Source organism: Coturnix japonica, chromosome 6 (assembly GCF_054131305.1).
Source record: "Coturnix japonica strain WE chromosome 6, WE-NBRP24, whole genome shotgun sequence".
Lineage (NCBI taxonomy): Eukaryota > Metazoa > Chordata > Aves > Galliformes > Phasianidae > Coturnix > Coturnix japonica.
The window spans coordinates 18,842,384-18,903,331 of NC_140668.1; the positions used below are offsets into that span (position 1 = coordinate 18,842,384).

Consider the following 60,948-nt stretch of genomic DNA (forward strand, 5'->3'; position numbering starts at 1 on the left):
GGCCTCTAAAGGCAAGGGCACCCAAGGGAGTCTCCATTGTTCTCTTTGGGATCAACTTCAGCCCCCATCAGAGACTGCAGCTTCTGTTTCAGTCTCCTCTTTCAGATATAACTTCAAGGACGTTGCCAGACACAGAACACAGATCAGCATTGCACTCTGCACTCAGTCACTGCTGCTCTTTGGTCCTACCAAGCCCATTATTGTGTCTAGTATCTGTCTTTGATTCCAAACATCTCTAAGGTGACCAAGACTCCAGTTACATCTGGACCTCCAGCAAATCAGTATCCTCTAGCACAATAGAGGGAGTAGCAAATAGTTTACAAATGTAAGAGTGGTGAGTACCTGGTCTGCCTCCTGTTAGAGAAAACAAATCTCTTCTGTTCAGTTGGTTTTGACAACCACATAAACGTTTTCTGAAGTGTTAAAGGGTCCGGAGAGGAAACACAATAATTCCTTGTACCCTATCTTGTCTTTGGCTCAGAAGCCACTTAGCAGGCTCACTTCAGTAAACCCAACAGTAAAGGATGTGATTTGAGAACAAATCTTTTGGCAGTCACACAAGGATTGTTCTTATTTCAAAAGCCCCAAATCAAGCAGCACTGTTACCCATAAATAAAACAAGCATCCATCACAACAGGATGTGGTTCCTTGATATCCTCTGGCTTCTGCTCCCCTAACAGATGCAACATCATCCAAGAAACTAAACTCTTGTGGTGGTGAAAGAAAATTTCAGTAAGGTTCTTGAGCAGAAGATGGGATGTCTGCTTAGTGCCAGAGCAATCTGGGTCTGCTGACCATCAGGGAAATGCACAGAAATCATCAGAGGAGGAATCAGAACAAGCAAAGAAGGTCCAGAAGTACATCATTACAGAGAACTTTCTGCAAAGGCAGCTGAAAATAGCTTTATGTCTTAAACGTTAAAAAAATGTAGACCTCAAAGGAATTGCTAAGGTTGTTTCAACCCTGTAATACTGTCAGCATTTTTTAACATTTAAATAGATTGTTAAATATTCAAGGCAAGCCTTAGAAAAATCCATTTCCCAGCAACACTAACAAATAATCCCAGTGCCTCTGGGAGTTCTGCAGTGTTCAGCTTTAGCTGGTCTCTTACAATCTGTGTGGCAATGCAAAACTTTCCACAAACACACATTCAGGAATTACTAGCCTAGAAACATTTCTAAATGCAGAGCAAGTGCCTTCTGCAAACCAAGACCACAGCTTCAAAGCAAGAAGCAGGTACAGTAGGATGATTAGTGGAATCCTCAGGGCTCCCTGTGTAGTCTGGGACTTCCACAGCTGACTCATCTCATCCTATACCAAACACAGGATAGTGTAAGTATAGTAAGGATAAGGGGATTCAACCTAGAGAACTGCAGTCTCTACCTTGCATGGAGGGAGTCTAACACAGTAGCTCAGAATAGGCATTGTGCTTTTAGAGAGCCAAAGCCATACGCGGCACATCACACTGTAGGTTGGGTAAGCTGTGCACTCAGGAGAGGCTGCCTTTCATTTTGATTTGGCCAGTTCAGATCAGCATCTGGTAGGAGGAATACAATTGATTTAATCCTGTACTACAGGTAATTCCCTTGCCATGTCTGCACCGAGATGTCATAGAATCATAGAAACACCAAGGTTGGAAAAGACCTACAAGATCATCCATCCAACTGTCCACCTATCACCAATAGCTCCAACTAAAGCATATCCCTCAACAACAATCTCCAAACATTCCTTGAACACCTCTAGGGTCGGTGACTCCACCACTTCCCTGGGCAGCCCACCCCAACCCCTGACCACTCCTTCAGAGAAGAAGCATTTCCCAACATCCAGCCTGAATCTCCCCTGGTGCAAATTGAGGCCATTCCCTATAGTCCTATTTTTAGAATTAATATTTATCTTATTCTGCAAGTAGAGGCAAGCAGCAAACCTTGACTCAATCAGTGGCCATTGCTACAGACAGCCTTTATCCTACTACATGTTCAAAGCCAGGAGGAGTCACCCTTCTTTTGCTCTTCTCTTCCTCAATATCCCATTCCCAATTTAATTCCCCAGAATGCCTGATAAGAGGTTTTGAGTCAGTGGTTAATCAGCATGGCAAGGACTTGGGCTCCTACCAATTGTTTGCAGCTGCAGACCCTCTGGCCCCTGCGTCGTTGTTCTCTCTGCTGACAGCTTGATGACATCTGTATGAACCAGCTCATTCTGCAGGCAGAGGAGATTCCACATGAATAACAGCCTTTACAGCAACAGCAACAATACAGAGACATTCAGTACTTTCAAATGGCAAATTTTATGAAGGAATTTTAAAAAGCTTTCAAAAAATTGTTTAATGTTTCATGCCCACAGCTGGCAACTTGCTAACATGCTGCTTTACATAAGACCTCCAGGAAACTGATGCTTTGGTGCACTGGTGCTGAGAGCCACTTGTACATCTCACAGGCACAGGCATCTGACCTGGACAACTTTGGGTTTATAGGTCAGTACTTTCAAGTGTAGGGTGACACTGTCAGTGTGAATTGTGACAAGTGAAATTCCTCTATATAGTGGAAGATGGGTATTGTGTACAACAGCTAAAACCCACACTTGGGGTTAATAACAAACCACCTCACCAGGTTTCTCTTCTTACCATCTCCCTGTTGTCCCTAGAGCAGACTCAGGTTCTAACACTCACAGCTTCTCAGACTCTGAGATTCAGCCAACAAGAATATCCAGCAAACAGCTAGAGTGCACCATGTTGTTATCAACAGAGCTCTAAGGAGTGCATCGCAGGGCACAGCACTGCAGTGCAGGGTTTTGTGTGAACATAGGGCAAAAAGGCTCTGTCCCAAAGAGTTTACACTCAAGGTAGGAGGCAGAAGACAGATGAAAATAGACACCATGTGGGTGAGTCTGAGGAAACAAAGAGAGGCCAAAGATTCATCCTTAGATTAGCTCTGGGAATTAAAATACCTCTGCAGATTGGAGTTGGTTGTGAATATAAGAATACCCTGGGGCTAATAAAAAGAACAAAGAACTAAAGATTGAATTAGTGAGAAGTGTGGGCTGAGGACTGGATGTTTTCATGAATCTGCAGATTTCCCACTGGAGCACTGCGAGAACAAAACATAACTTCTTAGCTCACTGAATCAAGCTTTAGTTGGAGATTCTTAAACCCAGAGCAGGACTTGTGTGAAAAAAGAGATTTTGCCTGGAAAAGTCAGTCCCAGGGATTTGCGTTAGGAATGGGTGAGAAGGCCTTCAGAGTATTTATTCAGTACCATTCAGAGGAGACAGTTTTCTAAGACGTTTTAATCATATTTTAAGGGGACATATTGTCAGAAGGTCCAAGAAAGGTCAAAATCCGTAACATAATTAACTTTCTTCTCATTAGCTTGCACTGCTGACTAACCACATACCTTTGCCTACTGATGGGAGTAACTTTTATATGAGACTGCAGCAAGAAGTCTTCTGCAGCCTATGAAGTTAGTAACTCTTCTTGCAGCACATGGGATAAAACCAGACAGATTCAGTGAGTATAGGCAGAAATAATATTAAGAAAGAAGTCGTATATGCTGGTATGTGTGTGCAAGAACTGGAAAGAGAAAGCACAAGTTCTTTTGCAGCCTTTCTTTGAAGATGCCTCCCAGCACCTCCACCAGGCCAAGGCCCACACTGTAGGCAGCTTCTGTAGGCTTTTGCCTTCACAAAGGATCTTATATATGCTGTGATCCCCATTGTGCTGCTTTTTATTTATTTATTTATTTAGTACACAGCCTTGCAGTCCTGGGGCTGTTTACCGACAGAACCATTCAAATATTCCTCTGAGTAAACAGACTGTTGACAGCCTGGCCTTCCAGGAATACTGAACAATAATATGCTACTTCTGCTGAACAACTGTAAAGCATTTTGAAAGCATTAGAGAATTAGGTCTTGCAGCTGCCCATTTCCCTTTAGTTGTTGTTACTAATCCCAAGTGGCAAAGGTGGCCCACCTGGACCTATTCAGCAATTCAGCTCCAGGTCACAAAAGAAAGGTGGGTTGTGGCTGCTAGTCAAACCCAGGAGCAATGAGGATCACCCCAAGAAGAAGTGCCAGACTGCATCCCAGCCAAAACATTCCTGCCATCATTCCAACAGCTCTCCTCAAAAGTCACTGCATGAATATAAGGAAGGAGAGCACAGCTTCCAAGCTGCAGAATTTCCACATTCTTCCTCAGTTTTACACCGTCCCAATGACCCAAAACCAAGCCAAGATGACAACACTGACACATGAACATTTCAGAAAGCTCATCCAAAATGATCGTGCCTGTTTTTAACAGAGATGAGAACTACAGCCAAGGCAGCTCAACCATCCTTAGCTAAAATTCGATTACTTTTACCCAATTTTTGAGTGGTGCTTGCCAGTTGTCCAGCTGGAAGTAAGAATTCATTTATTCACTTTGTGCTCTCAGCTTTGTTAGTGTCAAAGTTATCACTGTCTGAAGAAGCTTTACTTCTGGATAGTCCTGTCAAAAAGATTAATTGAGCTCCTTTCATTTATTCTATATTTGCACAGTGGATTTGCAAAACAGAAAATCTCTGCGGTGTCATTAATTATATTCTAAATAAAACTCAGAGATCAGTCTCTTGTAAGACTGGACTTCAAGCAAATCATTCATTCTTCCTTGCTGTGCATAAAGCCATGGATTGTTACAAAGCACCCTTTTTGTTCTATTTCTTGCTTGCTCTTTGGAATTTCTCTTGGAAGAAAGAAACAAGAATGTATGTAAAACTTGTATTTCACCCTGCCTGCTAAGCACATATCAGTTCTGGCAATTTCAGAGGTAACTTCAACTCAATTTCATGCAGGGGTGTAGCCAAGAAGTGCAAGTAGTAAGTAGAAATAACACTGTGCTAACCTGGTCTTAGAAGTCATACCAGGTGACTCTTAACTAGCTACACCAACACGTTCAAGGGACAGGAGAAAAAAACAGCCTTATGATGTGGGAACATAATTAAGCACTGCTGAATCACAGAAACATTGCATAAAGCCCTTCAGAGGGGAGTTGTCAGTAGAACCAATCTGCAGATTCTTAGTTATCCAAACTGTAGCACTTCTCGGAAGTTTAAAGTAAAAGATTTAATCCAGCGTGTCCCACCTCCTGTGTGAAACTGGATCACTCAGTTATGTGACCACAGCCAGTCACTGGGACCCAGGCAATAGGTGTTAACATCCAAGTCACCTTACCTGGCTGTGTTCAGCTCTAAGAGGGTACTACCCAGCGTAAATCCCTTTGGCTTTTCTATACAGGGGATAAAACAGGAGTTGAATGCTGCAGCAGTATTCATCTGTCTCTATCTGGGGAGCTCTGAGCACTCTTTTCAGAAAAGGACTTGGGACACGCTTAGCGGAGGGATTTTTGTTACTAAAGCTGTGTGAATGAATCTGGAGGAGTTTATGAAAGAACCTAATTGTCAATGCCCTCTGCACATTCCTACTGTGTTCATTAGAAGGGGCTCCAAGTCCTGAGGTGAACATGAGACTTAAAAAATAAACATAATGTTAGATATGAAACCCTTCCCATGGCAGCAAGGCCTGAAACTCTCAGAACAGACAAGCTTTGAATGGCTTTGAAAGGTTAAAGAAATGAGTATCTAAGGATATAAAGAAATTTCTTTGCTAGCTGGGAAATAATGGGACAGCTGCTTCAAACTCCCATTCAGTGTAATTTGATTATTTCCCAAGTATAAAAAATAAATAATAGTAATAGTAATTGAACTCTTCAAAGTGTAAAATCAAGTACCCAGTACAGAAAGCACGCGTTAAGACTGAGAGAATTAAATCTAAGGGTTGTTTACGAACATTTCTGCCAATGCATGTACTGCAAAAGAAAAAGTAATCAAAGGAGGGGAACACAAATGAGTTAACAGATTTTCTAGGGTGTAAGCAGGCAGTGTCTTGGCAATGGTAAACCCTCTGCCTGTCCAGTTGTGCATTGTTGTCCCACTGCAAACACAAGCTTTCTCCCTGCTCCATGGCCATAGTATTTCAACTTGATATTCCTTGTACCAGCTGCTCTGGGGAGCTGGGCAGCAGCTACCAGTTCCTGTCTTGCAACCTGAATTACTCTGTACCACTTTGGTCACCCACTTGATCAGTGTTTATGTATTCTCCTTTCCCTTTCTGAATTGCAGTCTGTAAGACAGCATTTTGGGAGCAGGAATTATGAAACTATAGATCAATGCAGATTATTCCACCTTGTCTCTGTATGATCCTCCCGGAACAAGGAAGGTTTCAGAGCAAGGATAAGACTTGAGTTTCAGCATCTGTGAAGCAGAAAAATGTTCTCTCATAATCAAGCCAATGGGATGCTGCAGGTGCACGTAGGATGGTTGGGCCCTGAGCAAGAAGTAGGCTAATTCTGCTCAGTTCAGAGTTTAACACAGTGCTCCACATTCAGCTGAAGGTTGATATCAGCAAGCTGTGATTGAACCAGAAATGTTCACTTCTTTTCAGATCTTGCTCATCATAAATAATACAATTAATACATCATTGAACTTTGGAAAAAAAAAAAGTGGTTATAATTTGGACAGGAAAGAAAATTGCCACTTACTGTTTACCTTAACTAAAGTCCATGACACAATCCGTCCATCCGAGGAGACAGAGAAGAAATTCAAATTGTTGTCCATGTCATCTTTCTGCCACTTCACCTTCAAACAAGCAGATAACCCCAGTTAGTACGGAGCACTCTAAACTAGCAGCAGAGCCACTGGCCCTCAGCAGGGTTCTTTCCCACCCTTCGTAAAGAGCACCCGGTTTCCACCCTGGAGTCCTGATGCTGGCTCACAGTATGTATGAACACATTCCCCATTCCTCACAGGCAATTTCACAAGTGCCCCCACAACTCCCATCTCTCACAGTACCACAGGGAAGCTGCAGATGACATATCACTGCCCTGTGCAAATGAACCCCTTCCCATTTGGCTAATTACTGCAAATACAGCGTTATATGTCTACCCTTCAGCCAGCTCACCTCAAATTAGCTTTCTGTGCCTGTGTGGGACACAGATGAGCCCTTGCAAGCAAAGTGCGACATGGGTCTTTGAGGCACTTTGTTTTAGGGGGATCAAAAGGTCTCCATTAAAACTGAAATCCTCCCTACACCTTCAGAGCATCTGTGTGCCTAGTAAGGAGATTTGCCTTTTGACTGTGACAGCTCAGCAGGAGAGATTAGAACTCAGATAAATGGCTTACAGTTTAGAAGAGACATATCAGTTAGACGAAAAGCATTAAGAACGCTCGATTTTCAGATCTGGAATTCAATCAGACTGAAGGGAAAAGGATGACTTGCCACTGGGCCTGTCAGCATAAACTCCTGTGGGCATCTGTCAGTTCAGGAGAGGGACAAGCACTTCGGCAGGTTCTGCTTTGGTTTTCAAAGGCATATTTGTTCCTGTCCAAGCAGTGCAGCAGACACATTTCCCTGAACATCATCTATGATAAATGGGCACAAGAATCCCAGAGCTTATCAAATACTCAATCTGTGAACAGCTATTTATCTGGTACCTATTCCAGAATGCAAGCAAGCGTTCTCAATACTTTAATTACACAGGATTGGGTATCCTGATGTTACTTCCTTGGAAAAACTGTTAATTCTGTTTTACAAAATTGTTTGTACCGTGAAGTTCTCTGGAGCATGAAAATTCAGCAAGAGACTCACTAAAGAGTAATTAATTCTCTAGTGAACCTGTTTCCTACCTAGAACACACTGTTCTGCAGAAAGAAAAATAAAATGGAAGGGAATGCTCACACAATGACAGTTTCAAGGCCATAATATGTGACCAAAGAGTCTTGAGTAGTTTTGAGCATCCATCCTCACATTGCAGAAATCAAAAGACTCCAAGTGGAACCACTTCTGTTTGACATTAAGTAATGGCATAATCCAGTATTGCTCAGAATAAATGGCTAGTGATGAAAGAACAGGTCCAGTGTAACACACAGAGAACAGTGATTTCCAGTGCTGGCCACTGCACACATTTGTGCTGCATATATCTGTTCCAGGAACATCTCCCCAGTATCATGAGCTGCTGCTGATCATGGTGGCCATGAGCAGCTGCTTCAGATAATGAGGTTGGTGTAGTAAGGAATTTTAATTCAAAGAGAAAAATGCAGGCTTCTGAGGAACTGGTTAACAAACATGTTGGCTTATTTGTCTCATGAAGGGCACAGGAAAAGAGATGTGCTTCAAATCAGAGCCTTTTAAAATGCCACTCTAAACTTGTCCAATAATAAGGTGCACTTATTTGTATGTCTAACTTGACTCTCCTCTAACTCAGGCACTTTCTACTTTCCAAAATATATGGAAAAATCAGTCACACTTCCCAATCTTCCTCTATGGCAAAGTTGCTTAGCTTGAGGTAGGTTTCTGTGGAAAAGAAAAAATCCATTTAAACCTGGAAGCAGTTAACACAAGCAACTTAAATATCTCCTATCAGGAAAGGGTCACAAGTCAAGAAAAGGGGTTCTCCAGAATCTGACATCTGCAGGTTGAACCCGGCAACACCTTGATTTGCACAGGGAAGGGAAATGCAAGAGACACCTCTGTGCTGAAGGCAGCATGGGTCTGAGATTAGGCTTGGAGTTTAAACACTGCACATGCTAAGAGCTGAACTGGTCCAGACTTCTCTAAGGGAACAGCCCAAGTCTGACTACTACCAGAGCACACATCCAGGTGCTCCCTAGTGAGCTTTGCTGGAGCTCTGCAGCTGAGTTCCCTGCTCTGCTCTGGCTAAGCACAGTGCAGATGTTTTGCACCCAAACTAGAGCCAAGCAACAGCCTGTTACATCAATGGAAAATGTGCAAATAAAACAGCTGGAGTCCACCTCTAATCACACTGCAGACAGCTCTAGAATCCTCACACAGTGTGTTGAAGAAACCTCATCTGGAGGCATCCAACAGGGCAAGCACTTCAACAACCTTATGGGATTATTACATAATCCAATTCCTTCCAGCATTTCCCAGCCGGAGAGCTTTACTCAGGGTTTGCTCACTCCAAATACCATCTCTCTGACTGTTATCTATGCAGGTTTTCTGTTATCAGTTAAGCGTCACAACTATTTCTCTTCATCTGTTATATGGTGGAGTCAAAAGCAAGTAGGCTGATTCTCTTGGGTACTCTTGCTCCTAAACCTGAAAACATTAACAGCATCTGAGTTAGGCACATAATGTAGGTGGTTTGAACTCAGGATCTCAGGGGCATCAAGATCTGCCCTCACGTGACTGTCAGCAGCTCTCCATGGCATTAGCCCGAATTTCAGGAAACAGAAATAGGCACTTGATACTTTTAATTTGCTGTCAACACCTCTGATGCCTTAATATTGTTTATGATATTTTTTCTCCTGATCACTGAATTCCACAAACACTTATTAAGGTAATTAGCCTTCATGATACTGCAATCAAATTAGGCATCTGCTTAGAACTGGCCTTTCTCCTGCTCCCAGAGGCCCACAAATGTGGCATGGCCTCCAACCATTAGCAGTATCCGTGCTCTGAGAAGTGGCACATTTGACAAGAAAAGAAGGCGACTGAAATAAGGTTTTCTTTTCTGAAGCATGTGAGAATGATCCCAGGATTTTGGCTGCCTGAGATGGCTTAAAGCAAAAGTTCAATTAGGATATAGTAAAAGCAAAGCATCACACAAGAAAGAAAAGTGTATGTCAACAGTGGAAAGGAGACAGGTAAAGACAGTACTGCAAATGACTGATCCTGATGGGTTCTATAAAATAAAAAATAATACCGTTATCTTTATAGTTATCTTCAGCCTGACTGCTCCTTCAGTACAAAGTCAATTTGTGAAACATTGCTGTGGGGTACCTGTGAGAAAAGCCTATCATTTCTTAAGTTTTATTTCGCAAAGCCTGGTTATTCATAGAGAAATGTAAGATATTCAAAACTACTATTTGTTCACAGAAAAATAAAGGTAAAACGCTGCATGTTCACTGCTACGTACAGCAGGTTAGCAGGGCAATAATCTATCAACTCTTAGCAAGAGAATAATATCATCTTTGTCTATAGCAGCCGGCAGTGGCTCCTGTCCAGCAGAAGATTAGACCATCTATCCAATCTGATTTGAAAACTCCCATGTTTCTAATGTCATTCCTAGAACAGAAATAGTGCTTGATCATTTTTTTCCTGGCATGGAGGCTGTTAGTCATTCATGCTGACAAATAAAATTGGTCAAAGCCACCCTGGCCATGAAGCTGACCTGAGCACTTCGCAGACAGCCACAGGCAGGATCTGCCTTCCTTTCTTCTAAGGGGACACACGCTACTGCAAGCACCAGCCCCTTTGGCTGGTTGCTGGCTTGCCAAGACTCAGCTGTGGGGTGCCATATGTGGCACATACACAGTAAACAACAAGCAATTCCTTTCCTTCCTATTAATTATACTCCATGAATCTCTTAGCCAACACTGGGATGTTGCGCCCTGCTGACTCCTGCACAAGGTGAAGCAAAGGAGTTTGGGTCATTCAAAGTTAAAAAACAGAATAAGGTCTGTCAGAGGTAGGAAGTGGGAATGACACAAGCCTTATGAAACCCTGAGGAGCTGAGTCATACACACACAGATCAGTGAGTGAGCCCCCAGGCTGCTGAAGAAAATCCCTGCCAATGTGACCCAGAGACAAAATCCTTCCTGCACCAACCTGGCAAGCAGTATAGTCCTAAGCAAAACTGTCGTGGCAGCAAAGGGTTTGGGGGAACAAAAGAGGACATCTCTTCTGAGGTGGGGTTGGATACACGTGACCACTGGTGGTGGTTCACATTGCTGTTTTCTCCAGCCTCCAAAAACAGGCACTCAACAGCTGCCACCTACACAAGCATCAGGACTTAACTGGCCTTATAGAAGAAATCTCCTTTACCATAAACTCCTTCCAGTTCATGCTCTCTAAGCATTCCAGTTCTTCTCTTTCAGCCCTTCTATGCAGCTGGAAATATACAGTACAGGGCCTCCTCTCTTAGGCACAAGCAAGCAGGATTTACAATCTCCTCTACCTTGTATTCCTGCAAATAAATCAGAATTATGTGCCTCTGTGCAACAGGATGGCATTGCTGACCACTGATGATCCGCTATTACCCCTTCTGGCACCCAGCTGCCTAACTGCTCATTCCCTCGTTTCTATCTGTGCATTTAATTTTCCCTTTCTAAATGCAGTATTTACTCATGTCTTTATTGAATTTCATCACATTGATTTTTGGACCGTTCTTCCAATTATCAAGATGGTTTTGAACATAATCATGTTCTGCAAAGTCCCTGGGCCTCCCAAGAGGGCTTCCTTATTCTTAATCTGAGTTGTTAATGAAAGTATTGATCAAAAGAAGACCAGGGCTGATAGCTGGTGGGTCTCACTTGAAGCATCTTCAGGGTGTGACAGCAAGCCCTGGATACTGCTCTTGGAGCACATGGGCTGAGCCACCTAAACAAACTCTTTACAGAGATTTTATCCAATTCATATTTCTACACAGTGGTAATAAGAATGTCACTGTGGGAGCTTGGATCAAATGCTTTAGTCAAGTCAAGATGGATTGAGATGATAATGTTGACTGCCTTTCCCTTCTTCGTGATGTCCATTTCTCTGAGACAAAAGAAAAAAAGAAATTACAGTAGCTTAACAATTTATTCTGGACAAATCCATGTTGGCTTCTCTGAATTACCTTATTATCTAGACATTTACAAACCACTCTGCCATTTGTCTAAGTGTTTTTCCAGTGACTGAAATTGGTCTGCCTGGTCAATAATTTTCTTGGTCCAAACCTAACATTTTAACCTAGATTTTTTTAAATTCTTCCAGTCCATTGTGACCTCTCCTCCTTTTCATAGCCATGTTTGTCCTACAGGCCAAGCATTTTAGTGCAACTAATGCACTGCTATGTTATAATATACACTTTGCAAGTCACTACGGATGCCTGCAGCATGGGTAAATTGTTCAGATACTGGTTTCTGGTCTGTGGTACCTTGTCCATACCATGTCCCCTCTACATTCAAGAATACAACCTTCAAGAAAATCACATGCAGAAATGTCTTTTGCCAGACACTGGTTCTGTGGCATTGCTGAAAATCTGCTGATGACATTTATTGTTATTTTGGTCAGTTCACACTACAAATACATGAATGTGCCCCCATCCACAGAAAAAAGCAGGACAACACTTCCCTCTGTCCATGCCTCAGGAGTTCTGCCTTTGAGTAGAGGCTTGTATTCAATTAGATTGGAAGCTGCGTATGGGCTTGCACAAAAAATCACTAGTCTCTGCTTAAAATCAAGGATGTATATAGTACAAAGACTTCCTAAAATTCTCACTAATGGTCTAAAATTGCTCTGGCTAATTCTTCAAATACTGCAGGGTATATTTAAGCTGATCCTGATGATGAGCACATACCTGTCTCATCAAAACATTATTCAACTTGCACTTCCCTATTCTGAACTGTGCTTTCACTCCCTTTTTACATTAATCACATTAAACAGTCAGCCTTATACACTTATTTTAAGATTAAACAACATAGCATCAAATAGTGCATTCTTCTCTATACTACTCAGTATTAGCTGAAAGCTGGTTTTAGTAATGAACGTATATTCTTCATTCCTCCAACTTCCAGTACACTTCCCAAATATCATCCTTTCCTTTTTATGACCCTGGATAATTACAGCTCATTTTGTACCTTCATCTCCTTTAATTTTCTTTGTCTTCATGCCACATTTGGTCTGCATACAAGAGACTTCTTCCATTTTATTGCTATCCTATTTTCAGCCTTCCAAAGCAGCCTGCTGCAGGCTGATCTGCAATAAATTGCTCTGTAGGTCACACCTTCTGGAGCCAGGCTGATCTCTCTTGTGTTCTGGTGTGAATACTCCTTGGATTTCGCTACAGCAACCTTTAGTTTGAGCCAGGAAGCAGTTCTCATTTCTTTCCACCATCACAAGAAATGTGTTTCTTGTTGGTTCCTGGCATCCAGAAACACCAGCTCATTACCAGCAGAGAAGAAATCTTTCACAATCTCCTCCTGCTAATAACAAGCTGCCTTTATTTTTTATTTCTCTCCCTGTATCACTCTCCTCCAATGTCCTGGGATCTGCTGTGGTGGAAGTCTCTTCTGACCATCAGCTGACCAAGTATGTTGACTTCTGGTTTTCTTGGAGCGAATAGCTTGTCCCCCCCTTGCTGCTAAGACAAGGTAGCACCTCTATAACAACTTCCCCAAGTATCCTCCATCAAAGCACTGCCAGCTATTCTTCATTTACCGCTTACCAGACTTCCCAGCCTGGCCCCATTCATAGCCCTTGCTGCCTCACTGAGAATCTCTTGCTAGCTATTAAAAGTGAAGCCAAGGCCAGGCACCTGGAGGAAAGCATGCAAGAAACAAGGCTGCTCTCCTGAAACTGGTCACAAGAGACCCTCCAAAATGTCTGACCTAGAAAACACAGGTTACTTCACTCACATGCAAAGTAACTCCAGTGTTAGTCAAAACACAAAAGGACAAAAGGATTCCTTCCCACGGTTAGTTGGGATAAAGGCAAAGAGTGAGCTAAATCCAGATGACTCACCTCAACTTGCAACAAAAATGACAATTTTAATGAGCTGTGATAACGTCATGCAGACTGCTTACTCCATGATATAGGTCAAAGGAGCCCAGTCAATGTTTTTCACCAAGTCTTCATGCAAAAGCTGCTCCTGGGTCCAGAATGTACTTTGACTATATGATATCACTATGCTGGGAGAAGATCTGGCTGTGCCATAGCTTCTTGTGGGTCTAAGCTTCCTGCTTGATGTAAATACACCAGGCAGGAAGGAAGCAGCCATGGTCGGCTCCAGCCAGTCTCTAAGTGAAGAAGATCTGAACAATGAGGCGGCCAGCTTGCCCATCTTGGAGCCGAAGTGTCTGGGTACAGCATAATGAGCTCCTGCCCCAAGGTGCTCACTTGGCCAAAGGGATCACTGGGCTGTATCGAGGCTTTTTACCATTCTTGACTATTACACTGGGAACCCGACAGCATTTCTGCTGTGGTACATTGAGAAAGAATGTGACAAAATAATAGGTTTCGTCAACATTACCTCAAAATACATTAGCACTTGATTTTGTTCTCAAAAGACTTGCAGTAAAAACATCATCCCCATCCCTGATCTCTAGACATGGTACTGGTAAAAGCAGAGCAGATGGGTGAATCCAGGTGCAATTAAAGAGGAACAGCTGCTCCCAAGAGGAAGAATCATGTCTGCTGAATGGGGAAAGTTGGGCTGCCTCTTTCAGGCTGAAGAGTCTTTGCATACCCAGAAACCTCAAGAAGAAAGCAACTGTCAAGAGTGCAGTGCCACTAATAATACCTTTCTACTACTGCCTGAGATGTCTGTGTGGGGAAGAAGCTGGAGACTCTTTCACAAGGGATGTGACTTTCTGGGCCAGGAGACCGGTGCCTGCCAGGAGCCTGTATCAGATATCCCAGGAATATCCATCTGAGCCTCTAACTCTAAGACCATGTTTGTCATTTACAAAGATTAAGGCAAGTGCCACCAAGAGCCACAAATAAAGCCCTCCTTCTGTCCCTGCCATACAAAAATATATTGTGACTAGATACTTAACAAAATGATCTTTAAGCAGCACAGCTGGAATGCGAAGACAGATATACCCAGCTGAGCAAGACCAGATGATATTCACCCTAAGGTGCTCAAGCAGCAGGTGAAACAATCTCTAAATCATACATAATTATCTATGGAAGCTAGGAGAGGTCCTGGAGGATAGGAGCAAGGCAAAAATGTCCCCAGAAACCCCCAAACAAAAGCTAGCATGAAAGATTATGTTAAAAGACCGTGGACCTGTAAGCCTACCTCAGAACCTTGAGAGCTGGAGCAAAGTATTAAGTCATCAGTATGCATCTATTGTCCAAGAAGATAGGGAGCAGTGAGTATGGGCTTGTCAAGGAAAGATCTTTTCAAACAAAATTGATTACCTTCTCTGACAGGGTAATGGGTCTACAGGATTAGAGGAAAGGAGCAGATGTGATTTACCTTTAATTTAGTAAGGCTTTTGGCATACTCCTTGCAATGTTTTAGAAGCAAGCTAAGAAAATTAAGTCTAGATGTAATTACAGTGAAGTGGATGAGTGATTGAAAAAATGAATCTGCAAGAGTAATGACCAGTGACTTCCTGACCAGTTGAGAACAACAGTAGATGGTTCCCACAAGGGACCATCCCAGGTCTTGTTCTATTCAATATTTTCATTAGTAAGTTGCATAATGGATGGCAAAATACACGAGACAAAGGTTTCTGTTATTATTATCAGAACTCAAAGATAACTTGACAAATTGGAGACTCAGTCTGAAAACAATAAGACTAAATTTGATAAAGACAAGTACGGAGGTACACAGGAAGAAGAAAGCACATAAGTAAGTGGAAATTAGGGAATTTCTAGCTAAGTGGCAGAAGTGCAGAAAAGGATCAGAGGATGGTGCAGGGATCAGCAAAGTGACACTGACAGGTCAGGGGGATTACAGAAATCTTTTTTAAAGGGATTAACAGGTATGTTACATCTAAGACTTTCCAGATAATGACTTCAGTCCATCAGTACTGGTGAAGACATCCAGACTAACTCATTTTGATGAAAGCACTTCAGGAATGATACTGTAGAATCCATGACACCATAAGCAGAAGAAGAGGACACTCTCAAGGGCTCTGCCAGTTCTCATTTCTGTGAATCAGGAACAGTCTCCTTTTTCCAGAAATGAAGGCTCACTCTGATTCTAAATTCAGTCTCACTTCTCACGAGTGTACTGCACGTCGAGTTCAACCATACTGTGACTGCTTCATCCACTGCAATAGATGAGACTGCTTTGTACAGCAGACAAGTCTTTTGAGTGTAAGAAAAAGTTGATGGAAAGATATAAATAAAAACTACTTTGATTTACATTCATATAAATAAACACTTAAAAATAAACCCAGTGAAGAATGTTCCTATTTGGAATCTGGATTTTCTTTTAAATGCAAATGTTTTGGCTATGACAGCAAACTAGAGATATGGGAGCTGCTAAGCAGAAGAGAGTCCTTGGCGCTCTTCCTTCCACTGTAGAAAAATATGTCAATGCTTTGCTGTAAAATTATGCAACAGGGCAGAATGGATCAGATCAGAGAGCAGTGGAAGCAAACTTGTCCCCATGACATCAGCTGTTAAAGAGACAAGGTTTGTAATTAGTACCTATTCCTAAAGGTGAGTAATATTTAACATTTGGATGTACCAATTGTATTAGAGAGAAAATGGTTTAGACAGCTGATGAATGTAAAAATGTTCAGAGATCCCAATACCCTTCAGTCTAATTTGGGCTTCCTTCTTTTCTCTTGCATTTGTAGTGAGCAGTTCTGGTCTATGGTACTGCCCACTGGAAGCAGAACAGAGATTTAATTGGCCGCCTCCTAACTCTACCTACCATCATTTTGTGTAACACAGCTTTCCTGATAATAAATATGCCAATCACAATGGTTAGAGTGGCTCACAGGCTGGAAAACAGTAAGCAGGTACTGAAATGAAGGTAGCTTCTTCACCTACAAAGAAGTTGGGCATCACCTGAGCCAGTCTGGCAGGACTGCATTTCTCCAAGCAAAGAACTGGAAGGAAGAATTCCTCAGCATCTGGAAAGGAAAGCACAGCACAGGTGCATCTGGGTGCTCCCAAAGACCATCCGTCACCTGCACCATGAGTGTGAGGTTGGTGTAGGCTATTTCACAGGTACAAGCTAACAACAGGCTTATCTGATGAAACAGAACTTGCTGGAGGCAATAGCAAGAACCAAGCTTTTCTGAAAGCCTTTTTGTTGATGATGGTTGTTTTTGTTTTTTTTTGTCTTTTTAGTACTTGAAAGCTTATTGATAGCTGAGAGAAAACTTTCAGATATGTTTACCAACACTGAGGACTCCTTGTAAAACAAACTTCCACGTCTGATTTAACCCCATAAACGCTCCTCTTTGGAAAATCACTTCTCCCCCACAGCTGGACCAACTGCCTTCCACCTTTATGCCTTTATCTTGGAAATCGCTACATTTTGGAAGCCCACGAACCCAGGGGTGCAAGATCAGCTTACAGTAGTAAAGAATCAGACCCACTGTACCACAGTGCCTTCAAACACCACACATGAATCTGGGATGCAGAAAGAGGATAGAGAAAGCTCTAGCAAAGAGAGTACTTGGTGATAGAGGGACTCAGCACCAAGCTGAGCAGCAAGCATGGCATGGAAGTGACGCTGATACAGGGCAAAGGCCCAGCCTGGGGCTTGTGCATTGCTCATGCTTCACAGCCTCAGATTTATCTGGAGGAAGCAGAGTTCAGTTATAAATAGCACTGGATAAGGGCTGGCCCTACTTTCAGTTTGTTTTCCTCCTGCTGGGAGGCGGTTGCTCTGCTTTGTACCAGGGATCTGCTTGCTTATTCCCCTCACAGCACTCCTTGCTGCATTTATTAGGCTGGTACACCAGCAGCTGAGGAGCACGGACCCAGCCATCAGACTCTCTCCTGTTTGTCCTGTCAGTGGTAGAGTTTTCATGTCAAACAGAACACAGCTGAATGATGGGTGCCAGAGGCCAGAAAACTCAGGCATTTTGACCAATTGGAATTCACAGCTCCTGGTTTCAATTCTGACTCTGCTCACTGGGCAAGATATTCAATTTACAGACAAAATAAGAAGTTCCCCACGCCTTGCGCAGGGAGAGCACATGGCAGGCAGGCTCACATCCAAATCCCCAAGCTTTCTGACGCTGCTAAATCAGAGACAGCATCTGCAGTGTTACTGACAGAAGGTGCCCATCATTGCAGGGCTGGGGCCCTGTCCCCAAGCACACCAAGTTGAGATGCTCACTGCAGCATGAGAGGGGTGGGAGCTGTGGCATCCCCTGCCCCCTGCAGACCATGACTTTGACCTCACCATACCTGCTCAGCCTGCTCTACCATTACCCTGCCCTTACCTCTACATCATCTTCCTTGTTGTTTTGCAGGCTGTGTCACTGTTGTTAAGACCCACATGTGCTTTCTACACCTAGTTTGAAAATCCTGCTATCAGCAGTCATGTATTACAGGCCACGTTTTTTCCACAGAGACCCAACGGAGCTTCTCAGTTTCTTTTAAATATTTAGTTAACGTTTGTGATGGCCATAAAGCAGCAGAGGAAGATTCAGAGATCCATGTAACCAAACAAATGCATTACAACTTCTCCGGACTTTGAAGCCTCAGGCTAACATTTTACAACATCCCACGAACTGACTTTATGTTCCATGAGTGAAGATTTCTCTGTGAACTAGCACCAGTACAACCCATGCAGAAAGCAAATTACATACACTTTGCTTGCTGTTACTGAAAAGAAATAAGCAACTTGGCAATCCACGGTGAAGTGATCTGGTTCTTGAGTAAAATGGATGGGGAGAGAAAAGAACAACACAGCACTAAAGAATAATCTTTTTAGCAAGCAGCAGTCAGAGCAAAAGAAAGAAAATAAATTCAGCGTCTGTATGAAGTACAGAGGGAAAAGCAGCATCAAAGGGGAAAAAAAATTTCTTCTCAGACAAATGTTACATGATCTGCAATGCTTTACAAGAGAATTTCTAACCTGCAAGAATCCCCACTCAAGGTGCAGTTTAGAAGAATAGTTAAAGAAACGAAATCTCTTGCAGATACAGTCTGATATCATCCCAAAACATATAACATTGAAGTTAAAAAACAAAGGACTTGGTCTATTATTGTCAAAGATACTTAGAAAGAAGCATTTGGGCATTAACTTTTCTAACTTGAGAGTGCCTCACAAAGTGTCAAAAAGGATTTCAACAAGGTATAAACATGATGTAAAAGATTTTATCTAGCATTTCCACCACAGCGCTGCCTTGCAGTTTCTACCACCTTCACCATCACTCTAAATGAGTGTAAAACTTTGAGACAGACTCCTGTGGTTCAGCAGAGCATTCCCTGAAGGGCACTGAAAATTGTCAACATGGGGACAAGATTTCTTACAGCAAAACCATGACCGCAGTAAGTTCTCCCAGCTCTAACAATGACCACAAAACTGCCATTCTTTACCATTTTCTACAGCAAGCAAATGGCAATCCCAGCCTGCCCCTGGTATTTGAGTTAACTGCTGGGAACAGAAGTGCAGTTAACAGCTGCCCCAGCAAGGAAGACTGTGACAGACGTGATCCTCAAAGCCCCCGTTTGCTCCATGGACACTCTTCTCAAACCTCTGTACTTCTGTGCATGCACTCAGTGACTGAAGTCAAGCTGCCATTCTCATGTGAGGATACAGGGGCCTCTTTAACTCTTGGGACATAAGAGGTTAGCAAAACATGTAGTGTTTGTGTTGGGCCAGGAATGCAAAGCAAGGCTAGCAGCAGAATAAAAGTAGGAGAAACATGCAGGTGAAGACACTGAACTGACCCAGTACGAGATGCAGTTTGCTTGTATTATCCTATAAGTTTTGTGTTAAATGACCCTTGCCATCAGGTTTCATCTCCCTTATCCCCTATACTCTCTCACTTGCCAGCTCACATGCCAAGCCATCCTGCTTCTCTTCATCCCTATTTCCAGCCCAGTCTTCTTGGTCTAAGGTCTATGATGCTCTTCCTTCTCCAAATTTCTGTTTCTCCACTGAACTTATCCCCTAACAGTATCTCCATGGAGCTGAATAATGCTTTCCCATGGCACTGCCCACAACAAACACATAGTTTGTGCTTCTTAGCAGTGAGAGTGACAGCAGAAGAATCGAGCTTTTTCTGAGATAGATGATCTTTATTCTGACCTTGATAACAACCTTCTGCCTCTTCTTTTTCTTTTATTTTCTTTGCAACAAACTCTTTGTTTGCCTGAAGCCAAAGAAACAAAATATTATGCAAAGCAGTAACATCTTAGAAGCAAAGCAAGCCACAAAAGTTGTTTGTCTGACTGCAGATGACAGATTTAGGAGACTGGCCATCAGAAATGTGCTGGTGTGACAGTGGGTTATGAACAAAATGATTTTGCTTCTAAGTAAGTGCAGCAAATACAATCTGCTTCCTAGAGGGGCCTTTTTTGTTTGCATGTGAAGCTGTGCCCAGCAGCCTGGAGAACAGCAAGCCATACTGGCTTTAAAGGAGCTCTGCAACTGATCTCATTTACTTTCTTCAGCAAGCCAAAACCTCACCAGGTGAGCCTGGGGTGGCTTCATGAACTGCTATGATTCACTGCAGTTATTTAAGGATTTATTACCACAGAAAGCAGAGATGGAGAAGAGATCAATCAATTACAGAATTACAGAGCAAGCTCCAGTGAGAGAGACTCAGAATCACTAAATATTCAGAGGGACCTGTAAGGCTCAACCACTCCAACTCCTGGCTCCACGCAGGACGACCCACATTCAAACTCTGTATCTGAAAGCACCGACAAAACACTCCTGGAGCCCTGGCTGTGCCCGCTGCCCTGTGCAGCCCATTCCATGCCCACCGCCCCCTGGTGCAGAGCTTTTCCCAAACCCCTGCCCTCCCCTGGCACAGCTCCATGCTGTTCCCTCAGCCCATCACTGTCATACAGAGCAGAGATCAGCGCTGCCCTCCGCTGTGAGGAGCTGCAACTCCATACATTCAACTGGTAAAGCAACGTGCAAGCTGGCATTCACTCAGGTTTCCTTCAGGAGTTCGCAGGCTCCTACTGTGCTGCCTTGCCCATTTTGTTCTAACCACGAGCATCACGTTTAACCTGAATGGCATTTGGCAAAGAGTTAGTAGGCAGCAGCCAGCCTTTTCTCCTCCCATGTACAAGCAGAACGCAGAAAACAATTCTTTCAGGATGCCATCTCAAGCTCCATGGCGCCAGCACCACGGCAGGCCAGATCAGATACAGTACATGCACAAAGAACCGGGTTGTTTTTCAGATCGGTGATCTCTCCATAGCAATCCCAAACCAAGCTGTGCTCGTGGGTTGGCCTGCCACTGCTAAGACTTGCTCCAAGCGCAGCCAAAATAAATATTCCCTTTACAGACCTTAGGGTCAGCGCTCTGCACTGAGAGTTTGGTCAGTACTGCTGACTGGAAAAAAAGGTGAAAAAGAATATGTCAGTCCTCTGCAGCAGTGCTGGCACTGTACAAATCCCAGAAGCAAGCAGAAATAAAGTCCTATGGGAAGGTGGACAAGAAGCACGTGGCAGAAACAGATCTGTTGAATAAGATGTGCTTTAAAAGGGAAAGTGAGCAGAAGAACTTTGACACAGCAAATACTTTATCACCCAATCCCTGTTTCTGAACTGTTCCAGCTTCCAAATGCTTCAAACCTAAAATATTTCAAATATTCAAATAATGAGGAGTAAGAAGAAAAGCACTCTTTTAAGCTGTGAAGAAAAAAACAAAAGGCCTTTCATTTTTTTAAAAGTTGAGAAGTGAAAACAAAGCTCAAAGGCTGACAATGGGAGGGGATCTCAATGCTGAAAGTCTCTTCCCAGCAGGTTGATTCTTCTACCTGGAAGAGATTGCTCTTTTGGTCCCGCATGCCAAAGTCTAGTCAAGTTGTGCCGCTTTGGCTACCCTAGTTAAGATCCAAAGCCAAGCTCTGTGACTGAGACACTGTCTGAATGATGGAGATATCCTGTCTAGGGGCACGCTTTATAGGAGTACTCAGTGATGGAGATTATGGGTTTGAGGTGCGTGCTGCTTGTTCAGTGCACTGTTTCGATTAAAATGGGGTTTAGTCTAGCCCTACAAAAACTCTTGCCCAGCAGAACATGGTATGTTTGGCACAGCATCCCAGGATATGACAGCTTTTAGCTCACTGATCTGCAAGATCATTTCCAATTTTATGTTCCCATAAAAGCTAAAGCTTTGGTGACTGTGATAGCCACACTGCGCTGTATGCATATACATTTGTATGCCTTTGTAATTGCTTATTCCTTTATTTTCTTTCTTCATAGTTCTGACTTTGGAACTTAATTGGTAGTGAAGAGTGAGAAATATCTTCTTTAAAACAAGCCAAAATTTTCCTCCTTTTATATTGCAGTACAGCTAAATATAAAGAAGACATTTGCCAAATCCAGAAGAAACCACTGTTAGGATCTTTAAAAATACAGGAGCCAGCATCAGATGTATGAACTCACTAATAGGTAACAGAATTATAAATTCTACATTAGATTATTTTTTATCTTAATAATGGGTTATTTCATTGGCTTTTTTTAATCCGAACTTTCTGATATACTACTAAATTACTGAAGATGAAATGGCTAAAGAAAAGAGCCGTCAGGCTGTTTTACTCACTTCCTATTTTGCTTTCACTGCAAAAACAATGCACTGTTTCAAAACAAAGGAGCCAGGCAGTCCAGAGAACAAAGGTTTTTAATTGTTCTGGAGAATTTTATTACTTTTCTAATTAGTCTTCGTAGGCATGGGCTTGCAGTCTCTGTATCAGTGAGGATTGCAGAGGATAGTCTAGACACAGAATAGGCTTTAGACTGGTGGGGGTATTGGTGTGGGTAGAACAGAGCATCTTCTTTGAGCCAAATCTGAGAAACAAGACATCACTTTCTAGAACCATTAAATGTTAGATGAGGAAGAACAATACAGTGTCTCAACATGACAAATCATCCTCCAGGACTGATTTTCTCCCAACAAAAAGAGAGAAAACTCTCTATAATCCTTTTGCCTAATATTGACAAATAGCTACAGTTCAGATCATTCCAACAAGGTGTACAAGCTCTTTTCCTGATTGCCGTGCTATCTCCTTATTACTAACTTTGCACACTCATTTTACAGCAAGGTAAGCCAGACACTCCAAAGTTTACTAAAAATACAGGTACTTTACTGAAGAGAAAAAATAAGGATAATAATTCTCAGCACTCAACCTCTGGAAATAAAACAAACAAATGGGAACTTCAGGCTACTCATACCTACTTCTGTCCATATCCAATATGTGGTTTCTTTCCTTTGCAGAGATATCTCCCCGGAGTGCCTAATAGTTTTCTTCACCTCTGAGCTGTCAGGCAGTACACTACAACTTCTGAAAGCTCCTTACAGATTGCATCTACTGCTGCATGTAGCTGCTGCTTTTCTGTATGCATGAGGCCAACTTGAGAATGCTCTGTCTTTCCCCATTTTATCAAGGGCACAAATGATCTGTGATTCTGGCGTCTCTAAAGTGCAGTAGCAACCATGACCACCTCTAGCATGCTGCAGCAAGGTCATGGAAAGCTCCATGTAGGATCTACTACTTTGATTTTATTTATTTTGTACTGGAAGCCTGAATGGCAATTGGAGAAGCTTGGAGTTTTCTGCCTTTGGGGGTGTGCATGTGCAAAGATAGATTCTGTGTATGTGGAAGTACGACACACTGTACAGTGAGAACAATCCAATGTTGGGGTATCACATAAACCTGTAAGAAGAGCTGAAAATGTCTGCTGGAAGAAAAGCTTTGTCCAGATAGGCAGCAAATACAAAATTTAGATGTCCTCCAACATGTTACTTTTGCATCACTTATCTGTTTATCACAAACACCACTGTTGCTTCTGGCAGGTCCCACATTTACCTGCAAGCCCCATTGGGATGCCTTGATTTATTTATTTATTTTTTAATTGAAAGATGAAATGACAAGGACCTGTGATTAGGGGACAAATCATACATTATGTGACAAAGTACAGTGAATACTGACCGTGTGCATAGAGGTATGTCTACATTAGGCAGCAAAGCCTAAATCAGGTGCCAGCAAAACCTGTAGTCCAGACCACAATATGCACAACTGCACCTCAGCAGACCCATGCAGACTGTGCTAAAGTCTGTGCTGCCACACTTTCACTGCTATGAACAAGATCAGACCCATATATTCCTTTTAGTGCTCCAGTCCTAACTCAGATTATACTGTAGACATAACTACAAAGCTATCTGGATGTAGCAATATATTCACTCCAGTCCTTTACAGTATCCTCTCTTTGGAGGACAGATGCTATGGAGGCATTTTAAAAGGCATTACTTTAAGAGCATTACCTGCACACTGCAATGCTTAGCTCACTAGAAAACTTCTCAGTCAACCACAGGGTGCTGTGTTTTGAATCTCAGTGACAGTCATTTCTGCAGACAGCTGTCCTTGGGTTTGTTGTGCTCAAAAGAAGTTGTTTTCAAGGCTGAGGTATGTGTTTTAGATGGTTCTCATTACTTATTGCCATTGGATTCTGTGTTTGGAGCACAGAAAGCACTGTATGCTGGTATATTCAGAGGTGTTCAGTTTCTCCCCAAATGTAAATAATTTGTAATAATGAAAACTAAGGAGAAATAATTCTGTAAGTACATTTTGTAAATGTGTTCAGTTTCTGTTGAGGATCAAGGATTCAAGCAATTTCCTTGCCTTCCTGTGCATTTCAAAACAAGCTTTAAATACAACTTAAGTATCATACACTAATGCATGAATTAAGCCAACACTTCTGCCCATACAGCGTATTTTCCTGCTGTGCCTGCACTCAGCTCAATTAAACGTTCAGTTTGGGGAAAGAACACTCACCTGCCACACTGGATCTGAGTGCTTTCCTGACTTAGCACTGCTCATGTAGCTCGGCTGGGAAGTTGCCTTCTTAAGGTTGTAGATGGCCACATTGCCATCATAGAAGCCCACTGCCATGAAGTGGGGGTGGTCATTATGGATATCCAGGCACATGATGCCACTCTCACTGCTGAAGACATACTCTGGGAAGGAAGGGTTCTTCATAGTGTAGAGCACAAGCATGCCACGACTTTGCTTCATGAAGTCATCTAAACAGAAAAGAGTTTTGCTGTTAAGTCCATTCCTAAGATTCTCTGCTATTGAGATATATGATCTGACAACACCTATGCCCCAAACCAACCTGCATGCAAGGTTATGAGAAACATGCTGGTGGTGGGACCAAATGATCATGTTGGGGTGCCTGCATCTGAACATCCTTTCCGCCACTGATATGTCAGAGATGTAGGGACAATGTGTGTATGAAGAGAAATTACTTGTTCTAGCAACTTTTCTTTCTAGGATGGAAATTTGAGAGGCCTTGGAGGAAAAGCACATTTCAATGTCCATGACAATTCTTTCTGTAGGTTTTGATTTCATTAACACTGCACACATTCAGGCAGAATCAAGGATAGATATATTTCCAGTTCTGCACTGCCAATATGTGATGTTAAAGCTCGCACTCTTTCTTAGAATCATTGTCTCATTTAAGTTGGAAGGGACTTTTAAAGGTCAGCTGGTCCAACTCCCCTGCAATAAGCAGGGGCACCCACGGCTCCATCAGGTCCTCAGAGCCCCTCCAGCCTGACCTTGGGTGACTCCATGGATAAGGCATCCATCACCTCTCTGGGCAATCTGTTCCAGTGCCTCACTGCCCTTTAGAAATCTAAATCTCCCCATTTTCATTAAGAGCATTTCACTGAAGTATGTGTAAAGCATCAAATCTACTGCCGATACAGAGAACTGTACAATGCACAAGTCACTGCACCTTTATGTTCAGCTTATGTCCTACATCTCTTTGTGTGGCACAGAAGTTCTTCCTAGATAAGACTTTCCATTTTTTTCCTTTCCTGCCTACTTTTACCTCTCCTCTGCGCTGCCTGAAATTCTCTCTTCTAAATAGGATGATCTTTCTTTTGTTTTCTTTTTCTATTCTGTCCTGACTGTCCTCTACAGGTTTTTCTGCTTGTCTAAAAACCAATTTCTAAATTCTTCTAACAGGGAAGAGAAGCTGCTGATGTAGATAACCTCTCCAGAAGCAAAAGAGGAGCTTTCCTAATCTATCAGCCAAGTGCTCTCTCTCAGGGCATCCTAGCCATCTCTACAAACATTTTATTTTTATGGTCAAATGCCTTCTGAGAGACTGTATATAGGAAACAAATTCACTGTTCTCTGTACTGTAGGTACACTATACTCATCTTATTTCCAGAACAGAGCTTCTTGCCTTGCCTAACATTTTGACCACCCTGTAGGATAAGGACTGTGGTAAATGTGTGCCGTAGTGATAACACTAACTTCAGAGTACTCTCCTTGTCAGGAGGCTGAACCCAAATCAACATACAGGTAGGTACAGGCACTGCTGACCTCAAGTTTATCATGCCCACATAGAACATCCAAAGAGTTACTTTACTAACTCACACATCAGTAAAACTACTGTTTCTGCATTGTGTTTGGATGGTCGACTTTCCAAGTATGCTGCAATGCTTCTCATGGGTCCTTCTGTACACTACAGCCAGGCAGGGAAAAGGGTTTCCTTATTTTGCAGAAAGATAAGATTCCAAAACTAGCATCACTTCAAATGTATTTGACCACAAACAGCATTATTAGCATATTTTTTTTGGAAGAGGGAGAAACTTCCTAGAATTCTAGATGAAAAGGAAACAAACTTGCTTTCCCCTTCAGAGATTTTCCCTGTCCTCAGAATCCACAGACTTGACTTTGCCAAGTAATGTCACTGAACTGGGATTAGGTTGAGGTCCAGTCCTGACAAGTAGAATCCTTCCTCTCCTCAGAAGCAAAGACACCCAGGAGGCTGTAAAGATGTCCTACTAGGAGTGACTCACATTAAATGGACTAGAAAGTCACATCTGTTGGACAGCCTTTGAGCTCAAGCTGAATTGTGCTCTTACTTCTCCTGAGGTATGCTGAACAACCAGGCATATTTCCAACATCTCCATGATGCGTGTTCATTTCCTACCTGTTGGCACTGAGTTGAGGTGTTTTGGATGGCTGTTTCCTGTGTTCTCTATGCAGAGAGCAGAGAGACACTGCTTCAGAGAGTGATTCAGCCCACCAAAGATTTGAATTAATCTTGTCCCGGCCACCACTGTGGATGCAGGCAGCTTACTGAGATAATGTTGTAAGAACACAGCGAAGCAAAGGGTGCAAACTCAAGAACTGGCAGTAGTTGCTGCACCCCAGATAGAGTCAAAAGCAGCAGCTTCAGATCAGAAGCAGCTGCACTGTGCTGCTCTGCACTGCATGGATACGCCATCACACACTGGAAGAGGTTAAAGCATCTGCCTTTTGCAGACCCATAAAGTGCAACTTGAAATGTGGCTCTTTTTCAGAGATATAAGGGCTGGAGACACTAGAGATACTGGACAGTTATTCTGACAAGCATGCCAGCAGGAGTTGTATTCCACTTTACAGGAAGACGCAAAGCAGTGCAGCAAAAAGAGAAAAGTGAACAGACTCTTGCTGTAATGAGGAAGAGCTGTATGTGATGAGGATCCTCAGTGTTCAACTGAGCAGAGGTTACATATCAGAGCCTGACACATAACAAGTCCTTTTTGGAAGAGAAGCTTTGCTAATGACAGATGCAAACGGCATTATTACTGGTCTAAACCAGGAGAACTGAGCCTGAAAGTATCACATGCAATCAGAAATAGGTTTCAAACCAACCATTAATGCAATCTAAAATATTAATCTGCATTTGCATATATCGTTGGGCAGATTCGACCCAAAGCCTTTTCAGAAAAATACTGATTTAGAGGGAGAACAGTACCTTGAAATATCACCCTGCTATCTGCCATCACCCCATGGCTCATGCATATAAATCCTTTGTTCTGAGGTTTACAAACCTCTGTTTATAAATCTGTCAGCATTAACAGATTTTTTTCATTTATAGTATTCCATAGCTGAACTTAAAATCATCATCACTATGTGTTCAGTATCAGATGAAGACATTATGTTCATTGGACAGAATCATTTTTTTTCATCTTTCCCTTTCGGATCACCAAAAAACTCATGAGCCATCCATGTTTCTCCTCGACTTCTTATTACATACTTGTTGGCCAAACCTGGAAGCTCAACACAACAGCCAGAGAGTAGTGCCAGTAACAATGCTTGGGGTAAATCCCGTATTCATCAAAATTTAATCTTCAATGGTCATGAGTTAAAGTAGAGATTTTTTACTACAGAAGAAGGCAATGCTACAGTTTCTTGTGTCTTAATCTTGCAAACTATTTCATCTCTGGAGGGCTTAAAACCCCAAACAGCACTGCCTTCTATCTTAAATCCTAAGATACATGTCTTTTTATAAACCAAGACCACCAGCTGACTCACAGATACAGCTTGTACCAAGAAATCACCACGCTAAAAGGAAACACCATTGCTTAAAATCTGCCCATCTATAAAAAGAAGCAAGACAGGGAAGAACGGCTGCGAACAGCTGCTTGTATCTGAGCATCGCAGCTGCAGAAGCACATCTACATTCCTTTCCTAGATATGCCCACACTGTGATGAGCTTGCTGGCTGGGGCTCTCTCATTTAGGGGTGGATTTTGGAGAAGCCAAGGGCCGTGGCTGGCTGTGCTTTTCACCCAGCTATGTGATATCCCCCAATGAGCAGAGATCAGTTTCAATGACAAAAGTTTTGGTACCCAAAGAAGCAGCTCAGCTGCTTACTTGCCTTTCAACTGTTTAAACAGTAGAGGACAAAAAAGGTTATCTGCAGTCCACTGAATGTCCCCAAGTAAATTATTATTATCACTCAGTGTTATAAAACCCTGTGCATAGTCTAAGCGTATCCCCATGCTACAACCTGCACAGCACAGATGACTGAGCAAGTCACAAATTAATGAATTCTCAATACATTTTTCTTCTATCAGTGAACAAAACCTGTGCAGTGTGGCACTGAGCACAGGTTCATCTACCCTGCTGCAAAACACACTGGGTGAGCTTGTGCTGCTTCAGCAAGGCTCTCTCCTCACTCACTTAAATAGCTCTGGCAACTCCACACTTCCCTGCAGTTGCAGAATGGGCATGCTTGTAAGAAGTGAAACGGCTGGCAAGTCGAGCATTACTGTATGCCAAATCTTCAGAAAAATCAGGAAAGAGCACATTTTTCTGTGCAGCTCAGAGAATCTGAGTATGTGTTGAATGTGTTTTCAAAGGCTGATGAGGACTAACAATAATAACTGGAAATTTTATAGCACATCAGAGTTCTTTAAGCATCTGCAGCACTACTTCTCATAGCCAAGGGAAAGAGAAAGGTGAATGGAGGGACTGCCCAAGACATCACAGCAAGCTGGGAGTAGAACTGGGAGTAGAACCAGGACATCACAGGGCTCTGCTCAAGGTTGCCTCAGCCCAGGACCCCTGAGAGATTTCAACTGGAATCAGTGAAGCTCACTCTGCTTCTACTCCTTATAACAGCCACCAAGTATATTGCTGTTTCGACACAAACATTTATCTCTGTGGATGTGGCCATGAAACTCACTGTGGGCAGGGGAAATTCAACTTACACCAAACAACCCAAACAGTCCCTTCTCAGAAAAGAAAATGTTTTGAGAATTCCTTGATTTGTAGCTCGGGGTCAGAAAGCCTGGCCTTTTCTATTTCATAGCTCACTGGTGTTACAGGTATATCCTGTTTTGAACCCTATGACTTGTTTTTGTCTGCACATGCATTCTTCACTTGAAAATCTTGAGATACAGAGAAGCCAAATCATTTTATAGTTTGAATGCATAATAATGTGAAGTGATTAAGAAGTCACACCTAACTCCTTATTGGACTTGTCTGTCTTGCCACTATTAATTCTCACTCTCCTTATCTTGGTTGGATGGAGGAGTTCTTTCATACCTGGCATTTCTATTCATTAAGTTACTTAAAACTGAATGTAAGTCAGCGTTCAGTGCGTATTTGATAACTTTCTCAGTCTCAAGTTAAAAAAAGTTGATTTATTTTCACCAGATTGGCACAGAGATCAGCAAAGAGCTGGGTTTTGCCATACCAGCCAAAAGTGCTGCCTTCAGAGCTGCAAAGAGAAATCTGCTTCTCAGTTATGTGGGGAACTGTAGAATATTAAGGAATTTTCCAATGATGCGGAGTCGTTCACGTGGGCAGGACTTGTGCTCAGGTCAGACAAAATTCACATTCAGCCTGGATTTCAACTGGATATGTTGTTCTCTCTCCACCTTTATAGCAACTTCTCTACCTCTTGAAACAGCTTGGGGCTCTTTCTGAGCTATCTGCTGGTTTTTATGCATTCTTTGAAAAGCACTGGCTCCAGAACCAAATGTGGTATTCCAGTATCCGTCTCAGTAATGCTTAAGTAATCTCTCTGCTGCCACTCAGGCTTCACTGTTTGCACTCCAAGATCATGTCCACCCTCCTTGTCAAAGTTTCACACTGGAAACTCAGATTTATTGCTTGTCCACAAAAGCCTACTTTTTATTTTTTCAGAGTTGCTGCCTTCCAAGACACAGCACTCCTCCTTGTTTAGAGAGGTATAATGTTATATTTGGATGCATTAAAATGCATTTGGTTTGAGTAACTCCCGTTGACCACAGAATTAATCACTGACAGCCCTGTTCCCAGCATTTGCAACTCCACCTGTCTTTTCATCAGTCACACATTCCTTCTGTTGTGACTTTGTATTTCCATCTTGAGGACCAACAAAAATAAAGCCTAGCTCCAGGGCCACCACTGAACTCAACAGCATCCCCTCCAAGATGCTGTCTGAGCTGATAACTCCACCAGTATTTGTTTTCTGCCATCTGTCAGTGGAAATTGAATCCCGCTGTTAAAACCACCTGTGCTGGGCTGAGCTCAGTGAGCATTTCCCAGCTCCAGGGATAAGCAGATGCCCTCTGGTCAGCAGCAAGCTCTGCAAGCTTGGGGCAATCCCCTCAGTCCAGCACTGGCAAATTGCAGACCACTTTGGTTTGTGCTGATTCAGATGTTGGAATGTCACATTTAGTATTCTGCCTGACACCTTCCACCAACTGCTGGACTAACTCCTGGTACTCCTGATCAAGTTAATGTTATTAGTTGTGGCTCTGTTTGGGAAGCACAGAACTTGCAGTTCCGATTGGAGAGAGACAAAAAATAGGATTTTAAAGTCTTTTGGAAATTTTAGAAAAGACAAAATTGACAGGCAACAAGGAAGGTTGTAATTTACACATGACCTGAGGCCATGCCACAGCCGTAATTACTGCTGTGGGCTCCACACATGTCAGAATCAAGACTCAGACTCCAGAAACCCAGACTGATAGATTCAAACAGCCGGTATGGAAACAAGCTGACACGCATGTTTGCATCTTACTCTAAAACACAGTCCAGCAAAGAAATACTAGAGACACTGCAGTCAACTGGTACAACAAAAAATAGATTTGGAAACACCAGTGCAAACAAGTTCAAGTAAGGCAACAGTTGTTGCTGCATGCTACTGGAGAGTCTCAGAGGCAGACAAGAACAACAGAAAACAGGATGAAAAGATACCGTGCCTTCCTGAAAGCAGCAGGAGTATTTGACTTGCAGCTCAGCACTCCTCTGGTTCACATGAAGGAGAGCAGGTGAGCAGTGGAAAGAAAAGAAGTACATAACTGAGCTGAATTCACAGAGCTATAAGTAGTGCCAGACTTTTCTCATACTGATGAGAAAGAGCTTTGCATTATAGGTTTAGCAGATTTGGTTTTGCAATGTAAACAGTGCAACCTATTGTTGTGAATACTAACATACACACTGAAGATACTCAAATAAAAGGGAGAAAGAGTCCACACAATGAAGAGCAGCAACTGGGAGATTTGTATTCCAGACCAGCTAATGTGGTCTAGGCTCTTTCTTCTCCATACTTCTCATAGACTCCTGAGGATATACACCTCAGAAGAGAGAAGAAAAGGATGACTGATGGGGGCTATGTAATATCTATCAGTAATGTCAAGAGCAACACTCCTGCTGTTTACAGGAATATATTCACGACCCTCAGACAGACAAGTTACCAGTCTCACACAACACATAGCTCCTCAGAAACCAGGTGGTGAAGGACATTCCATACCCCAAAACTCAACAGGACACTCATCTCTGCAGAGCACTCCAGAGCTGGGAAGTCAGACTAGTGCTGAACCAGCTGGCACACAGCTGGCAGCCACTGAACAACCGACTCTACTCTTGCTCCTGCCTTTCTTGTTTTGGTCAGCTTAAGCTGCAGACTTTATAGTGTTTTATTATTTAATGCACGAGGCTCTACATCCTCTAACCCTGTTCTGAAAAAAAAAAAAAAAAAAAAAAAAAGGCATATTTTATGGCGTTTGCAACTCACTAAATATTTAAGAGTGCCATCAAGTGGCAAAGAGCTTGTTAGCGGCAGGAGGCTTTGAGGAGGCGCACATCATTCAGAAATCCCCTGGATCACACAACAGTCAGACCCCTACAAATGTTCCGCTTTCCGATAATCACACCAGCCTGCTGTTACTGCAAACAAGCCAGGCTGCTGGCAGATCAGTACTCCTGGCCTGATGGGCAATGAGGGGGTGCACACGCTGCAGGAGATGCTGATGTGTTCTATAATTAAAGGACAGACACGTTAGAGTTTTATGACGGTGCTGCAGTCTCTTGAAAGCAGACAGATGCCTGATGAGACAGACGTGTGCAGCCTAGACCTCAGAGGTGGCAATTAGAAATGATACCACAGCTCAGAGAAATTTCCTGAAGGCATTTGGCAGAAGTCTTAGGTTTCACTGAGGAGCACCGAAGTGGCAGAGATGTCTGCACAGGTCAACCTGTGTTCTGTTTTGAACAGGCGTGCACTTTCAGTAACAGTGAATATGAGAGCAGCCATTAAGGCTCAGACACCTGTCCCTGTCCTATTTTCAGCAGCAGCTGACATCAGATACTTAGAAAAGTGTATAAAAACAAGGCATTGATGAAGTGATATTTTTTTCCGGAATCCTGTCTAAATCCTTATTAATTTGTCATTAGGCATCCCCCAGGTCCCCAAAGGTCCTCCTCCCACTGTCCTGTGCAGAAAAAGGCAACTGTTGATTAATTCTGGACAGCATCTTTCAGCATTCCTGTTTGTACGTGGATGGAATATAGGCCAGATATTCAGTTCTTCTCACATTAACTTATTTCTTTTTGGCTTGCTTTTATTTTTAGTGCATGAAATATGGTACATCTCAAGCAGATCTGTGAAGAATTTAATTGGTGATTAGTGTACACGTATGAGTGTTTTTTAAGAAGTACTAAATGTAGATCTCTCAGCAAAACAATCCGTTTTCTGAAAAACTGAGTTAAAATAAAAGTAACTTTTAAAATAAAAGTAACTAACTTGTCAGTCTTGAATAAAGGCAGCCTGTGGTGTAAATGGCAACAAATCAACAGCTTTCAATCCTTTGATCAGGTAACAAAAGACAGGGAAAAATGAGAGTTACAGCAAGGGGAGGATCTTTCAGAGTGAAATTTCTGAACAGCAATCACTTGTTATAAGAGAATGGAACGGGCAGAAAGGCACATAAAGAAAGCATCCAACACCTGTGCAAACCGTGAGCCAACTTTTAGTTCACATTTAGATATAATGGGAATAAGGTAAGAAAAAAGGAAAGAAGCATATAACCACTGAATAGTTGAGGTTGGAAGGAAGCAACCAGTCAATGCTTAAAGCAGGGCCAACTACAGCCAACAACCCATGTGGCATCCACAGTTCTAGTACCTTGAGAATCTACTGTGCTATATTCTCTTTTATGTACTCATCAAACAGTAAGAACAGGTGATACTGTCACTCTACAGATATCTCCTATGTAGTGCTGCAAAACAGCTCATCAGGCACCGTGTGGTTAGAGGAGCTGACAAATGCTAATGAATCCCATTTGGAAGCAGATCTCCAGTCATTTCTCTTATAACCTTAGGAATCTGATGAATTGATGAATTCAGGGCTGAACAAGTTGGCAACAGCATGTTGAGCTATACCTGCAGCCTGTCTTTTATGGCAAGTAAGACTCCAACAGCAATTCATTCCTAAAATTTAACTATGACCTGAATCCAGTGTAATACTTTTAGAAAAAATAAGGATGCTCTGTGCACAAAGTAAACCTCCAGTTCTCCACACAGGAAATTCATGTTCTTCCTGTCTTGTAGCTGGCAAAACAGAAGTGCAAAGCAGTCATCGAAGAAACAACTGAAAACTGTTGACGTGTTTTGCAGATTAGATTTCTCCCTGATACAGAGCTGTAAAAGTCTCTGAATAAATCTCATTCCTACCTTCTCTAGTTGACTTCATGTAACAATATCCTAACACTCATTTTATCATCTTTCATCTATATCACTGCAAAGTGATATCCTTGAGGACAAAACGTGGCACTCACTGAAATAGGGAAAAAACAAAAAGAAAGTGCAGAGATTTAGAAGAAGATTCTCTTCTAAAACCTCAGAATTTTGTCTGTACTTATTTTTCAGAGGCCATTTTTTTTTAAGTGTTCCTGATGGAATCACAGCATAAGGTGGTCTATGATACGAGTCAGTGGAGGTTAAAATCCAGATATTCCTGGGCATGTTCTGATGGTTTAGCAGCCTGCCAAACGCTATAAGGCAAGAAGTTAAGAATTAAAACTATGACTTAATTCCCTAACTTGCAGATCAGTACAGATAAAAGTTATACTGAATAATGCATATTTTTGTTGTGAGTGGCAAAACCAAAAGGCTGCTGAAAAACAGTTTTAATGTCTCTCAAGTTTCAGCTCTAATGAAAACATTACATTAGACAGATTTCCTTCAGATTTTTACTGATCCCCACTGTTGAAAAATGATAATCTTTCATCTCCAGAACAAAAGACAGAAAAGCTTTAGAAGAATAAGCCTTTATTGGAGTACTATGCAATTTCTTTGTACCATTCGGCCCTACAAATAATGACAAGCTATCTAAACTCAGGAGCTTACAAAGTAACTTACATATCACTAGAATTAATGATGGAACGAGCCCTATGCAGATGTGTAAATTCTAAGGCCAGAAGAGATGGTTGTGATGAAATAATTCAGCACATGTCCCTATGCTTATTTACTTCCGCTATTAAAAAAATCAATTCATTTCCAGTTTTCTGATATCCCCGAATTCCATTTCAGAGTGTACATCAAGGCAGATGAATATAGCCCCCACTGTAAGGGTAGAGCAAGTCCGAGAGTGCCTCCTTAGACTGAATGAGTATAAGTCTATGGGGCCAGATGGCGTGCATCCCAGGGTCCTGAAGGAGCTGGCTGAGGTGGTTGCTGAGCCGCTCTCCATCATATTTGAGAAGTCATGGCTGTCAGGTGAGGTCCCGGATGATTGGAGGAAGGGTCACGTCACTCCCATTTACAAGAAGGAGAGCAGGGAGGACCCGGGGAACTACAGGCCGGTGAGTCTCACCTCTGTGCCTGGGAAGATTATGGAAAGATCCTCCTGGACAACATGCTTGATCGCATAAAGAACAAGCATGTGATCCGAGACAGCCAGCATGGCTTCACCAGGGGAAGGTCATGCTTAACTAATCTTGTGGCCTTCTATGATGGAGTGACGGCGTTGGTGGATGAAGGGAAGGCGACCGATGTCATTTACCTGGACCTGAGCAAGGCCTTTGACATGGTCCCCCATCACATCCTCATCTCCAAATTGGAGGGAGGTGGATTTGATGGGTGGACAACTAGATGGATAAGCAATTGGTTGAAAGGCCGCAGACACAGGGTGGTGGTTAATGGCTCTATGTCCAGGTGGAGGCCGGTAACGAGCGGCGTCCCTCAAGGGTCTGTCTTGGGACTGGTGCTCCTTAACATCTTTATTAATGACATCGATGAGGAAATGGAGTGCACCCTCAGCAAGTTTGCTGATGACACCAAGCTGAGTGGTGCAGTCGATACGGTGGAGGGAACAGATGCCATTCAGAGGGACCTTGACAGGCTGGAAAGCTGGGCTCGGGTGAACCTAATGAGGTTCAACACGGCAAAGTGCAAGGTTTTGCACTTGGGCCGGAAGAACCCCAGGCACCTGTACAGGCTGGGAGGAGTTGTCCTTGAGAGCAGCTCGGCTGAAAAAGACCTAGGGGTCCTGATAGGTGAGAAACTTAACATGAGCCAGCAGTGCGCTCTGGCAGCCCAGAAAGCAAATGGGATCCTGGGCTCCATCATGAGAGGGGTGGTCAGCAGGGATAGGGAGGTGATCGTCCCTCTCTACTCTGCTCTTGTGAGGCCCCATCTGGAGTACTGTGTCCAGGTGTGGAGCCCTCAGTACAAAAAAGATATGGAGATTTTGGAAAGGGTCCAGAGGAGGGCCACAAAGATGATCAGGGGGCTGGAGCACCTCCCCTTTGAGGACAGGCTAGAGGGAGCTGGGCTTGTTCAGCCTGGAGAAGAGAAGGTTGCGGGGTGACCTCATTGCAGCCTTTCAGTACCTGAAGGGAACTTACTCCCAGGAGGGGAGTAAACTCTTCGAAAGGGCTGATAATAGCAGGACTAGGGGAAATGGTTTTAAGTTGAAGGAGGGAAGATTTAGGTTGGATGTTAGGGGAACGTTCTTTACTAGAAGGGTGGTTAGGTCCTGGAACAGGCTGCCCAGGGAGGTTGTGGATGCCCCGTCCTTGGAGGTGTTCAAGACCAGGTTGGACGGGGCCCTGGGCAACCTGATCTAGTAAATGTGTATGTTTGGTGGCCCTGCTAGGCAGGGGGGTTGGAACTATATGATCCTTGAGGTCCCTTCCAACCCGGGTAATTCTGTGATTCTGTGATTCTGTGATGTAATCAATGCTAGAATCTACCAGAATAGCTCTTTCAATGTTTTAGTACTGTTTGGTTATGATGTTATTAGCCTATTAATTAGCTTTTCTTAATTTGCAAAGACAAAACCTGGAAAGGAATCCCAGTCAAAGAGTAGACCCTGTATCATAGAATAGATACCTCTCTTACATCCAACTAATTGGGATTTTTAAAATATAACCATGCATCATTTTAGACAAAAGTGCACGCTAATAGAACTAAATTTGATAGTTTATTCTGTTTTCCAAGCAGGTGTTCCACTTGGGCTCTGTATCACACACTGGCCATGCGGATATGGTGTACAACTGGAAGAAATCCTTCAGACCCTGAATGCAGGAGAGAATCTGTGATGGGTGAGAGAGGAAATGTGCACCTTGAAGCAGGGGACGGCCTGCTGGCACTACCTGTCGCATCCACCACCAACATGGCTTGCTGTTTCTTAAGGGTCAGTAAGTATTAATGCCCCTAGTGATACTCTAGTACATTTGTCCTCTAAAATTGGTTCTATTTGACATGCTATTCCATTAAATTGTGCGATCATTAATCAATTATTAGCCCAGATAACTCAGTTGGTAGAGCATGGTTATGAGCATCCTAAAAGCATTTATTGCACAAATTTTAGTGGTCATTAAAAATCAATGTATCAGAGTATATGAAAATTGAAGAATTTTCCAAATCAGTTACAGATTAACACAATGGGACCCTCACGGATTTATTTTCAGGTTGCAGAAACTTAGGTTGCAGTACAAACATATTTGTTCTTTTTAGTGGGTTTAACAGTAATGTTGTTATGTTGTATTTGACTTGTCTCTTTTTTCACTTTTAGAGTATTGTCAATCGAGGCTTTGATTGAGTTATAATACTTATGTTATTAATTTAAGTAGTGTTGTTACTCTATAGGCAGTATCTTGAAATTGTTGTAATACAAGAAGAATTCTACGGAGCAGCAGCCATGGATTGAGATGAGGAGTTCAAAGAGCAGCTACGGAGCAGGATAAAACTACATGAGAACTGATTGAACAAATGAACTGAACTGCTTGTTAAATATGATTAATCAGTCGTTAAATCAAACCCTTTTTCAGCCAGAAAGAAAACAGGGGAAATGTAGAGAGTGTTTTTTACAGCTAGTTAGCTGAGAAGGGTCGTAAACACGGTGCAGTTTATCAAGCAGCCATAACACCTGCAAGGACAGCGAGAACAACAAGATGCCCAGGGATGGTGAGGAACTAGCCATGGTTCTGGGAACTCAGCAAGGGAGTAGCTTTCAGTTGATAACAACAAGCTGTTAAGATACTCAGGGATGGTATGTAATTGGGAACCAATGATGAGCTCCACTTTTGCAATATGTATGAGCTAATTATCCGTATTATAAAGGTACATGCAGCCAAGGAATAAACGAGAATAGCTGATCATATGTCAATGACAGGTGTGGTCGTTTGCTTTTCTCCCGCCGTTCTGCAACAGTGGTGTCTCCGGTGGTCGGTACGGGGGCCCATATTGTTTAATATTTTTATTGATGACCTAGATGAGGAGATTGAGTGTACCCTCAGTAAGTTTGCAGATGACACCCAGTTGGAGGTGGTCTCAATCTGCCGGAGGGTTGGGAGGCCCTTCAGAGGGGTCTAGATAAGCTGGATCACTGGGCTGAGGTGAATGGGATGAGGTTCAACAAGGCCAAGTGCTGGGTCTGGCACTTTGGCCACAATAACCCCATGCAGCGCTATAGGCTTGGAGCAGAGTAGCTGGATGGCTGTGAAGAGGAAAGGGACCTGGGGGTGTTGGTCGATGCTCAACTGAACATGAGCTGACAGTGTGCCCAGGTGGCCAAGAAGGCCAACAGCATCCTGGCCTGTATAAGAAATATTGTGGCCAGCAGGAGCAGAGAGGTGATCATCCCTCTGTCCTCAGCACTGGTCAGGCCACATCTTGAGTACTGTGTTCAGTTTTGGGCTCCTCACTACAAGAAAGACATTGATGCCCTGGAGCGTGTTCAGAGAAGGGCAACAAAACTGGTGAGGGGTCTGGAGCACAAGTCTTATAAGGAGAGGCAGAGGGAGCTGGAATTGTTCAGTCTGGAGAAGAGGAGGCTCAAGGGGAGACCTCATTGCACTCTACAACTTCCTGAAGGGAGGTTATGATAGGACGGGCCAGGCAACAAACAGGACAAGAGGAAATGGCCACAAGTTGTATCAGATGAGGTTTAGACTGGACATAAGAAGGAACTTTTTCTCTCAGAGAGCGGTCAGGCACTGGAATGGCTGCCCAGGGAGGTGGTGGAGTTGCCATCCTGGCAGTGTTCGAGAGACATCTGGATAGGGAGAAAGGAGATATGGTTTAGTGGTTTTCTGTAGGTATGATAAAGGGTGGTTGGACGGACTAGATGACGGTGTAGATTCTTTCCAACCTTGTGATTCTATGATTCTATTAATCTCAGCAGAAATAGTTGTGCTAAGAGTGTGAGATTAAGGAAACATCCCTATCAGGACAAAAGTCTTAGTATGGCAGGTTTAGTTATGGCACGCTGACTAGAAGAAGAGAAATGATTATTACCTTGAACTTTTGTCTTTCTGTCTCTCTCATCATGTAAATCTGAGGATGACCAAAGCCTGTTGCCCTGAGCTTTGCTGAAACCATCAAAATGGTTGCTCAGAGGTATTGCACCTGCACATAGCATAGGAGAACTCTGTAACCTACGTGCCAAGGAAAAATGAAAGGGGAACTGTCAACATTCACTACCTCCTGTAAAGTGATGGTCATTGGCAAATGTGGGAGTATTGCCCATTGGACAACAGCCATGGTGCTTAAAGCCAAAGCCACAGACAGACGGGCTGAAAAAGGCCCTGGAGACTAAAGGCACAGCTTGAAAAGCTTGAAACAGTCCAGGGCCTTGAAGCCATGACCACAGTTGAGAGAGGCCGGCACCAGCCTGAGAGCCTGAAGATGCAGACACAGCCGGGGAGGCCAGCAATGCCCTGGGACTTAAAGCCACAGTCTGAGAGGCCGATATCAGCCCTGGGGCTTAAAACCCCAACCAGAGATGGCTGCACTGGCCTTGGGTTTTGTTTCCTACAGGTTCCTCTGGAACTCCATTGACCACTATGAGGCCATATTGGCCTTTACTGGTTTTTATTGGGCTGCACTAGACTCAGCTTCACTTCTCTGTTATTTTACTTAAAAACACCCCACTGGATGACCCTGGCATTGGTTTCCTACCATTTGGATCTAGAAGGAGTCCATTCCCTTCGCCTATGATGAAAGCACAGCAGTGATGCAGACACTCGCTGAGGTCACAACCGTTGCCGGGTGGGAGCATTTGTACCACAGGTGGTGAGCAGAGCTGGTGCTCTGGTGAGTGTCTGCACGCAGACTGAGCTCTGGGCCCTCCTTGGAGCTGACCCTGTGAGAGCCCATCTGAAGCAGCGCTGCGGCGTGTGCGTGATCTGGGCACAGCTTGGGCTGAGCAGGCCCAGCAGGTGAGCTGGGTTTGGTGCTGGGTGGTTGCCAGGAGGTGTCTCAGCAGAAAAGCTGTGCTGGGGAGGAGTTCCCAGCTCCAGCGGTGCCCCTCAGCATGGCTGTTTGCAGGGAAATGGGTTCTTGTGGAAATTCCATCCCATCTTGCGGTGAGGATGATGAAATGTCATTCCTGCCCTGGAAAACTGCTGCCGGGTTCCCAGCTTCATGTCAGACATGACAAACGCGACCTTCACCAAGAGCAAATTGTGCTGCGCTGTCCCGCAGATGGCTGGGTGCATAAGAAAGCTGGGAAAATGCTTCTTCCTGACAGTTTTTCACTTGTTGCAACTTTCTGCAAGGTTCCTGTCCAAAAGGAGATTTCGGGGTTCGAGGCAGTCTTAGGAAGAGTGAAGCCAGCTCTTTCCAAGAGCGGGGCACGTTCCTGTGGAGAGAGCCCTGGGAGCTTCAGCTTCCTCTGAGACTTCACCAGCCATGTCTCAGCCAGGAGATGACTGCTATTCCTATTTCTGCTCTGTGAGTGGAAAGGTATGGCTGGGTTTCTTTGCTTGGTTCTTCTTCCTTTGTCTCATTTTTAAGGGAAGGGACGGAGCGGGAGGAGCCCTACTGGTCCTTTGTGCCCTCAATAAGTGGTCGGGTTCTGTGCTCACTGCTGACAGCCTGGGCTAATGGCAGGAATGTGGCTCAGGCTGTTTTCCCTTAGTGATAAATAGTGTCTCAGCACTCTGATATCCCATCTCTGGCACCATCTGGAACCTCTCTGCAAACCGTGGCTGCACGTTCCCTCCCATGTTTCTTCCTTTCTCTCTTCAGAAGCAGCCAGCAGGCTGCCAAGGATCCAGCGTCGTCTTTCAGCTCACAGAGGGACTCGATGGGGATGGCCTGTCCTTACTGCCAGGCAGAAGTGAGTGTCCTCAGCCCTCTGTCATGAAGTGTGGAGATATTTGACTGTTACTTCTGGGTGGGGGCAGTGCTGCAGGGAATGTCAAGAAACCTTAAGATTTGCAGGAAGGCGCAGCGAGAAGTGATCAAACAGATTGTGTTTGGGCTGTCAAAGTAGCATCCTTCTGTTCTCTGGGGGAGCATGGGCTTACTGGACAGTATTTCAGCTTCTCGCTGGTATCTGTGAAATCAACACCTGATCTGTTGTTGTAGGGACGGAGACCGCAAATCCATGGAACGGTGCGGAACAAGAGGGGAAACGGAAAGCCTCCATGGGTAAGAAGCTCTTGTGAGCTGTGGTGTGGGTACCTGCCTCTAAATAGGGCTGCATGAAGGGCAGTGTGTGTGATGGAAGAGAGAAGAAAGGACTCTGCAGATCTCTGCTGACTGCAGAAAGGGCACAATGTTGTGGCAGCAGAAAGGCAAACTGAAGAAACTGCTGTTGAAGACCAGAAGCTTGTTGTTGGCTGTGCTCAAATCTTCCTCCATTGAGATGCTCTTCATGTCTTTCTTGTCTCCTTCGTGTCAGAAGCTGATGCAAGCAGCATTCTATCAAAGCGCAGCCTTGCCGAAAGCCAGGGGAGGAGCACAGAGTGTGGCCCAGCACCCAAGAGAGGTACAGACACACAGTGGACGTCTGGCTTTGGTGCACTGTCTTTCTACTTTGCCTTTCTGTCCATTCTTTCCTGGAACTGTTCTCATTGTCTGTTCCTGGGGTCTTAATCCCCGGGCTTGACACTTAACTTTGCCGTCCTGATCTGTAATGGGAACACAACGTCCACCAGAGATCCCTTGGTACGGGATGAACATGGTACTGGAGAGCTGGCATTGAACCTTGGACATTTTCTTGCTTTTCCCAGCAGTGGCGACCAGCTCGGATGTGCCGGAGGACATCACGGGCATTCAGGGTTTGCTCTCTTGGATCAGTGGTGAGTTTGGGGGCTGCACAGCCCACAGGTGTGTGTTTGCACAGAGTGTGTGTGGGAAGTCCCCAAAACGGTGATCATCTTGCATTTTCAGATGTGTCAAGAGCTGCTGAGGTGCCTCACAAGAAGCCGAGAAGCCCTGCCCCAGGATGCTTCATCGCTGAGCTCCCTGACAACCCCTGGGAAAGCACAGAGCTCAGCACGGAGGCACAGGCTGCCAGCGGGACCCACAGCGACCCCTTCTGGGGGCTTCCACCATCCCCTGGGTTCCTGTCTGAGCTGCAGTATGAGATGACACGGCTGTGCCCTGTCGTGCCACCAGCGAGTGCCCGGCTCAGTCCGCTGCCAACCACGCTGGCTGTCACCACACCTCCCTCAGCCCAACCCGCACAGCTCATTGAGGAGGTGCAGCCAAAGCAGCCCCAGGTTCTTCATGCTCCCTTTCCACCATCACTGGGCTCTACTATCTGCCGGGTGGCAGATAAGAAAAAGAGGGGCAGCACCAAGCGGGCCAAGCGCCCTGCGCCTGCTGACATGGCCCAGAAAGGGGAGAGTTCCCAGCAGGAGCAGCCCACCAGCAGCGCTCCAGCCAAGAAAAGGAAGCTGCTGCCAAGCAAGGAAGGAAAAGAAAGAAAAGGCTGCAAACGCCCACATCAAGTGAAGCAGCCTGGGGCCAACACAGGAGCCAGCAGCAGCGGGCAAAAGGGCACTGCCAGCGAGCTGCACGTGCACCTGTGTAAATCCATCCAGGCCGTGCACCCGCTGGGGCAGAGAGTGACTGCGGTGGGGCCGGTGCGCCAGCCACTCTCTGTGCAGCCCCAACCCACACCCAGCGCCAGCCCTGCTGCCCTCCAGCCCCAAGGCAGAGGCTCAGCCAAGGCAGTGCCGGCACCTCCAGGCAGCACGGCGCGGAAGGAGAACGCTGCCAAGAAGACACCATGGAGGAGCTCCGTGCTGTGCAGGGACCCACTGCCACAGCTGCACCAGCAGCAGCCTCGGCCACAGCGCCCCATGGACTTTGTGCCCTGCGTGGGGCCCTGGGCAGGTGGCCGTGCGCTACCCAGAGTGCTGGAGGAATCGCTGCCCATCACAGCCGAGCAGCGGCTCGAGCGGGAGCGCATGAAGAGGCTGGCCCAGGAGGAGCGGCAGCGGGCGGCCCAGCAGATGAAGATCGGCCCCGTGCAGTTCCTGGTGCAGCGGGAGGTAGACATGGCCATAGCTGACATGTACGGCTACCTGTAACCCTGAGCTCCTCGCCGGCCCTGCAGCACCAGGCAGCAGCGGCAGCATTCCACGGGCACCAGCAGCCCCATCCCTCCCCTGCAGAACAGAGCCATCCTCCAAAGCCATCATTGCAGTGGGATGGGACACTGTCTGGACACTCAGTTGTTGTGGGATGGCAATTTTAGGAATATTGTTGTTTCTGTTACTCATTGTTTTCTATGATTTGTCATTAAATGCTTTGTGTTTCCTTTGACGTATCCCTCTGCCTGCATTCATTTGTGCCGTGTCACAGCCCCCCAGCTCCCATGGAGGGGAGAAGCAGGGGCAGCCGGGCCTGCTGTGCGATGTACAGACAGCCATAAAGATACCTCACATGGCATCGTGGCTCCTCTGCCTCGTTTGAGGCCAGGCAGTTTTGTCCTCACTCAGCCAAGCCTGGACACCCAGAGCAGCATTTGCTGGCTGGTGGCCAGCCACGAGTGGTGTCCCCCAGGGCTCAGCTCCTATTGAACACCTTGATCAGGGATCTCATCCAGGGCATTGAGTGCGCCCTCCGTAAGTCCACAGACAGCACCGAGCTGGGAGGGAGTGCTGATCTGCTGGAGGGGAGAAAGGCGCTGCAGATGCAGCTGGAGAGATTGATTGCATTGATTCTACGGTTGGGCTGCAGTTGGATATCAGGACCTTGAAGCTCTTTTCCAACCTGAGCCATTCTAGGATTCCGTGATCCCATATGCATCCCAAGTCCATCCCATATGCACAGCCCACCCCATATATATCCCAGTTCCCGATATCCCATCCCATATCCATCACATATCCATATCCCCACATCCCAATCCCAAATCTCACATCCCACATCCAACGCCCCAATCCCGCATTTCAGTCCCACGTCCTAAATCCCACATCCCAATCCCTATTCCAAATCTCGCTCCCAACCCCTCATCCCAAACCCATCTTTATGCTTGATCGCATAAAGAACAAGCATGTGATCCGAGACAGCCAGCATGGCTTCACCAGGGGAAGGTCATGCTTAACTAATCTTGTGGCCTTCTATGATGGAGTGACGGCGTTGGTGGATGAAGGGAAGGCGACCGATGTCATTTACCTGGACCTGAGCAAGGCCTTTGACATGGTCCCCCATCACATCCTCATCTCCAAATTGGAGGGAGGTGGATTTGATGGGTGGACAACTAGATGGATAAGCAATTGGTTGAAAGGCCGCAGACACAGGGTGGTGGTTAATGGCTCTATGTCCAGGTGGAGGCCGGTAACGAGCGGCGTCCCTCAAGGGTCTGTCTTGGGACTGGTGCTCCTTAACATCTTTATTAATGACATCGATGAGGAAATGGAGTGCACCCTCAGCAAGTTTGCTGATGACACCAAGCTGAGTGGTGCAGTCGATACGGTGGAGGGAACAGATGCCATTCAGAGGGACCTTGACAGGCTGGAAAGCTGGGCTCGGGTGAACCTAATGAGGTTCAACACGGCAAAGTGCAAGGTTTTGCACTTGGGCCGGAAGAACCCCAGGCACCTGTACAGGCTGGGAGGAGTTGTCCTTGAGAGCAGCTCGGCTGAAAAAGACCTAGGGGTCCTGATAGGTGAGAAACTTAACATGAGCCAGCAGTGCGCTCTGGCAGCCCGGAAAGCAAATGGGATCCTGGGCTCCATCAGGAGAGGGGTGGTCAGCAGGGATAGGGAGGTGATCGTCCCTCTCTACTCTGCTCTTGTGAGGCCCCATCTGGAGTACTGTGTCCAGGTGTGGAGCCCTCAGTACAAAAAAGACATGGAGATTTTGGAAAGGGTCCAGAGGAGGGCCACGAAGATGATCAGGGGGCTGGAGCACCTCCCCTATGAGAACAGGCTAGAGGGAGCTGGGCTTGTTCAGCCTGGAGAAGAGAAGGTTGCGGGGTGACCTCATTGCAGCCTTTCAGTACCTGAAGGGAACTTACTCCCAGGAGGGGAGTAAACTCTTCGAAAGGGCTGATAATAGCAGGACTAGGGGAAATGGTTTTAAGTTGAAAGAGGGAAGATTTAGGTTGGATGTTAGGGGAAAGTTCTTTACTAGAAGGGTGGTTAGGTCCTGGAACAGGCTGCCCAGGGAGGTTGTGGATGCCCCGTCCTTGGAGGTGTTCAAGACCAGGTTGGACGGGGCCCTGGGCAACCTGATCTAGTAAATGTGTATGTTTGGTGGCCCTGCTAGGCAGGGGGGTTGGAACTACATGATCCTTGAGGTCCCTTCCAACCCAGGTAATTCTGTGATTCTGTGATTCTGTGATGTAATCAATGCTAGAATCTACCAGAATAGCTCTTTCAATGTTTTAGTACTGTTTGGTTATGATGTTATTAGCCTATTAATTAGCTTTTCTTAATTTGCAAAGACAAAACCTGGAAAGGAATCCCAGTCAAAGAGTAGACCCTGTATCATAGAATAGATACCTCTCTTACATCCAACTAATTGGGATTTTTAAAATATAACCATGCATCATTTTAGACAAAAGTGCACGCTAATAGAACTAAATTTGATAGTTTATTCTGTTTTCCAAGCAGGTGTTCCACTTGGGCTCTGTATCACACACTGGCCATGCGGATATGGTGTACAACTGGAAGAAATCCTTCAGACCCTGAATGCAGGAGAGAATCTGTGATGGGTGAGAGAGGAAATGTGCACCTTGAAGCAGGGGACGGCCTGCTGGCACTACCTGTCGCATCCACCACCAACATGGCTTGCTGTTTCTTAAGGGTCAGTAAGTATTAATGCCCCTAGTGATACTCTAGTACATTTGTCCTCTAAAATTGGTTCTATTTGACATGCTATTCCATTAAATTGTGCGATCATTAATCAATTATTAGCCCAGATAACTCAGTTGGTAGAGCATGGTTATGAGCATCCTAAAAGCATTTATTGCACAAATTTTAGTGGTCATTAAAAATCAATGTATCAGAGTATATGAAAATTGAAGAATTTTCCAAATCAGTTACAGATTAACACAATGGGACCCTCACGGATTTATTTTCAGGTTGCAGAAACTTAGGTTGCAGTACAAACATATTTGTTCTTTTTAGTGGGTTTAACAGTAATGTTGTTATGTTGTATTTGACTTGTCTCTTTTTTCACTTTTAGAGTATTGTCAATCGAGGCTTTGATTGAGTTATAATACTTATGTTATTAATTTAAGTAGTGTTGTTACTCTATAGGCAGTATCTTGAAATTGTTGTAATACAAGAAGAATTCTACGGAGCAGCAGCCATGGATTGAGATGAGGAGTTCAAAGAGCAGCTACGGAGCAGGATAAAACTACATGAGAACTGATTGAACAAATGAACTGAACTGCTTGTTAAATATGATTAATCAGTCGTTAAATCAAACCCTTTTTCAGCCAGAAAGAAAACAGGGGAAATGTAGAGAGTGTTTTTTACAGCTAGTTAGCTGAGAAGGGTCGTAAACACGGTGCAGTTTATCAAGCAGCCATAACACCTGCAAGGACAGCGAGAACAACAAGATGCCCAGGGATGGTGAGGAACTAGCCATGGTTCTGGGAACTCAGCAAGGGAGTAGCTTTCAGTTGATAACAACAAGCTGTTAAGATACTCAGGGATGGTATGTAATTGGGAACCAATGATGAGCTCCACTTTTGCAATATGTATGAGCTAATTATCCGTATTATAAAGATACATGCAGCCAAGGAATAAACGAGAATAGCTGATCATATGTCAATGACAGGTGTGGTCGTTTGCTTTTCTCCCGCCGTTCTGCAACAGTGGTGTCTCCGGTGGTCGGTACGGGGGCCCATATTGTTTAATATTTTTATTGATGACCTAGATGAGGAGATTGAGTGTACCCTCAGTAAGTTTGCAGATGACACCCAGTTGGAGGTGGTCTCAATCTGCCGGAGGGTTGGGAGGCCCTTCAGAGGGGTCTAGATAAGCTGGATCACTGGGCTGAGGTGAATGGGATGAGGTTCAACAAGGCCAAGTGCTGGGTCTGGCACTTTGGCCACAATAACCCCATGCAGCGCTATAGGCTTGGAGCAGAGTAGCTGGATGGCTGTGAAGAGGAAAGGGACCTGGGGGTGTTGGTCGATGCTCAACTGAACATGAGCTGACAGTGTGCCCAGGTGGCCAAGAAGGCCAACAGCATCCTGGCCTGTATAAGAAATATTGTGGCCAGCAGGAGCAGAGAGGTGATCATCCCTCTGTCCTCAGCACTGGTCAGGCCACATCTTGAGTACTGTGTTCAGTTTTGGGCTCCTCACTACAAGAAAGACATTGATGCCCTGGAGCGTGTTCAGAGAAGGGCAACAAAACTGGTGAGGGGTCTGGAGCACAAGTCTTATAAGGAGAGGCAGAGGGAGCTGGAATTGTTCAGTCTGGAGAAGAGGAGGCTCAAGGGGAGACCTCATTGCACTCTACAACTTCCTGAAGGGAGGTTATGATAGGACGGGCCAGGCAACAAACAGGACAAGAGGAAATGGCCACAAGTTGTATCAGATGAGGTTTAGACTGGACATAAGAAGGAACTTTTTCTCTCAGAGAGCGGTCAGGCACTGGAATGGCTGCCCAGGGAGGTGGTGGAGTTGCCATCCTGGCAGTGTTTGAGAGACATCTGGATAGGGAGAAAGGAGATATGGTTTAGTGGTTTTCTGTAGGTATGATAAAGGGTGGTTGGACGGACTAGATGACGGTGTAGATTCTTTCCAACCTTGTGATTCTATGATTCTATTAATCTCAGCAGAAATAGTTGTGCTAAGAGTGTGAGATTAAGGAAACATCCCTATCAGGACAAAAGTCTTAGTATGGCAGGTTTAGTTATGGCACGCTGACTAGAAGAAGAGAAATGATTATTACCTTGAACTTTTGTCTTTCTGTCTCTCTCATCATGTAAATCTGAGGATGACCAAAGCCTGTTGCCCTGAGCTTTGCTGAAACCATCAAAATGGTTGCTCAGAGGTATTGCACCTGCACATAGCATGGGAGAACTCTGTAACCTACGTGCCAAGGAAAAATGAAAGGGGAACTGTCAACATTCACTACCTCCTGTAAAGTGATGGTCATTGGCAAATGTGGGAGTATTGCCCATTGGACAACAGCCATGGTGCTTAAAGCCAAAGCCACAGACAGACGGGCTGAAAAAGGCCCTGGAGACTAAAGGCACAGCTTGAAAAGCTTGAAACAGTCCAGGGCCTTGAAGCCATGGCCACAGTTGAGAGAGGCCGGCACCAGCCTGAGAGCCTGAAGATGCAGACACAGCCGGGGAGGCCAGCACTGCCCTGGGACTTAAAGCCACAGTCTGAGAGGCCGATATCAGCCCTGGGGCTTAAAACCCCAACCAGAGATGGCTGCACTGGCCTTGGGTTTTCTTTCCTACAGGTTCCTCTGGAACTCCATTGACCACTATGAGGCCATATTGGCCTTTACTGGTTTTTATTGGGCTGCACTAGACTCAGCTTCACTTCTCTGTTATTTTACTTAAAACCACCCCACTGGATGACCCTGGCATTGGTTTCCTACCATTTGGATCTAGAAGGAGTCCATTCCCTTTGCCTATGATGAAAGCACAGCAGTGATGCAGACACTCGCTGAGGTCACAACCGTTGCCGGGTGGGAGCATTTGTACCACAGGTGGTGAGCAGAGCTGGTGCTCTGGTGAGTGTCTGCACGCAGACTGAGCTCTGGGCCCTCCTTGGAGCTGATCACCCTGTGAGAGCCCGTCTGAAGCAGCGCTGCGGCGTGTGCGTGATCTGGGCACAGCTTGGGCTGAGCAGGCCCAGCAGGTGAGCTGGGTTTGGTGCTGGGTGGTTGCCAGGAGGTGTCTCAGCAGAAAAGCTGTGCTGGGGAGGAGTTCCCAGCTCCAGCGGTGCCCCTCAGCATGGCTGTTTGCAGGGAAATGGGTTCTTGTGGAAATTCCATCCCATCTTACGGTGAGGATGATGAAATGTCATTCCTGCCCTGGAAAACTGCTGCCGGGTTCCCAGCTTCATGTCAGACATGACAAACGCGACCTTCACCAAGAGCAAATTGTGCTGCGCTGTCCCGCAGATGGCTGGGTGCATAAGAAAGCTGGGAAAATGCTTCTTCCTGACAGTTTTTCACTTGTTGCAACTTTCTGCAAGGTTCCTGTCCAAAAGGAGATTTCGGGGTTCAAGGCAGTCTTAGGAAGAGTGAAGCCAGCTCTTTCCAAGAGCGGGGCACGTTCCTGTGGAGAGAGCCCTGGGAGCTTCAGCTTCCTCTGAGACTTCACCAGCCATGTCTCAGCCAGGAGATGACTGCTATTCCTATTTCTGCTCTGTGAGTGGAAAGGTATGGCTGGGTTTCTTTGCTTGGTTCTTCTTCCTTTGTCTCATTTTTAAGGGAAGGGTCGGAGCGGGAGGAGCCCTACTGGTCCTTTGTGCCCTCAATAAGTGGTCGGGTTCTGTGCTCACTGCTGACAGCCTGGGCTAATGGCAGGAATGTGGCTCAGGCTGTTTTCCCTTAGTGATAAATAGTGTCTCAGCACTCTGATATCCCATCTCTGGCACCATCTGGAACCTCTCTGCAAACCATGGCTGCACGTTCCCTCCCATGTTTCTTCCTTTCTCTCTTCAGAAGCAGCCAGCAGGCTGCCAAGGATCCAGCGTCGCCTTTCAGCTCACAGAGGGACTCGATGGGGATGGCCTGTCCTTACTGCCAGGCAAAAGTGAGTGTCCTCAGCCCTCTGTCATGAAGTGTGGAGATATTTGACTGTTACTTCTGGGCGGGGGCAGTGCTGCAGGGAATGTCAAGAAACCTTAAGATTTGCAGGAAGGCGCAGCGAGAAGTGATCAAACAGATTGTGTTTGGGCTGTCAAAGTAGCATCCTTCTGTTCTCTGGGGGAGCATGGGCTTACTGGACAGTATTTCAGCTTCTCGCTGGTATCTGTGAAATCAACACCTGATCTGTTGTTGTAGGGATGGAGACCGCAAATCCATGGAACGGTGCGGAACAAGAGGGGAAACGGAAAGCCTCCATGGGTAAGAAGCTCTTGTGAGCTGTGGTGTGGGTACCTGCCTCTAAATAGGGCTGCATGAAGGGCAGTGTGTGTGATGGAAGAGAGAAGAAAGGACTCTGCAGATCTCTGCTGACTGCAGAAAGGGCACAATGTTGTGGCAGCAGAAAGGCAAACTGAAGAAACTGCTGTTGAAGACCAGAAGCTTGTTGTTGGCTGTGCTCAAATCTTCCTCCATTGAGATGCTCTTCATGTCTTTCTTGTCTCCTTCGTGTCAGAAGCTGATGCAAGCAGCATTCTATCAAAGCGCAGCCTTGCCGAAAGCCAGGGGAGGAGCACAGAGTGTGGCCCAGCACCCAAGAGAGGTACAGACACACAGTGGACGTCTGGCTTTGGTGCACTGTCTTTCTACTTTGCCTTTCTGTCCATTCTTTCCTGGAACTGTTCTCATTGTCTGTTCCTGGGGTCTTAATCCCTGGGCTTGACACTTAACTTTGCCGTCCTGATCTGTAATGGGAACACAACGTCCACCAGAGATCCCTTGGTACGGGATGAACATGGTACTGGAGAGCTGGCATTGAACCTTGGGCATTTTCTTGCTTTTCCCAGCAGTGGCGACCAGCTCGGATGTGCCGGAGGACATCACGGGCATTCAGGGTTTGCTCTCTTGGATCAGTGGTGAGTTTGGGGGCTGCACAGCCCACAGGTGTGTGTTTGCACAGAGTGTGTGTGGGAAGTCCCCAAAACGGTGATCATCTTGCATTTTCAGATGTGTCAAGAGCTGCTGAGGTGCCTCACAAGAAGCCGAGAAGCCCTGCCCCAGGATGCTTCATCGCTGAGCTCCCTGACAACCCCTGGGAAAGCACAGAGCTCAGCACGGAGGCACAGGCTGCCAGCGGGACCCACAGCGACCCCTTCTGGGGGCTTCCACCATCCCCTGGGTTCCTGTCTGAGCTGCAGAATGAGATGACACGGCTGTGCCCTGTCGTGCCACCAGCGAGTGCCCGGCTCAGTCCGCTGCCAACCACGCTGGCTGTCACCACACCTCCCTCAGCCCAACCCGCACAGCTCATTGAGGAGGTGCAGCCAAAGCAGCCCCAGGTTCTTCATGCTCCCTTTCCACCGTCACTGGGCTCTACTATCTGCCGGGTGGCAGATAAGAAAAAGAGGGGCAGCACCAAGCGGGCCAAGCGCCCTGCGCCTGCTGACATGGCCCAGAAAGGGGAGAGTTCCCAGCAGGAGCAGCCCACCAGCAGCGCTCCAGCCAAGAAAAGGAAGCTGCTGCCAAGCAAGGAAGGAAAAGAAAGAAAAGGCTGCAAACGCCCACATCAAGTGAAGCAGCCTGGGGCCAACACAGGAGCCAGCAGCAGCGGGCAAAAGGGCACTGCCAGCGAGCTGCACGTGCACCTGTGTGAATCCATCCAGGCCGTGCACCCGCTGGGGCAGAGAGTGACTGCGGTGGGGCCGGTGCGCCAGCCACTCTCTGTGCAGCCCCAACCCACACCCAGCGCCAGCCCTGCTGCCCTCCAGCCCCAAGGCAGAGGCTCAGCCAAGGCAGTGCCGGCACCTCCAGGCAGCACGGCGCGGAAGGAGAACGCTGCCAAGAAGACACCATGGAGGAGCTCCGTGCTGTGCAGGGACCCACTGCCACAGCTGCACCAGCAGCAGCCTCGGCCACAGCGCCCCATGGACTTTGTGCCCTGCGTGGGGCCCTGGGCAGGTGGCCGTGCGCTACCCAGAGTGCTGGAGGAATCGCTGCCCATCACAGCCGAGCAGCGGCTCGAGCGGGAGCGCATGAAGAGGCTGGCCCAGGAGGAGCGGCAGCGGGCGGCCCAGCAGATGAAGATCGGCCCCGTGCAGTTCCTGGTGCAGCGGGAGATAGAAATGGCCATAGCTGACATGTACGGCTACCTGTAACCCTGAGCTCCTCGCCGGCCCTGCAGCACCAGGCAGCAGCGGCAGCATTCCACGGGCACCAGCAGCAGCCCCATCCCTCCCCTGCAGAACAGAGCCATCCTCCAAAGTCATCATTGCAGTGGGATGGGACACTGTCTGGACACTCAGTTGTTGTGGGATGGCAATTTTAGGAATATTGTTGTTTCTGTTACTCATTGTTTTCTATGATTTGTCATTAAATGCTTTGTGTTTCCTTTGACGTATCCCTCTGCCTGCATTCATTTGTGCCGTGTCACAGCCCCCCAGCTCCCATGGAGGGGAGAAGAAGGGGCAGCCGGGCCTGCTGTGCGATGTACAGACAGCCATAAAGATACCTCACATGGCATCGTGGCTCCTCTGCCTCGTTTGAGGCCAGGCAGTTTTGTCCTCACTCAGCCAAGCCTGGACACCCAGAGCAGCATTTGCTGGCTGGTGGCCAGCCACGAGTGGTGTCCCCCAGGGCTCAGCTCCTATTGAACACCTTGATCAGGGATCTCATCCAGGGCATTGAGTGCGCCCTCCGTAAGTTCACAGACAGCACCGAGCTGGGAGGGAGTGCTGATCTGCTGGAGGGGAGAAAGGCGCTGCAGATGCAGCTGGAGAGATTGATTGCATTGATTCTACGGTTGGGCTGCAGTTGGATATCAGGACCTTGAAGCTCTTTTCCAACCTGAGCCATTCTAGGATTCCGTGATCCCATATGCATCCCAAGTCCATCCCATATGCACAGCCCACCCCATATATATCCCAGTTCCCGATATCCCATCCCATATCCATCACATATCCATATCCCCACATCCCAATCCCAAATCTCACATCCCACATCCAACGCCCCAATCCCGCATTTCAGTCCCACGTCCTAAATCCCACATCCCAATCCCTATTCCAAATCTCGCTCCCAACCCCTCATCCCAAACCCATCTTTATGCTTGATCGCATAAAGAACAAGCATGTGATCCGAGACAGCCAGCATGGCTTCGCCAGGGGAAGGTCATGCTTAACTAATCTTGTGGCCTTCTGTGATGGAGTGACGGCGTTGGTGGATGAAGGGAAGGCGACCGATGTCATTTACCTGGACCTGAGCAAGGCCTTTGACATGGTCCCCCATCACATCCTCATCTCCAAATTGGAGGGAGGTGGATTTGATGGGTGGACAACTAGATGGATAAGCAATTGGTTGAAAGGCCGCAGACACAGGGTGGTGGTCAATGGCTCTATGTCCAGGTGGAGGCCGGTAACGAGCGGCGTCCCTCAAGGGTCTGTCTTGGGACTGGTGCTCTTTAACATCTTTATTAATGACATCGATGAGGGAATGGAGTGCACCCTCAGCAAGTTTGCTGATGACACCAAGCTGAGTGGTGCAGTCGATACGGTGGAGGGAACAGATGCCATTCAGAGGGACCTTGACAGGCTGGAAAGCTGGGCTCGGGTGAACCTAATGAGGTTCAACACGGAAAAGTGCAAGGTTTTGCACTTGGGCCGGAAGAACCCCAGGCACCTGTACAGGCTGGGAGGAGTTGTCCTTGAGAGCAGCTCGGCTGAAAAAGACCTAGGGGTCCTGATAGATGAGAAACTTAACATGAGCCAGCAGTGCGCTCTGGCAGCCCGGAAAGCAAATGGGATCCTGGGCTCCATCAGGAGAGGGGTGGTCAGCAGGGATAGGGAGGTGATCGTCCCTCTCTACTCTGCTCTTGTGAGGCCCCATCTGGAGTACTGTGTCCAGGTGTGGAGCCCTCAGTACAAAAAAGATATGGAGATTTTGGAAAGGGTCCAGAGGAGGGCCACAAAGATGATCAGGGGGCTGGAGCACCTCCCCTATGAGGACAGGCTGAGGGAGTTGGGTTTGTTCAGCCTGGAGAAGAGAAGGTTGCGGGGTGACCTCATTGCAGCCTTTCAGTACCTGAAGGGAACTTACTCCCAGGAGGGGAGTAAACTCTTCGAAAGGGCTGATAATAGCAGGACTAGGGGAAATGGTTTTAAGTTGAAGGAGGGAAGATTTAGGTTGGATGTTAGGGGAAAGTTCTTTACTAGAAGGGTGGTTAGGTCCTGGAACAGGCTGCCCAGTGAGGTTGTGGATGCCCCGTCCTTGGAGGTGTTCAAGACCAGGTTGGACAGGGCCCTGGGCAACCTGATCTAGTAAATGTGTATGTTTGGTGGCCCTGCTAGGCAGGGGGGTTGGAACTACATGATCCTTGAGGTCCCTTCCAACCCGGGTAATTCTGTGATTCTGTGATTCTGTGATAGAACAACAGTGGGGCCATGGCACTTGTAGGAATTGCTCCGCCTTTAACAGCGATTCAAGAAGGATGAGGGCATTCCAAACCAGACCAGTTTGGACAGATTAACAACTGCAAGTAGTGGGTTCCAAAATTCCAGACATGAAATCAAAGCTGGAAAAACTCTTTGCATTTACATCTCTCAATTTTTAGTACATTGTGCATTACAACGGAAACAATTCTTCACATACAACTTGGAAGCTAAAGACAAGTCTGACAAAACAGACTGCACAGAAACGATGGATAATTAACAGAGCAAATTGCTCTTTCAAACACTTAGTAATAGAAAGAGATCTCTGAAGTTGCTGTTCTGTAGAGCCCCAAAGCAGTCGCTTGAGGCAGTTCTGGATTAGCCAGAGACAAACCAGCCAGCTGTGTGAACTGAGACCAATTGCACTTTTCTAGTCTGTGGCCACTGACAGCTTCTGAGAGCTACCAAGCGATGCAACCTAGTAGAATTCAGAAGGAAAACCAAGAGAGCCTACCTGAGCTCCACTGCCTTTAAATGCTCTGTGGAGAGGGAAGGGAAAGAGGGGAAAACAAACACCGCTCTACATCCCTCTGAGCCAATAGACGCTTTGCCCTGGATTAGCTCTGGTGCTGCATAAGCTGGGCTTCCACAGCATGTGTTCAGGCGGTAATCAAGGCCTCCCTGGAATAACACAAAAAATAGAGAATAACATTTGCTTTAACAGAGTTTATGTCATCTGGTCAAAACACTTCAGAAGCCTCAGAGGCTTCTTCTCCTGTGTATATTTTCATTCATCTTCGATTTTGCTTTAATTCAATCTGACCTCACCAAGAAAATATTCTCTAAGACCATGAGTATCACATAAATGTGCAGATCTCAAGCTGCTCACTTATCTAGTACCCTTCGCATGATGCTTTATTTTCCTCAGCTGATCATCTAGATTGTGTCTGTTGATTGTGCAACAACAGCCTGTTGGTCTCGATTACCCGTGAGAGACTCTAAATTTGGCCAGGAAAAATCATTTGAGGATAAGTAATTATCTGGGACTCAGTAAGGCAGTCTTCCCATGCTTTCATAACAGCAGAGATAAACACACACACAAACTCGTGGAACCCCACTGCTTTGCACAATGCTGTGCACACTCACGTGTGTCATGCACTGATTTCCCAGCCAGTCCTCGTAGGGTCTCTTACTTAGGACGGGAGTGCAGGGGAGCAGCCAGAAGCTGTTTGCATTCCCTGCTGTCTGCTGGGCAGCTTTGCTGGAGATGCTTGGGTTGCTTTGTTTTTCCTTGGGAGGTGGGAAGGAGCTTTGGGTTGGAGGCACATCCCGTGCCAGAGCATCCCAATGGCACGTGTGTGGCACAGATCTGCAGCAGAGGAAGGGGAGGAGGTCCCAGCACAGCTCTGCACCATGCTCTGCCACACTGGGCAGCTTGTTCCTGGCTCAGCAGCGCCATCAGACAAGAAGCAGGGAAGGAAATCAAGGATGGGGGGTACCATCAAACGCAGTTAGTGCATGCCTTTGCAAGACAAACAGACCCAGAGCTTGCGGGTTGTTCCTGCTTTTGTAGCATTTGTGTGCTGTAGCTGAGCAAAAGGTTCTGCTGCTTGAATCTTCTTCTGCAAGAGCCGACTACTGGTAAATGTCTGCGGGGATGTACTCGGTGTGCATGTCTGAAGCCATTTGAGAACCTAGTCGTTCTTGCTGCAGGACCCCTGTCTTCTGTTAAGAGCTGAACGGTCCCCAGAGCGCCTGTTTCCATCAGCTGCCACCATCCAAAACTGCCAGCCTTCTTACAGTCACCTGGCCCAAACATCCCTTTTGCTCTACACTTGATTCCTGCAAGAGATGGGAGCTTGGCATGCACACCATCCTTCCAACACCCCATCCCTGCAGCAAGGGATCACAGCGCTGGCACAGCTGAAACAAAAAGGGTGTGCGAGTTTCCTGTTAGCACTCAGTGTGAACCAATCTACCACTGAGCAACACCGTGTGCCCCCACTCACCTCAGCACAGGTCAACCTGTAACCCCAGCCTTCCCCTATCCATGTGCACAGGCACACCCATTCACCACCCTGCCTGCTTTGCACACCCCCATGCACACACTGCATCGTGTGCCCTCCTTTGCATTCACAGACATGTGCCAACCACCCCTGGGAACACCTACGTGCCTACACCTTCCACAAACACCCCTTTGTGTGCACCTGTGTGCAACCCAACTCCTCAGCACACGCATGCGTTTGTTCCACCCTGTCCACGCACTCACCATGTGCCCTCCAGCACCCAAGGATTGCAGAGATGCTCCAGACTGTGCCAGAGATGGAATCTCAGAGTGCTGGGACATTATTGATCACTAAGGAAAACACTTGGAAGCATATTCAATCTGCAGAAGCTGTAATTACTGGGCACAGTTAGCTTTCCTATGGCTCAGCTGGAGGAGGCGGGTGCTCTCATACATCTGAGACACTCGCACAATGTTGGGATCATTCTGATGGAAACTATGTCTTCAGATATCATGGTTAAAACCATCCAAGATGATCATGCAGAGCCTTAGCTCTTGAGCAGCACTTCTTCCCCACCCTTCACTACTCCAAGCAGCTCCAACAAACTTCTCAGAAGAAATCCAGGCCAGCACAGACCTGGCAGACCAGAACCAAGTGCAGCTTGTGTGACGGCAGTGCCCACTCCTTGCTTCCACCCTGCTCCAGCAGGTTAAGGAGTCTGAGCCTCACTGGCCTTTGACAGCTCAAGACTTTCAGCCCCTCATGCCAACATTTCTCACTAAGATACACCTCAGGCATTGAATTCTCTTCTCACTACCTCCTCCCAGTCCTCCCGTAACAACAGAAACCATTCAGATTCTACAGCAAACTACAGCATCTACCCTGCAAGAGCACACTGAACCACCTGCAACAATGAAACATGGTTTTGGAGAGTGGGTATGAAAACACACCTTTAGACAGCTGTCTCCCTGTAGCCAAAAGGAAACCAAGAAGGAAAAGAAAAGTCCAGCCTGAAACATGCCCATGCTACTAGCCCAGGTTTTTCACAGTCAATGCAGAATCCATCCTGTTCTTGAGGTAACAAATGACCAGTGAGTCTCCCGTTGCTCCACCCCTTCTCCTTCAAAGCCCGAAAAAGAAAGAAAAAACAAGCAGAAGAAACCCAGACGTACCTTTCCACACACAGAGCAGAAAGTGGAACAGCAGTTGTCTCCTTCCTGAGACATGGTGGGGAGCATCCCAGAGGAAGCCCAAGTTCTTTGCTTCTCTCCACAGGGACTTCAAGCACTCTTGGCAAGAGCTGCTTTTGTTCTTTCTTCAATTGCTTCCATCACCAGAATCTCCTTTGGAAAAGGAACCCGAATGAAAGAATCAGCAAATGAAAAAGAATGAGCAATAGCCACTTTACCAGCTTTCTTCTGACACTCAATTTAGACTCTTGACTCAGGCAAGGTCTTAAAATCAGCTGGTTACAAGAACTGTCCCAAAATATATATCCAGCTTCTGTACAGCTGCCATTCTTTCTGACAGCGAGTGTAATCACAGAATCATAGAATGGCCTGGGTTGGAAGGGACCTCAAGGATCATGAAGATCAATCACCTCCCTGTCCCTGCTGGCCATCCCCTCTTCTGATGGAGCCCAGGGGACCATTTGCTCTCTGAGCTGCAAGAGCACGCTGATGGCTCACGTTCTGTTTTTCATCCACCAGGACCCCCAGGTCCTTCTCTGCGGGGCTTCTCTTAAGGACTGCTCCTCCCAGTCTGTAGAAATGCCTGGGATTCCTCCAGCCCAAGTGCAAAACCTTGCACTTTGCTGTGTTGAACCTCATTAGATTCACCTAGGCCAACCTCTCGGTTGAGCTCCCTCTGAATGGCATCCCTTCCTTCCACTGCGTCAGCCGCACCACTCAGCAAACAGCAGAGGGTGCACTCCATTGCATCATTGGTGTCTCTGAAAACCATGTAAAAAAGCACTGGTCCCAAGACAGACTCCTGGATGACACCACTTGTTATCGGCCTCCACCTGGACATCAAACCATGAATCACCACCCTCTGTCCTCTACAAAACCTCTTTGTCTTCTACTCCTGCTGCAGCTGCAATGGCTGCACCAGCATGACTCACGTTTGACAGTCCTCCAGCTCTGGCCTAGCCATGCACAGCAGCCGTCCGTCTCCCTCCCAGCTCACTCACCAGTGTGCTGCTGTGCCCCAAATTCAGTGCAGCAGCATTGAGAGCAGGCAGCACCCATCACCCTCCTCTAACTCTCTCTGCCAGCTGCGATGAGGACTGACACAGCACACACCTCCCAGCAACCACCCAGCACCAATCCCAGTTGCTGCAAGCTGTCTGAGAGCCTGCTGGAGTGCACTGACAATAACTTTGTGGGCCAAGCATTAAGCACACCAAGCAGAAGGGAAGCATTACTGGACATGGTGCACAGCAGGGGTTAAGACTGGAGGTGGTCAGGGCTGTAGTGACCATGCCCTCCTAGAGTTCCTCATCTCAAGGAATGCGGGCCTGGCAAAAAGCAAAGTCAGGACCCTGAGCTTCAGGAGAGTCAGCTGCAGGCTGTTCAAAGAATTCTTGGACGAGAGACACTGGAAAACTGTTTTTAGGGGTAAAGGAATGGAAAAGAGATGGTAACTTTCTCAGAAAACCTTTCTCAGAGCTGGAGCTTTGAGCTCCATCCCGACCACACGAAACACAGCAGAGGAGGCAGGAAAGCAGCATGGCTGAACCTGCTGGTTACAGGGAGGAACAAGAAGGAAATGGAGAAACAGCGGAAATGGAGACATGCAGCCTGGTCGCTTTGGTGGCCTTCTACAGTGGAGTGACAGCATCAGTAGGGAAAGGAAAAGCAACTGACATCACTCAGCCAGGCTTTTGCAAGGCCTTCGATGTTGAGCAAGTTTCCTGTTAGAACTCAGTGTGAACAAATCTACCACTGAGCAACACCCTGAGCCCCCACTCACCTCAGCAGAGGAAAGCCTGCACCCCAGCCTTCCGCCTATTCTGCTCCATTGATGGAAGCACACCGGGCATCATTGCTACTCACCCGACCAATGATGATAGGGGCAGAAAAGGGAATTCCTCTTTACCTTTCAGATGAAAAATTGATGACTGTGTGGAATCTTCCCAGTACAGCTGCGGGGCCTTCCTTTACTTGTATCCTGCTGCTCTGTGTCACAGTGGGAGAGCTGCTCTGGCCTCTCCTCTCAGCCTGTGCGTCCTGCAGTGTGAGCAGCTTTGTGGATAGAGGAGACACCCACACAGACTTGGGCCTGGATAGAGAACTGTGCCCTACAACATAGGTACATTTACATCATGCTCTTTTCCTTGTGTGTGAGCAATCCTTGCTCTTTTCAGATGGTACTATGAGCGTGTGACACCCCAAACACATAGTTAGCATCTGTCCATATCATTAAGGCTCCATCAAGGCAGTTATTTCAGCCTTCTGAGGGGTAGTCCCCACGGCTGATGGTTGTGCTTCCATTCGCTGCTCAGTAGCAGTTACTGCATGTCCTGCCTTACAGCCTCCTTGTCTCACAAAACTGCAGCTGCTGGTAAACCAGGCGTCTTCTGCATCTTCTAAGGGTTCGTCCTTCAGCTCCGACCAACTGGATGTAATGTGCAGCATCAGTTGTTTCAAAGCAGTGATGTCATCCTGGTTCTCCACCAGGGGAGTTCCGCTAAGGAAAGATACTGGGTTGGCAATAGTAGTTACAATTATTTCTATATCACCCTGCTCTACCAGGATGGCCTGGTATTTCGGGAATCTTTGGGGTGAAAGCCAATGTCCCCCTTTTGCCTCCAATACAGTAAACACTGCATGAGATATTAAAACTGGTATCCTTTGGCCCAGTGTAGATTGATGGGCTTCTTGAATATTGAGCACCAGTGCACCCTGGATATCCCTTACTCACTTCAAGCTGTTTCAAGTTTACCATCAGTCCGTAGCTGTGTATCCATGGTCGGCACCCTCCTGTCATTCCTGGCAACGTATGGAGTTCCTTGGCAGTTTGCAGCTCAGGGGTTGAGCAGATGGCTTCTTTCTTGGCAGTCCTTAAGGTTCAAAGTCCAGCTGTCATCTCCTATCCCAAATACGTCACTTGCTGCTGAGTTAGTTGTGCTTTCTGTCAACCAAGAAACTCAGCAAACTCTCAGTCTATTGTACACAGTCCTTTTGTTGCTGTGGCACCCACGTGCTCCAGTAAAGTTCCACCCTAGGATGGAGGATCCCAGGTCTCAGGCTCACGAGTTGACCAGTTCTCAACAATCATTCAGCTGTTCTCACAACCCTGGGTAACACTGTCCAGGTTCACTGAGTCTCTTCTCCCTCTATTAGGGAGAACAGATACACGCAAGTACTCGTATGCTATCATGAGGAATCCAGTAGGTTACATTTAATTTAGAAGCATGATGCAATCAAAAGCTCGCTTAAATAAAAGCATACCCTTTTCTTTCACTCAAAATAATAGCCCAGAAAAAAATAAAAACAAAACAAAACCCTCATCATAATTGTTAAAGAAATTATCTACTAGATCTCGATGGAGAGTGGAGACACATGCTAGTTTTAGGAACACAGCGCTTATCTCATTATCTGAATGCATCTCAAGGCATGCTCCTTGTGAAACTGTGAGAACTTCTATCATTAACAGACATGTACCGTGCCCTGATATATGGTTAAACCGCTTGCAGTACACTGTCAGATGTACAGGCTGGCAGCTGTATGTGCTGTGACCAAATAAACCCCACACTGAAACCTTTCAGAATTTTAGGACC

General features: G+C 45.9%; 2 protein-coding genes and 1 long non-coding RNA gene across 3 annotated transcripts in view; 2 read left to right on the plus strand and 1 right to left on the minus strand.

The window, feature by feature from the left end:
- The window catches only part of LOC146760458 (dynein axonemal intermediate chain 1-like), a 25,739-nt gene extending 986 nt beyond the window's left edge, over positions 1–24,753 (minus strand). The window contains exons 1-3 of the mRNA XM_085551448.1: positions 24,475–24,753; positions 6,576–6,665; positions 2,112–2,199 (exon numbers count right to left, since the gene is read on the minus strand). Coding sequence (XP_085407574.1) covers positions 2,112–2,199; positions 6,576–6,665; positions 24,475–24,714 — 418 coding nt within the window. The 5' untranslated portion in view covers positions 24,715–24,753. The remainder of the gene's footprint in view (positions 1–2,111; positions 2,200–6,575; positions 6,666–24,474) is intronic.
- A 15,097-nt stretch (positions 24,754–39,850) lies between these two features.
- LOC146760459 (uncharacterized) lies at positions 39,851–40,788 on the plus strand. Its single transcript, XR_014947707.1, has 3 exons — positions 39,851–39,925; positions 40,265–40,451; positions 40,737–40,788. It is a non-coding gene; the product is annotated as an uncharacterized LOC146760459 (long non-coding RNA).
- A 197-nt stretch (positions 40,789–40,985) lies between these two features.
- Positions 40,986–43,704, plus strand: LOC146760460 (uncharacterized). The gene is made up of 6 exons (XM_085551449.1): positions 40,986–41,141; positions 41,395–41,481; positions 41,726–41,794; positions 41,886–43,017; positions 43,060–43,148; positions 43,445–43,704. The coding sequence occupies exons 1-6, from the start codon at positions 41,138–41,140 to the stop codon at positions 43,702–43,704; spliced, it is 1,641 nt and encodes a 546-aa protein (XP_085407575.1). The 5' UTR covers positions 40,986–41,137.
- Positions 43,705–60,948: the final 17,244 nt, after the last annotated feature.

What these genes read in the sequence shown, in the direction of transcription:
- LOC146760460 (XM_085551449.1), top strand. An exon ending in TGGCCCAGCACCCAAGAGAG is followed by an intron (nt 41,482 to 41,725) that starts GTACAGACACAC and finishes TGCTTTTCCCAG; the next exon opens with CAGTGGCGACCAGCTCGGAT. An exon ending in GACATGGCCATAGCTGACAT is followed by an intron (nt 43,018 to 43,059) that starts GTACGGCTACCT and finishes CCGGCCCTGCAG; the next exon opens with CACCAGGCAGCAGCGGCAGC.